Source organism: Glycine soja, chromosome 17 (genome assembly GCF_004193775.1).
Source record: "Glycine soja cultivar W05 chromosome 17, ASM419377v2, whole genome shotgun sequence".
In the NCBI taxonomy this organism is placed as follows: Eukaryota; Viridiplantae; Streptophyta; class Magnoliopsida; order Fabales; family Fabaceae; genus Glycine; species Glycine soja.
The window spans coordinates 25,045,270-25,117,358 of record NC_041018.1 but is presented as its reverse complement, the minus strand read 5'-3'; the positions used below and the strand labels follow the sequence as shown (position 1 = coordinate 25,117,358).

At 44.0% G+C, this 72,089-nt stretch overlaps 1 protein-coding gene, 1 non-coding gene and 1 pseudogene across 2 annotated transcripts; 2 read left to right on the top strand and 1 right to left on the bottom strand.

Moving 5' to 3' along the window:
* Positions 1-29,111: 29,111 nt before the first annotated feature.
* On the top strand, positions 29,112-31,100 carry LOC114393612 (the record flags this gene model as incomplete). Its single annotated transcript, XM_028354967.1, has 1 exon — positions 29,112-31,100. A coding segment is annotated over one exon (1,989 nt), but the record flags the coding sequence as incomplete, so codon positions are not given.
* Positions 31,101-36,889: 5,789 nt separating this feature from the next.
* LOC114392896 lies at positions 36,890-38,932 on the bottom strand (annotated as a pseudogene).
* A 6,706-nt stretch (positions 38,933-45,638) lies between these two features.
* On the top strand, positions 45,639-45,745 carry LOC114394364. The gene has a single exon (XR_003662763.1). It is a non-coding gene; the product is annotated as a small nucleolar RNA R71 (small nucleolar RNA).
* Positions 45,746-72,089: the final 26,344 nt, after the last annotated feature.

Sequence of the window (72,089 nt, the reverse complement as noted above, 5' to 3'; positions counted from 1 at the left end):
AGAACTCTTTACATGAATTTGGTAGAATTTACCCAAAGAGATACCCCCTGCGCTACCTCCTCTAAGGGGAATAGGAAACACCAAATAGAATTCTAGTCCTTGGAGCAAGCCGTTCATAAGGCCAGCCTATAGGACTAATCCTTCAGGAGACTAAAGGACGATAGAGTCTCAGGTAAAAGAATTGTTGAAGAAGGGCTGGGTCCAGAGAGCCTAAGCCCATGTGGTGTGCAGTGTTGTTGGGTGCCCAAAAAGTGGACGTGGAAATGTGTACAGAATTGCCAGGGGCCATCAACAACATCACTGTAAAGTTAAGGCACCCATCCTAGACTTGAGATTTGCTTACTGATGGAGTTGCCATGGTGCCAATATCTTTTCAAAAATTGATGTTAAAAATGGGTATCACAAATAGGATGACAAAGGGTGATGAGTGGAAAACCGCTTTCAAGGACCAAAAATCTTGGTTTGTATGAATGGCTAGTTGATGCCTTTTGGGCTCACTAATGCACCCAAGCAACCTTTATGAGGCTATGCATCATGTCTTAAGGGTTTCATAGTAGATTTGTATTGTTTATTTTGATGATATTTTAAGTGTACTAGGAGGCCTAGATGATCACTTGGGACATCTCAGGCAAGTTCTTTCAGTCCTTAGAAAACACCCTCTATGCAAATATAGAGAAGTGGTACTTTTTGTCTTGTAGATAAATAGTTTTCTTAGGGTTGTAGTTGGTAAAGAAATGGGGTCCAAACATGACCCTGTTGAAAATTCAAGGCCATCCAAGAATGCCCACCCCAAAAAGTGGGAGATATTAGGAGACTTCCATGGTTGGCAAGCTTCTATAGAAGGTCGAATATCCTAATTTCTCTTACAATTGCATCACCTCTCATATGAGCTAGTGAAAGAAGAATGTGGCATTTAACCTGGGTGAAAAAGACAAGAGCAAAGCCTTTGCTTTGCTCAAGAAAAGCTTACTAAGGCACCTGTTCTAGCTCTTCCTGACTTTTCTAAAACATTTTGAGCTAGACTGTGATGCCTCTGAGTGGGAGTTGGAGCTGTTTTGTTGCAAGGTGGGCACCCTATTGCTATTTAGTGAAAAACTTCATGGATGCGACCCTTTTAACTACCCCACCATAAATGATAAAGAGCTTTATGCCTAATTAAGGAGACACTCCGACTATAGGGGAACATTACCATTGTTTCCACGAATTTGTCATTCAAGTGATCATCAATCACTTAAGTTCATTAGAGGCAAAGCAAGTTAAACAAAGGCATGCAAAATGGTAGAGTACCTAGAGAATTTCCATAGTGTTATCCAAAACAAAAAGAGGAAAAACAAAATGTGGTAGCTGATGCCCTCTCTAGGAGGACATACATTGTTTTGCTTCACTAGGAGCTTCAAATTTTTAGGATTTGATAACAAATGAGGGATTGTATGCTTTAGGATGAGCATTTCTTCTCCCATTTACAAGAGTTGTTGGGAAAAAAGGCCCAAGCATTGGATACTATTTGGCGAGGCGGTATTTGCTTCAAAGAGGGAAAGCTTGGCATACCCCAAGAACCATCAGTAAAAATTACTGTGAAGGAGAGCCATGAGGGTAGGGCTCATGGGCCAACTTTGGATAACAAGACCCTTGTCTTACTCAAAGAAAAGTTCTATTGGCCCCATATGAGAAAAGATAATGTCCATAAGCATTGCCACTAGGTGGCTTGTTTACAAGCCAAGTCTAGGGTGATTGCCTCATGGGCTATTACCCACACCTTTTCCCATTTCCATCTGCACCTTGGTAGACATTAGTACTGGACTTGTCCTTGGGCTCCCTAGAACCCAAAGAGGTGAAGACTCTATCTTTGTAGTGGTGGATAGGTTTAGCAAATGGCACACTTTATACCATGCCACAAGGTGGATGATGCTTCCATAATCCTCAAAACTCTGTTTAGGGAAGTTGTGAGACTCCCAGGTTTTGCCTAGGACCATTGTGTCAGATAGAGATGCTAAGTTCCTTGCCATTCTGGAAAAACATTATGGGCTAAGTAGGAACTAAGCTTCTTTTCTCTACCATTGGCATCCACAAACTGAATGGGCAAACAGAGGGTAGTGAATAGGTCTTTATCCACTCCTTTAAGGCGCTCTTCAAAAGCAACCATAAGTCTTTGGGATGAGTATCTTCCTTCATGTAGAATTTGCCTACAATAGGGGGGGTTCATAGAACCACCAACAAATCGCCTTTGAGGTTGTCTATGGGTTCAATCCCTTAACACCCTTAGAACCTCATTCCCCTCCCACTTGCACTTTCTTTATATACATAAAGAAGGGAATCTACGTCAGAGTTGTAAAGAAGTGCCATGAGAGGGTTAAGACCCAAATAGAGAACCAAACAAAGGTGTATTCAACTTAAGGGCAATAGAGGAAGAAAAGGAGCTAGTTCTTAATGAGGGCGGACTGGTTGGCTCCGATCTTAGGAAGGAAAGATCCCTACTAAAAGAAATCCAAGCTTAGCCCAAGAGGGATGGACCTTTTCAGGTCTTGGAAGAGCGATCACAATGAATAATGCCTATGGTTGGACCTCCAAAGCAGTATGGAGTCAGCACCACTTTTAATATTTCTGATTTTAATTCCTTCTGCAGGTGGAGCTATATAGAGGAGGAGAACCAACAGATTTGAGTCAAAATCCTCTTCAAGGGGGAGGGGATGATGCAATCCTCCCTAGGAAAGGACAGTTACCAGAGCCATGAGCAAGAGGCTCCAAGAGGATTGGGCTTAGAGTTGATAAAGAAGCCTTAGTTCTCCATGAACCTTTAGGGTAGATTTTTGAGCCCATGGCCAAGTTGGCGTCCACTCTTCTGTTTTAAATAGTAGAATAGATTGTTTTCTATTTTGGGCCTTGTATTTTGGCCATTCTACTAGTATAGGTTTTAGCCTTGTATTTCAGGGCATTTTGAGTAGTCTTTGTAGTAGTTTTTTTGTATTTTCATGTTTTTTTGTCGATGGGGTGAGCTTAGCTATTATAGGGGTGTGTAGCTAAGCTCTAGCTTCTCAAGAAAGCTTCTCAAGGAGGTGGCTTAGTTTTTAGATGGGTGTGTGTAGCTAAGCTCTAGCTTTCTCAAGGAAGCTTCTCAAGGAGGTGAGCTTATTTTTAGATGTGTGTGTGTAGCTAAACTCTAGCTTCTCAAGAATTTTCTCAAAGAAACTTCTCAAGGAAGTTTCTTAAGAAAGCTTCTCAAGGAAGTTTCTTAGAAAGCTTCTCAAGGAAGCTACCTAGTCTATAATAAAAGCATGTGTAACACTTGTTGTAAACTTTGATGAATGAAAGTCTTATGAGATACACTTCAAAGTTCCCACTTCTTTCCCTCTTTTATTCTTCAATTTCGTGCTCCCCCCTTCTCTCTTTCTTTTCCTCCATTAAAGCATCCTCTTCAAGCTTCTTATCCAAGCAATTCTTGGTGGTGAAGCTTCCTTCTTCCTTGGCTTATTCCCTAGTGATGGTGGCCTCCCCAGGAAAATTTCCAATCAAAGGAAAAAAGGAAGCAAGAAAATTCCCAATCAAAGAATGGGAGAAAGAAAAAAAAAAAAAAAAAAAAGAGAAGAAGAAAGGGAAGAAAGTTCCCGATCAAAAAAAAAAATAATATGCAGAAAGGTCTTCGGACCGGACAATATCTGAACAATACAGGATTGTCACCAAATGAATAAAAAGAAGGAAAGGAAACCACGACCTAAAATGGTCTTCTCCTTTGATTACCAACCAAAATCCCGTGCGCTAGCGACTTTTTCGCCCCGCACTAAACAAAAAAACAGAAAAAGAAAAGCCAACAAAAATCAAAAGCCAAAAACACACAAAAGCCGAAAAAACCCACCAAAAGAACCCATTCCCAAGGGAAGCCCTATTGATCCATGATCACGCATGTAATTTTTGATTGATAGGAAATAATTTGCAAAGTCAAGTCATGACATATCTATGGTTCGGAATTAGGATGAAACACTTACCTGTGCAAGATTGATACACTTTGAGTGATTTTCTTCTATTTTTGTCGAACCCAGTGTTTCCTCTAAATGGTCATTTAGAAACAAAATGCTAACATCCAAATCTCATTTATGGTTATGGGAGATTTCATCAGCAGACTCTCCTTCCCCGGTAGACGCATTGTTTTTCACTCAAAAAAGCATATGCTGCTCTAAATCAGTTGGAATATTTGTCTCTTTGCTAAAGCATGTTTGCATTTTAGTGGAGAAAACACCGAGACTTTTTCAAGTCTCACAAGTTATCCAGAACTACGTAGGTCTGAGTTCCTCATTGGAGGATACGTAGGAGCAAGAGCCTCGCTTTTGTCGACCACACCGCCTTTTGTTGCCATGACTCAAGAGCTGGTAGCCCGCGGAGACACCTTATGGTTATCCGCACCTCGTCATTCAGTGACCCCAAGTGTGATTCACGAGCAGAGACCAATATGGTCATCTGCACCCTTTCCAGAGATGTAGGCATCTTCTGGTGGAATCATTTTCAAGTCTCACAAGTTATCCAGAACTACGTAGGTCTGAGTTCCTCATTGGAGGATACATAGGAGCAAGAGCCTTGCTTTTGTCGGCCGCCCCATAAACTTTGTCATACTGACCCTGAGGTCATGTGACATGCACCCTTGTATCATCCAGAGGCGGCGGGCCCGATGATACGCGGAGATACCTTACGGTTATCCGCACCCCTTTGTCATCCAGAGGCGGCGGGCCCGATGACAAGCAGAGACCAAGTTTGGTAATTCTGCACCCTTATATCATCCAGAGGCGGCGGGCCCGATGATACGCGGAGATACCTTACGGTTATCCGCACCCTTTTGTCATCCAGAGGCGGCGGGCCCGATGACAAGCAGAGACCAAATTTGGTCATTCTGCACCCTTGTATCATCCAGAGGCGGCGGGCCCGATGATACGCGGAGATACCTTACGGTTATCCGCACCCTTTTGTCATCCAGAGGCGGCGGGCCCGATGACAAGCAGAGACCAAATTTGGTCATTTTACACCCTTGTATCATCCAGAGGCGGCGGGCCCGATGATACACGGAGATACCTTACGGTTATCCGCACCCTTTTGTCATCCAGAGGCGGCGGGCCCGATGATACGCGGAGATACCTTACGGTTATCCGCACCCTTGTGTCATCCAGAGGCGGCGGGCCCGATGACAAGCAGAGACCAAATTTGGTCATTCTGCACCCTTGTATCATCCAGAGGCGGCGGGCCCGATGATACGCGGAGATACCTTACGGTTATCCGCACCCTTTTGTCATCCAGAGGCGGCGGGCCCGATGATACGCGGAGATACCTTACGGTTATCCGCACCCTTTTGTCATCCAGAGGCGGCGGGCCCGATGACAAGCAGAGACCAAATTTGGTCATTCTGCACCCTTGTATCATCCAGAGGCGGCGGGCCCGATGATACGCGGAGATACCTTACGGTTATCCGCACCCTTTTGTCATCCAGAGGCGGCGGGCCCGATGACAAGCAGAGACCAAGTTTGGTCATTCTGCACCCTTGTATCATCCAGAGGCGGCGGGCCCGATGATACGCGGAGATACCTTACGGTTATCCGCACCCTTTTGTCATCCAGAGGTGGCGGGCCCGATGACAAGCAGAGACCAAGTTTGGTCATTCTGCACCCTTGTATCATCCAGAGGTGGCGGGCCCGATGATACGCGGAGATACCTTACGGTTATCCGCACCCTTTTGTCATCCAGAGGCGGCGGGCCCGATGACAAGCAGAGACCAAATTTGGTCATTCTGCACCCTTGTATCATCCAGAGGCGGCGGGCCCGATGATACGCGGAGATACCTTACGGTTATCCGCACCCTTTTGTCATCCAGAGGCGGCGGGCCCGATGACAAGCAGAGACCAAGTTTGGTCATTCTGCACCCTTGTATCATCCAGAGGCGGCGGGCCCGATGATACGCGGAGATACCTTACGGTTATCCGCACCCTTTTGTCATCCAGAGGCGGCGGGCCCGATGACAAGCAGAGACCAAGTTTGGTCATTCTGCACCCTTGTATCATCCAGAGGCGGCGGGCCCGATGATACGCGGAGATACCTTACGGTTATCCGCACCCTTTTGTCATCCAGAGGCGGCGGGCCCGATGACAAGCAGAGACCAAATTTGGTCATTCTGCACCCTTGTATCATCCAGAGGCGGCGGGCCCGATGATACGCGGAAATACCCGAGTGGTTATCCGTATAAAACATTCTTTTGCTATCTGTAAGACAGAACGCTTGATAGCATGCAGAGGCTGACATAGTCTTCTGCACCTTTTGTTCCTCCGGGAACAACAAGTCATTTACATGCGGAAATTTCATGGTCACCCGTGACTCGTCAACCGAGAGGAGCAAAATTAGTGTCATACACTGATTTTTGTCCGGGGACCTTTGCTTGATGACATGCGACCATTCTTTGGTCCTTGTGAGGTGCTTGGCATCCATCATTAGGCAATTTGTGAAATTCTAGGAACGACAAGTCATGGTCACCCGTGACTCTGGTCAACCGAGAGGAGCGAAATTAGTGTCATACACTGATTTTCGTCCGGGGACCTTTGCTTGATGACGTGCGACCATTCTTTGGTCCTTGTGAGGTGCTTGGCACCCATCATTAGGCAATTTGTGATATTCTGGGAACAACAAGTCATTTGCATGTGGAGATTTTATGGTCACCCGCGACTCTCGTCAATCGAGAGGAACGAAATTAGTGTCTTATCTTTACTTTCCTTTTATCTCCAATAAAAGACAAGTAAAGAGGGGCAACTGTCATACCCTAATTTCGTCCGGGGACCTTTGCTTGATGACATGCGACCTTTCTTTGGTCCTTGTGAGGTGCTTGGTACCCATCATTAGGCAATTTGTGAAATTCCAGGACATGCCGAAAAACCAAAAAAATATTGATGCACAATCCGTAAGTTTCCGTGACACACCGGAAATCAAATGGAAGCATCGTTGTATAATTAAGTGAGGTTCCGTAACATTCCGTAAGTCAAAAGGGGAATGATTATGTAATCCGCAAGGTTCCGTAACCTTACGGAAAGAAAACAAGTATCGTTACGAAATTCGTAAGTTTCCGTAACTTTACGAAAAAAAGAATCACCAAAAAAAAGCAGAGGGGGGTGTACTTGGTAAAAATGGGGGTGCAAATAGCACCCAGGCCCACTTGGGCCCTCCAGAATATTCCTCTAGAAGGCTGTTGCTTCTGGAGGAAGCAACCTGGCTCGCCTGGGCGAGCTGAGCTCGCCTGGGCGAGCTGGGCGGCAACCACCTCCCCTATTTTGCTATAAATAGGGGAGGAAGTGAAGAAGAAAAGGGTTCAGCCCCTTTGGCACTTCTCTCCCTTTCGAATTTGCTCGGAAAAATTGTTTCCGTGAAGAAAATCTAAGCCGAGGCGCTTCCGAAACGTTTCCGTAACGTTTTCCGTGAAGAATTTCGCAAAGGTTTCAACCGTTCTTCGACGTTCTTCATTCGTTCTTCATCGTTCTTCGATCTTCAACGGGTAAGTACCTCGAACCAAGCTTTTCGATTCATTCTATGTACCCGTAGTGGTCCACATTGTGTTTCGTGCATTTTTATTCTCGTTTTGTTTACTTTTTATACCCCCTGTTGACGTGCTTAAGCCATTTTACTTAAGTCATTTCTCGCTTAACTTAAAAATAAAATAAATTTCCACCGAACGTTTGAATTGTATTATCCATTAACTTCGGTTAAAATAAATTCCGACCGTTCGGTCGTGCCGTAACCACGTTGGAAATCAAAAAGAGGTAAAAAATAATATAATAATCAAAAAGACATCTTTTAGTAAAATAAAGCGGAAAATCAATCGGACGTTTTCTCTTTGGGATTTCTCATTCTTAATCGAATTGATTAATAACTAAAGTGAAACTAAAGGCTAAAATCAATTCGCCTAGTCAAGCTCGTCCATAAAAATAGGCTTTTGAAGTTTGTCATTTCATTTTCTCACTAAGTAAAATGGATCATTTTTAAGGTCCAACGCCTTAAAATGATCACCTCTTAAAGTAAAAAAGAATCACTTGATAAAAAAGAACTACGTAGGTCTGATTTTCTCATCCCAAATTGAGGAATACGTAGGAGCAAAGGGAAACACCCTTGTCGACCATAAAAAGAGAAAATATAAAAAGGGTATAAAGGATATAGAGACATAAAAAGGGAACATAAAAAATCAAAGTCATGTTTGCACATTTGATTAAAGGCTGCCGTCCCTTGGGGCGGACGTATGGGGTGCTAATACCTTCCCCGTGCGTAAATACAACTCCCGAACCTTTCACTTAAAAGTTCGTAGATCGCGTCTTTTCCGGTTTTTCCGACGTTTTCCTCAAATAAACGTTGGTGGCGACTCCGCGCGTATTCCTTTCGTGGAACACGCATCCCACGAGTCACGCGTCGCCCTCCCGCCGAAGGGTAGGTTGCGACACCGTCAAGGACAATCGAGGAAAATGGGCCCCAAACTACGAAGGGCCTTTTGTTGTGAAGAGGGCTTTTTCCGGAGGGGCCCTGGTGCTTACCAACATGGATGGCGAAGAGCTACCTTCGCTTGTGAATTCTGATGTCGTCAAGCGATATTATGCTTAGAATCTGGGGCAATTAAGGATGTCGCTGCATGTTCTTTATCTTTACGTGTTTTCTGGATTTCCCCAGGGGTTCCCCGTCTACTATATCTCTCGTTACAATCTTTCATAGAAATGAACGTGGATTCGAGGCTTTAGTCCTCACGTTGGTTTCAAACCTTGCATTAATTTGTGATCACCTGAGCCCTTCCGCTCATTTCATGGGATGCCCCAAGCGCTTAATTAAAATTGAACCTAAACCAACTTTCGCTAAAATTCGCTGCATTTGAAAACATTCATGCATACGCATATGCATGCATATTGTTGTGGTAAAACAGGGGCAGGATCATCGTGAGCTACCTTCTGGGGTGGGGACAAAACATGAACAACAGAAACCAACCAAGGTAAGACAGCGACGCGGTCAGGATTGGCCATACCTGGTTGTTTATTACTTGCAGGTACTTAGGAACGGATGCAACTGGGGATGGGGTCACGACCGACTGATCGTCGCCCCTTCTCTACGCTAAACAAGCAGAGAACGCTGCTGCAAGGCAGCCCCGTATCCTTTGTATTCGCAGTTTTCTTTTACTATTTGTTTGTTTTAAAAATAAGTAATCAACGCCTAATTCTAACTTAAGTAAGTTCAAGTTAGGCAAAACGCTAACCCATAAGGAAGGAGGGGACATGGTTAATGTTCCTCTCAAAAAAAAAAAAAAGTGCAGGTTAGCTCGCCTGGGCGAGCTGAGCTCGCCTAGGTGAGCAACCCCTGCACCAAAATATAAAAGTGACGAAAGGGGGGACGTTTTTGCATTCAAAAACTTCTTTTCCCCCCTTTCAAAAGCCATAGCCACGGAATTTACGAGTTTGCACCCCTAGGGTCTCTACTTTTCGCATTCTTCGATTCCGTTTTGCGCTTTTATTCATCACCAACAAGTAAGTGTTCCATCCTTAAGCTTTCTAGCTTTTCATTGGTGTATTTTGATCTCCTTTTGGTGCTCTAAATTGTGGGAATGTGCTCAAATATGTGGGGCAATTTTGGTTTGTTTTCTTGCTTGATTGGGTCGAATTGGGGGTTTGTATGAGATGGCCCTAGGCCTATAATGCATTTTGAAGCAATGGGATATGCCACATTATCCCCGTTCTCTTGCTATTAATGCCTAAACGCGCGCCCACCAAGTGTTCGGTGAAATGCCTCAATGGCATTAGCGCGTGGTTTTCATAGGGAAACAACCCATGGGGCATTTTGGTTTGCACATATTTTCTATTATTTTGGGACATGCATTCATTTCCGAAAGGGCTAGAGTAATTGCCCCACATATATCCTAGGGCCTAGGAACCAAAGTTTTTATGCAAAAGAACACAAGAGTGGGTGCATATTGGGTAAAGTTACCCTTTTCGGCCGGCAATCAGCTATGAGCCACGCTACAATAATTTCCCTATGCCTAGATGTTTAGGAATTTTGCTCATCATAAATGTGTAGGTTTAGAATAGGTAGCATAATACCTTTGGCAATTTACACTTTGGGTGTGGTAGCAAAATACTTGAATGTATGTACATGTAATTTTGGGTAGTCAAAATGTCTCACAAAAAAATATATACACATTGCATGTTATGAAAAGAAAATACATTACAAAAAATACCTTTTAATTTGAATACAATTTTAGTCAGCAAAATGAAATATACTTGAATTTGCATGCGGCTTTAGGTAGTAAAAACACTTGAATAAAGCATGAAATGTAGCACCTTATTGTGTAGATAGCCAAGATTCATCACAAAGTTTGTATATGCATAGGTATTAGAAATACCAGAATGTGCACGTGTGCAATTTTTTGTAGCCAAGATGCTTTGAGTATGCATGTATGTAAATTTAGCCAAGGAAGTGCATGTGATGTAGGTAGCAAATACACCTTGGAAGTACATATAAATAATCTAGGTAACAAAGGTGCCTTGATTGTGCATGGGTGCATTTTTCTTAGTTAGAAGAATATCTTGTGCGAGTGAATGTTCGTAAGGAAGTGTGTGCATGAGTTTGCTCTAAATTTACATTGATGTTTGTGTTTATTGAAGGAGGTTGTACGCCATTTTTGTTTTAAGAGTAGCATTTCTTGGTAAAACTAACTTTCCGAATGTTTGCCTTCGCAGGAAATGGCCCTGAGGAAGCTTGCCTCAAAGAGGTCCAGGAAGGATAAGGCGGCCGAAGGAACTAGTTCCGCTCCTGAGTATGACAGTCACCGCTTTAGGAGCGCCGTACACCAGCAATGCTTCGAGGCCATCAAGGGATGGTCATTTCTCTGGGAGCGACGCGTCCAGCTCAAGGACGACGAGTATACGGATTTCCAGGAGGAGATAGGTCGCCGGCGGTGGGCATCACTAGTTACCCCCATGGCCAAGTTCGATCCAAAAATAGTCCTCAAATTTTATGCCAATGCTAGGCCAACAGAGGAGGGCGTGCGTGACATGAGGTCCTGGGTAAGGGGTCAGTGGATCCCGTTTGATGCCGATGCTATCGGCCAGCTCCTGGGATATCCGTTAGTGTTGGAAGAGGGCCAGGAGTGCGAGTATGGCCAGAGGAGGAACTGGTCTGATGGGTTCGATGAGGAGGCTATCGCTCAGTTGCTATGTATACCGGGGCAGGATTTTGCCCGGACTGCTGCCGGAAGGCGGGTGCGGATCATGAGCACCAACATGACCACCCTGACTCAGATATGGATGACTTTGCTGCTCAGCAACAACCTGCCCACCGATCATAATTCCAACCTCCCCCTGCCGAAGTGTCAGCTGCTGTACACCATCTTGACGCGGATGAGCGTCCATGTGGCGCAGTTGATCGCTGATGCCATCTATATTTTTGCAGGTATGGCGCCTACTAGGCACCCTTTGGACCCAGATAAGTCCAACAGGGCCCTGGGATTTCCCGCACTGATCACAGGACTCTGCCAGTCGTTTGGAGTCCCCGTGGCACCTACCAAGGTGATTCGGCCGCCCATCACCCGGGCTTTTATTGAGAAGTACTGCACCCAGAGACAGGCTCAGGGGGATCCTCCACAGGCCGCGGGCGCGCCACCACCACCTCATCAGGCTGGCCCGGCTGGGTCATTTGACATGGAGCAGTATTTACGGCATTTGGTTCGCCAACAGGCAGCCAACCACAGGGCACATGTGTAGACCCATGATTGTCTATACCAGATGAGCCTCAGCATGCAGAGCCAGGGCTTCGCTTCTTTTTCATGCCCCACTCCAGACAAGTTCAGGGCAGAGGTCGCATGGCCCGGGGATTGGCCCGAGGCCCAAGCAGGAGGGGCGCCCCCAGAAGCTCCCGGCGATGGAGAGGAGGCCCACGAAGACGAGGAGATGGCCGATTTGCTTGACTTCTTGGGAGGGAGTGGAGCTACATGACTGGGAGATCCCCAGATTCATGTTTTCTTTCGTATTTCTTTTATCATTTATATGTTATGTTTTGACTTGAGAGACTAATGTTTGTTTTTGTTGTTTCGATTGTCATTTGTACAGCGCATACATTTTTGTTTGGATTGTTGCGTTAGTGTTTATATATCATTACTATCAATGATGTTTGAAATTCTGGAACCGTGTAGAGTTCTTCGTTTAGGAACATCGTCCAACAATACAGGGTTGTGGTTTCCTTTCCTTCCTTTTGTTCATTTGGTGACAATTCTGTATTGTTCAGATATTGTCTGGTCCAACGACCTTTCTGTTTTTTTATTTTCTTATTTTTATTTTTATCATGATTTTTGTTTGTTTTATTTTATTATTATTATATTTTTTTTTTGGACGATGTTCCTAAACGAAGAACTCTACACGGTTCCAGAATTTCAAACATCATTGATAGTAATGATATATAAACACTAACGCAACAATCCAAACAAAAATGTATGCGCTGTACAAATGACAATCGAAACAACAAAAACAAACATTAGTCTCTCAAGTCAAAACAATAACATAGAATAAAAATGACAAAAGAAATATGAAAGAAAACATGAATCTGGGGATCTCCCAGTCACGTATCTCCACTCCCTCCCAAGAAGTCAAGCAAATCGGCCATCTCCTCATCCTCGTGGGCTTCTTCTCCATCGCCGGGAGCTTCTGGGGGTGCGAACTCGTCAATCCCGTGGGTATGGCTTTTGAAAGAGGGGAAAAGAAGTTTTTGAATGTAAAAACGCCCCCTCTTTCGTCATTCTTATAATTTGGTGCAGGGGTGGCTCGCCCAGGCGAGCCCAGCTCGCCCAGGCGAGCTAACTTGCACATTTTTTTTTATTTTTTATTTTTTGAGGGGAATATTAACCATGTCCCCTCCCTTCTCATGGATTAGCATCTTGCCTAACTTGAACTTACTTAGGTTAGAATTAGGCGTTGATTACTTATTTTTTTACTTTTTAAAACAAACAAAAAGTAAAAGAAAGCTGCAAAATACAAAGGATACGGGGCTGCCTTGCAGCGACATTCTCCGCTTGTTTCGCACGGAGAAGGGCAACGATCGGTCGGTCGTGACCCCATCCCCACTTGCGTTCGTCCTTAAGTACCTGCAAGTAATAAACAACCAGGTACGGCCAATCTTGACCGCGTCATTACCCTACCTTGATTGGTTTCTGCCGTTCATGTTTCGTCTCTACTCCAGAAGGTAGCCCAAGGTGATCCTGCCCCTGTTTTACGACAACAATATACATGCGTATGCGTATGCGTATGCATGAATGTTTTCAAACGCAGAAAATTTAGGGAAAGTTGGTTCAGGTTCAATTCTAATTAAGCGCTTGGGGGATCCCATGAACTGAGCGGAAGGGCTCAGGTGATCACAGATTAACGCAAGGTGTGAAACTAACGTGAGGACTAAAAGCCTCGAATCCACGTTCATTTCTTTGAAAGATTGTAACGAGAGATACAACAGACAGGAAATCCGTGGGGGAAATCCAGAAAACGCATAAAGATAAAGAACATGCAGCGACATCCTTAATTGCCCCAGCTTCTAAGCATAATATTGTTTGACGACATCAGAGTTCACGGGTGAAGGTAGCTCTTCGCCATCCATGTTGGTAAGCACCAGGGCTCCTCCGGAAAAAGCCCTCTTCACAACAAAAGGCCCTTCGTAGTTCGGGGCCCATTTCCCTCGATGGTCCTTGACAGCATGGGACATTTTCTTTAGCACAAGGTCTCCCTCATGGAACTTGCGTAAGCGTACTTTCTTGTCGAATGCACTCTTCATTCTTTGCTGGTATAAGCGCCCATGACTCATGGCCGTTACGCGCTTACCCTCAATGAGGTTGAGCTGATCGTAGCGTGTTTGAGCCCACTCTGATTCCTTTAATCCGGATTCTGCCAAGATCCTTAATGACGGGACTTCTACCTCAAACGGTAACACAGCCTCCATCCCATATACCAATGAGAACGGCGTTGCCCCAGTTGACGTTCGCACTGAAGTCTGGTAACCGTGTAACGCGAATGGGAGCATCTCGTGCCAATCCTTGTATGACACGGTCATCTTTTGGATAATCTTTTTGATATTCTTATTGGCCGCTTCCACGGCTCCATTCATCTTTGGCCGGTAGGGCGTGGAATTGTGATGCTGGATTTTAAACTCCTTGCACATTTCTGCCATCATCTTATTATTCAGGTTGGTGCCGTTGTCCGTGATAATCTCCCTTGGCAAACCATATCGGCAGATGATCTCTTTCTTAATGAACCTGACCACCACATTCCTCGTGACATTGGTATATGAAGCCGCCTCAACCCACTTGGTGAAATAATCTATCGCTACGAGGATGAAGCGATGACCATTCGAGGCCTTGGGCTCAATGGCCCCGATGACATCTATTCCCCACATGGAGAAAGGCCAAGGGGCGGACATGACATTCAGAGGATGTGGTGGGGCATTGACATTATCTGCGAATGCTTGACATTTGTGGCACTTCCTCACATGGACACAACAATCACTTTCCATGGTAAGCCAGTAATAACCTGCTCTTAGGATCTTCCTGGCCATAGCATGTCCATTGGCGTGCGTTCCAAACGAGCCCTCATGGACTTCTTCGATCATGTGATTTGCCTCCTTGGCATCCACACACCGCAGGAGTGTCATGTCGTGATTTCTTTTATACAGTATGCTTCCGCTCATGAAGAAACCGGCTGCCAACCTCCTCAATGTCCTTTTATCGTTGTCGGCAATCTCTGGCGGGTATTCTTTGCTTACGACATATCGCTTGATGTCGTAATACCAAGGCTTTCCGTCCCGTTCCACTTCCACTTGGCAACAATGTGCGGGTTTGCCACGACACCAAAATTCAATGTAGGGTAGATCCCCGTGCGGTGTTAGCTGGAACATAGACGCCAACGTAGCAAGTGCATCCGCCATTTGATTTTCCTCGCGGGGAACATGATGGAAGGAGATCTCATCGAAAGTCTTAGCCAATTCCTTGATATAGGCTTTGTAGGGTATCAGCTTGGGATCTCTAGTTTCCCATTCCCCTCTCAGTTGATGGATTACCAACGCTGAGTCGCCGTACACCTTGAGTAGTTTGACATTGGAGTCAATTGCTGCCTGGACGGCTAGGGCACATGCTTCATATTCGGCCATGTTGTTGGTGCAGTCGAATCCTAGCCTGGCTGTGAAAGGTACACATTGATTGTCCGGAGAGACCAACACTGCCCCAACGCCATGACCTAGAATGTTTGACGCTCCGTCAAACCATACAGTCCATTTGTCCCGATCTTCGTCCAACTTTTCCTCGAACAAGGCCATGATGTCCTCATCCGGGAATTCCGGATGCATGGGCTGGTAGTCGTTAAGAGGTTGTTGAGCCAAATAATCTGCCAAAGCGCTTCCTTTTATCGCCTTTTGGGTGACGTAGACTATATCAAACTCAGATAGCAAGACTTGCCACCGGGCGATTCGTCCTGTGAGAGCTGGCTTTCAAAGATGTACTTAACCGGGTCCATTTTGGATATCAACCAGGTAGTATGGCTCAGCATGTACTGCCTTAGGCGATGGGATGCCCATACTAAAGCACAACACGTTCTTTCGAGCAAGGAGTAATTCATCTCACAGGTCGTGAACTTCTTACTTAGGTAGTAAACAGCGCGCTCTTTCTTCCCGGATTCGTCATGTTGCCCCAGCATACACCCCATTGACTCGTCCAAGATTGTCATGTACAAAATGAGAGGCCTTCCAGGTACTGGTGGCATAAGCACGGGAGGATTCATTAGGCACTTTTTGATCCTTCCAAAAGCCTCTTGGCAATCCTCATTCCACCGATCAGTTTGGTTTTTGCGCAAGAGTTTAAACAACGGCTCACAAATGGCGGTGAGCTGCGATATGAATCTGGCAATATAATTCAAGCGCCCCAGGAAACCTCGGACTTGCCTCTCTGTACGGGGTTCTGGCATCTCAAGGATAGCCTTCACTTTTTCGGGGTCTACCTCTATCCCTTTCTGGCTTACAATGAAACCAAGCAATTTCCCTGATTTGACCCCAAAGGTACACTTAGCGGGGTTCAACCTTAATTGATATTTCTTAAGCCTTTCGAACAATTTCGCAGGTTGACAAGGTGTTCTTCCTCGGATTTAGATTTAGCAATTATGTCGTCCACGTAGACCTCGATCTCTTGATGCATCATATCATGGAACAAAGCTACCATGGCCCGTTGATAAGTTGCCCCGCATTCTTGAGTCCAAAGGACATCACCTTGTAACAGAACGTTCCCCACAGGGTGACGAAAGTAGTCTTTTCCATATCCTCGGGCGCCATCTTTATCTGATTGTAACCAGAGAAACCGTCCATGAAGGAAAATAAAGCGAAATTGGCCGTGTTATCTACGAGGATATCGATGTGTGGTAAAGGAAAATTGTCCTTGGGACTGGCCCGATTCAGGTCCCGATAATCTACACACATTCGTACTTTCCCATCTTTTTTAGGAACTGGTACGATGTTGGCAACCCATTCTGGATACCGAGCGACGGCCAGAAATCCAGCGTCAAATTGCTTCTTCACTTCTTCTTTTATCTTCAAGGATGTTTCGGGCTTCATCCTCCTCAGTTTCTGTTTTACCGGGGAACACTCGGGATTTAGAGGTAATCGGTGCTGTACAATGTCAGAACTCAAACCGGGCATATCTTGGTATGACCAAGCAAAGATGTCTTGGTAGTCTTTTAGCAGGATTATTAATTCTTCACGGATAGGTGCGGTAATACCTGTACCTATCTTTACTTCCCTCTTTCCACTGCCAATTCCTAAGTCTACTAGCTCTGTTTCTTCTTGATGAGGCCCCATTTCTTGGTCCTCATGGGCGACCATTCTTTCTAGTTCTGGGGGAAGTCCCACATCCTCATTTCCTTCATCTTCCGTTTGATTCATTTCTTGCTCGAAGTCGATAGACGGGTCCCAGGTATTAGTACCTTCGGGGGACTCGTCATCGGATCTGCCGTTTCAGAAAAAGAAGTAAACATGCAAATGAATGAGAATGGGTAGAGACCAGGAACAGATGAAGAAAGATCCTTGTATTATAAATAAAAAACAAAAGACACAAAGCCTTAACAAAAGGAAAAACTCTAAAGCCTAGGCCCAACTATAGAGCTTTTAAAACCGTAAAGGTTTACATTATGCTTGTTGCTAAATGCCGGGGCGTTCCTCCACTCGCCAATTTCCCAGCTGGAAATCAGGAGGGCATGGTCGTACCAAATCCAAAGTACTCGGAATATCATCTTCGCATATCGCGAACGCTTGACCTTTGTCTCCCGAACCCGCGCTTATAAAGCTTCTACTTATGTGGCAGGGCGGGCTTCCTTCACCTTCTTGTCTCCAACGCGAACTTTGACCATTGTTCTTCCTTCCCGCGATGCTTCTTTTCATGTCCGCCTGAGTGGGCTTATAGCCTAAACCATACTTCCCACGATTTCCTTGGGTATTTATCAGGCTAGTTATGCCGCCGTTGTTTTTTCCTAAACCCATCCCGGGTTCATAACCGTTCCCCAACATAACTCGGGCCATCATTACCGCTGCATCGGACAGACAAGGCTGCCCAAAGAGGGAGTCCACGGAGGAAATGCTGACCACCTCAAAAGACTGGAAAGCAGTTTCTAACGATTCTTCTGCGGCTTCCACATAAGGCATGGAGGATGGGCAGCTTACCAAGATATCTTCCTCGCCTGACACGATGACCAAGTGCCCCTCCACTACGAATTTCAGCTTTTGGTGGAGTGTAGAAGGCACAACTCCCACTGAGTGGATCCACGGGCGCCCCAACAGGCAGCTGTAGGGGGGGTTAATATCCATTATTTGGAAGGTGACTTGACAGGTGTGAGGGCCTATTTGTACTGGGAGATCGATCTCTCCCCTAACCTCTCGGCGAGTGCCGTCGAAGGCCGAACCACCATTGAACTTGGTTTTAAGTGGGAAGCATTGAATGGTAACTTCTCCAAAGTGCTCTTAGGCATCACGTTTAAACTGGAACCATTATCGATGAGCACCTTGGCTACGATATGGTCCATACACTTGACTGATACGTGTAAAGCCTTATTATGCCCTCTCCCCTCGGCGGGGATTTCTTCTTCGGCGAAGGCAAGATAGTTGTTGGCAGTGATATTGTTGACCAGCCCTCCGAAACCTTCTACCGAGATATCTTGGGCCACGTGAGCCTCGTTCAGCACTTTTACTAGCAGAGCCCGATGAGGCTCGGAGCTCATAAGTAACTCCAACAGCGAGACCCTAGCCGGGGTTTTGTTGAGCTGTTCGATAACCTTGAATTCGCTCTGCTGAATTATCCGAAGGAACTCGCTGGCTTCCTCTAGCGACACCTCCTTTCTACCATCCTTTTTCTCCGGGGGCCCCTTTGCTGGAATATCTTTATTCGAAGCGTGGGGTGCTTCGCCATCTTGTTCCTCCACCACTTTTCCTTTTCCCTTGACGTCGGCGGGTTGGACTGGTAGGTCCGGAGGTGCGAACACACGACCACTACGGGTCACACCACTCAGTCCCGTGATATTTGTTACTTTAGCTGACAGCGAGCTGACGTCAGTGACTTCTTCTTCCTTCTTCCCCGGAGGTGTATATCTCCACGGGACCTCATGACTATTTTGGTACGGGAAAGGAACAGGTTTGGCCATTAAGGGGTGTCCGGGCTTTTGCGAAGCTGCGCTTTTAGTGAAGTATATCACCAAGGGTTTGGGCTTCGCAACACCGCTCCCCTCCGTAGATTGCATGCATATATGCTGCTCTTCTTTTCCTTCAATGCCGACTTCCAGTCGACCTTGATCTATCATCCGCTGTAACAATTCCTCTACTTCCAAACACGTCTCCATGTCATGCATCTCGCCGGAATGTAGCAGACAGGAATCCTCCTTACACCCACTATGGGGAATCACACCTCCCTTTTGTAGGGCCTCAAAGATAAACCTCCTAGGGGTTGCCACATCCCTTAAAGGTTTAGACCTGTGCGGCCTATCGGATTCAACTGCATTAACTGCTCCCCCTCCATGATTGGCGAGCGGGTTGGTTCTCACATTGGGCCGATCCTCTTGGAAAGTCAGCCATCCAGCATCCATTAAATGTTGGACCTTGTATTTAAGGGCCAAGCATTTTTCGACGGAATGCCCCGGGACACCCCCATGGTACTTGCAAGTTGCGTTAGGGTCATACCACTTCGGGAAAGGGGGTTCGAGGACCCTTCCGGGAGTTACCACGGCCAAATGATTGGCGATGAGGGATGGCAGAAGATCTTCGTACGTCATTGGGAGTGGGGTGAATTCTGGAAATGGCCTCGGAGGGAAGTTCCTTGTCGTGTTGGAATTACCGGCCGGTCGAGTCGTGTTCGGAGTTGGAACTTGGGGAGCTTCCCTCTGGGTGGGTGCCTTAGGTTGCACGGGTGTTGAACTAGAGGTATTCCCAGTATGAGCCGAGAAGCTTGGGTGATGTTGCGCGTACTGATGGGTACCATGAGGGTTTGCTGGGTTTTGACCCACGCGGGTGTTGAAGAACGGCATGGGCATCTCCCTCCTTCCTTTTTGCCCCTGTTGCCCCGATTCTTTTGGCATTCGCGTTTGTGGAGGAAACGTAATCAAACTTTCCTCTTTTCAATCCAACCTCGATTCTTTCCCCGGCAAACACCAGATCCGCAAAGCTGGACGGCATGTAACCCACTAGCTTCTCATAGTAGAACACTGGCAGAGTGTCCACCATCATGGTGATCATCTCTCTCTCAACCATGGGAGGAGCTACTTGTGCCGCCAAATCCCTCCATCGCTGCGCATATTCTTTAAAGGTTTCACCCTCTTTTTTGAACATATTCTGCAGTTGAGTACGGTCAGGAGCCATATCAGAATTGTACTGATACTGCCTTAGGAAGGCGGTAATCAGATCCTTCCAAGTACGGATACGGGAAGCTTCCAAATTAGTGTACCACACTACCGCAGCTCCGGCCAAGCTATCCTGAAAGAAGTGTATCAACAGCTTTTCATCTTTAGAGTGGGCGCCCATCTTACGGCAGTACATTTTGAGATGGTTTTTGGGACAAGTCGTCCCTTTATACTTGTCGAAGTCCGGCACTTTGAACTTCGAGGGAATAACAACATCGGGTACTAAGCAAAGATCCGTCATGTCTGCGAACGGATAGTCCCCAAATCCTTTTACGGCCCTCAACCTTTCCTCAAGGAGATCGAGCTTCCTCCTTTCTTCAGTTGCTGGGGGCGGCCCTTCCGTGGACAGAACTATTGGTGGTACTGCGATGTTGGGTTGAGGCAACGTGCCTGGTGCCGGCCCTTCGGGGATCGGGGGATAGAACTCGACATCCCTCCGAGCATAATCTTGAGGGTCTTTGTGGACTTCGTCGGGCTGCTGAGGAGGCTCTCTTTCATGGACGGGAGAAGCAATGTGGCCCGCATCTTCTTGCAAGACGGGTGGTGAATAGTTGGGCGGCAATCCATAAGGGTAAGCCGCTCGGTTGTATCCCAGGTGAGGGCTGCCATCGTGCCCCAGTGTGTCCCTTCCCCGTCCTACTATGTTTGAGGGAGGATGGTGCATAGTTGCCAAGAGAGTCGGGTCTGCTTCGGCAGCCGAACTGGCAGCGGCGGCGGTGGCCGCGTTCTTCTCTATGAGCTGCTTCATACTTAACATGGCCTCCATCATGGAGGCCATTTGTTCTTTCAGAGCCGACATGTCGGCTTTCATCTGTTCCTGCGTCTCCTCTTGATCACCCATCGTTCTAGATTTGGATCTGGTGCGATAGGGATCCCTTGCGGCGCGTTTAGTTATGGTGTTTTTCCCCAAAAAACCAAACGTGAGGAGTGGGTAAAGAAAGAAAATGCATGCTAGAGATGAAATATAGGAGTGATTTGATTTGCACAAGCTTTTTGGAGTAGAAACATGGGACCAACTCATTTTATTTCAAAAAGGAAGTCGTATCTAGTCAAGGTCTGAGAGACCATACAAGTTTCCTAACGATTTCTAATTATGTGGGCCATTAAGTCTATCATATGCTGACAATAGCCGAGAAGCCCATGAATCTCTTCGGGGGCGGAGTAAGTGTTTGCCATCGCCTTGGCCTTGGCTAACAATCGGGGAAGTTCTTGACTCCCGTTCAAGGTAAGAGCAAACCGATCCATCCACATGGTTGCCTCTTGGTGTAAAGAGTCGATCACCCTTCCTCTAACCTCTTTTTCCGCGTATACTTGGGCATATTCGTCCGCAATCCTATGCTCGTGGGCCGCGGCTAGACCTAACTCTTCTTGGTACTTGGCGATGATAGCTAGCATGTTGGTCTCCGTCTCGCATAAACGCTGAGACAAGCTTCTTTTGGACCTTGAACAGGCAACTAACTCCTCTTTCAAAACCATGCTATGTGCTCACGACTGGTCCCTTTCTTCCTTTCGCAACTTGAGTTCACTATTGCTACCCCATAGAGCTCCGCGAAATTTGTTCCGGCCATACTCTTCCTTGCGAGCCCTCTTGGTCTCTTGTTCAAGGGCTCTTGCAGTAATTGCATTCTCTTCCCGTAACCCGGCACACTCCTTCCGAACGTGTGTAGCGGCTAACTTGAACTTCTCCTTGGCAAGTTTTTCCTTTCCTAACTCGCTTTTGAGAGCTTGGACTTCTTCGTCCTCTTCCGGTGCTTCAAAACTCTCTTTGCTGACGACTTTTAACTTGGCGAGCCAATCTAAACCTCGTATATGAACTTTCAGCCATTCGTGGTACCCACCAATGATGCCATTACGAATGCCTCTAAGCTCTTGATCTTTCTTTAACGGGGTTTCCCACGCCTTATGGATTCTTTGTATAGTCTTGGAATTTTGTGCGCCGAAATCCCTCACAAGGAAAGGAGACATGCTTTCTTCCGTCGGTGCTCCCCTCATGGGGTACCCTAGTTGTCTTATAGCGAGCGCAGGATTGTAGTTAATACAACCCCTCGTTCCTACCAGCGGAATGTTTGGGTATCTTCCACATGAGAAAAGGACTCCTTCTTTTCCTTCCTTCCATCGGGGGAACCAACTGATTGTTCTACCTCCTATCCCGGCCAAGAGCTGGTCCCAATCTATTCTCCTCTTTTCAATACACGAGCGATGGCTCAGGAGCGGACATGGATGTCTTGTGTCTTGTTGGAACAAGTGTGAAACCAACCAAACACAGAGGGCGGGTAAGCAACAGATGATCCGTGCGCTACTCTTTTCGCACCTTCGGTCAAATGTGTCAAATAGATCTGCCAAGACAGCTACCACCGGACTTTCCTTGCTATGGTGGTAGGCAAGGAAAGCGTCGATTGCTGCTAGGTCTACCAAACCATCCACGTTTGGAAAGAGGACGACCCCAAAAATTAGCAAAGCTAACACATCCATAAACGGGACCCAGTCTCCTTGATTGGCCATACCCCTCGCCTTGTCTTCTAGGTGCTTCTGTGGTAGGCCCGCTATGCCGTTCCGAGTCTGTTTTATGCGGTCCAAACCTCTTGCTGAATCCTTGACCACAGTTGCAATTCTGCTCAAAGAGGGGAGATACCCGGAGGAAAGATATGGTTTTCTTCCCCGGAGAGGACATCCTAGAATTTCCTCAAATTCTTCAATGGTTGGTACTAATTGGAAGTCTGCGAATGTGAAGCACCTCAAAGGCTGGTCGTAGTATTGGGTAAGTGATGCAATGGCTTCTATGGACACCTCTGCTATGGTCAACTCTAAGATCTTTCCGTAAGTCTTGCGGAAGGCTTGCATTTGGAGGGGTTCCATCAACCGCCCTAATTCCTTGATGCTGGTGGTATCTAGGCTTTTGACCTTGACTTGGTAGAACCTCTTGCCGGTTTGATTTGTTCCCATGCTTACTAAAGTGAGACAAAAGCTGGTGCAAATCAAAACTCCGATATCTCATGGGTGGGATGGATGAATGCATGATGGAATGCATATGACACAGATGCAATCTAGGAATGCGGGGGTCCGGGGAATTTGTCCCCTTCTTAGATACGACGTCTAGGGGTAGCGAAATGCCCCAACGCACGTTTTTAAGAAGGCGACACGGACCCTCCGTTGGTTTGTTTACAGTAGGGATCAAGACAGAACCCATATGCAATGCCTATGCAAAAGACACTGTTAGTGCTTAGCTCTACTGAGCTTTAAAAGATTGGCTAAAATTTTGTTAAAACATAAGCACTTAGACAATGAAGGAAAGCTGGAGTTGCTGCACATGATGTCCAACGTTATGTCAAGGAATCAGATCGGGCTGCACAATGCACAAGGCAAGATAAAATGTCAAATGAAGAATTGAAGCTGCAGGATCCACGATGTCGGATACAATGTCCAGGACATCCTGCCCGAAAATACTGGAGGTGCTGCACAATGCACAAGGCAAGATAAAAGTCAAATGAAGCTGCAGGATCCACGATGTCGGACACGATGTCCTGACATCCGGCCCGAAAATACTGGACACATAAATCTGTTATATCTTTAACAGATTAATGAGCAGTTAGCAATAGATTTGGCGATCTATCTTTAGGAACGAATTAAAAGATAATTAAAGTTCGAATTACAAACTTGAATAGTTCGTTCAGGGATTAAAGATTAAAGATAAAAACTAAAAGATCAAACTGTATCTTTTAGATCTTTAAGTGCAGATTTTCAGGAAAATGATAGATCTCATCCAGCACAAGAAGTTGCAGCCCAGAAACGCACACTGCTATATAAACATGAAGGCTGCACGAGTTCTGTACCAAGTCCGGGATTGAAGAGTTATTTTGTGAGTTTTGGGACTTGAGTGTTTTGTGAGCCACCTTGATGTCACCCTAACATCAAGTGTTGGACCTGAGTGTGTAGAGTTGATCTCTAGAGTGTGTAGAGTTGATCTCTATAGTGTGTAGAGTTGATCTCTTTTGTTCAGAGAGTAATCTCTGGTGTGTATTCGATTTAATTGTAAACACGGGAGAGTGATTGAGAGGGAGTGAGAGGGGTTCTCATATCTAAGAGTGGCTCTTAGGTAGAGATTGCACGGGTAGTGGTTAGGTGAGAAGGTTGTAAACAGTGGCTGTTAGATCTTCGAACTAACACTATTTTAGTGGATTTCCTCCCTGGCTTGGTAGCCCCCAGATGTAGGTGAGGTTGCACCGAACTGGGTTAACAATTCTCTTGTGTTATTTACTTGTTTAATCTGTTCATACAGTCAAATATAATCTCCATGTTCTGAAGCGTGATGTCGTGACATCTGGTACGACATCTGACCTCTGTATCAGAATTTCAATTGGTATCAGAGCAGGCACTCGAAATCACTGAGTGAGATCTAGGGAGATAAATTCTGATGAACATGGAGAAAGAAGGAGGACCAGTGAACAAACCACCAATTCTGGATGGAACCAACTATGAATACTGGAAAGCAAGGATGGTGGCCTTCCTCAAATCACTGGATAGCAGAACCTGGAAAGCTGTCATCAAAGGCTGGGAACATCCCAAGATGCTGGACACTGAAGGAAAGCCCACTGATGGATTGAAGCCAGAAGAAGACTGGACAAAAGAAGAAGACGAATTGGCACTTGGAAACTCCAAAGCTTTGAATGCTCTATTCAATGGAGTTGACAAGAATATCTTCAGACTGATCAACACATGCACAGTGGCCAAGGATGCATGGGAGATCCTGAAAACCACTCATGAAGGAACCTCCAAAGTGAAGGTGTCCAGATTGCAACTATTGGCTACAAAATTCGAAAATCTGAAGATGAAGGAGGAAGAGTGTATTCATGACTTCCACATGAACATTCTTGAAATTGCCAATGCTTGCACTGCCTTGGGAGAAAGAATGACAGATGAAAAGCTGGTGAGAAAGATCCTCAGATCTTTGCCTAAGAGATTTGACATGAAAGTCACTGCAATAGAGGAGGCCCAAGACATTTGCAACATGAGAGTAGATGAACTCATTGGTTCCCTTCAAACCTTTGAGCTAGGACTCTCCGATAGGGCTGAAAAGAAGAGCAAGAACTTGGCGTTCGTGTCCAATGATGAAGGAGAAGAAGATGAGTATGACCTGGATACTGATGAAGGTCTGACTAATGCAGTTGTGCTCCTTGGAAAACAGTTCAACAAAGTGCTGAACAGAATGGACAGGAGGCAGAAACCACATGTCCGGAACATCCCTTTCGACATCAGGAAAGGTAGTGAATACCAGAAAAGGTCAGATGAAAAACCCAGCCACAGCAAAGGAGTTCAATGCCATGGGTGTGAAGGCTATGGACACATCAAAGCTGAATGTCCCACTCATCTCAAGAAGCAGAGGAAAGGACTCTCTGTATGTCGGTCTGATGATACAGAGAGTGAACAAGAAAGTGATTCTGACAGAGATGTGAATGCACTCACTGGGAGATTTGAATCTGCTGAAGATTCAAGTGATACAGATAGTGAAATCACTTTTGATGAGCTTGCTATATCCTATAGAGAACTATGCATCAAAAGTGAGAAGATTCTTCAGCAAGAAGCACAACTAAAGAAGGTCATTGCAAATCTGGAGGCTGAGAAGGAGGCACATGAAGAAGAGATCTCTGAGCTTAAAGGAGAAGTTGGTTTTCTGAACTCTAAACTGGAAAACATGACAAAATCAATAAAGATGCTGAATAAAGGCTCAGATATGCTTGATGAAGTGCTACAGCCTGGGAAGAATGTTGGAAACCAGAGAGGACTTGGGTTTAATCATTAATCTGCTGGCAGAATAACCATGACAGAATTTGTTCCTGCCAAAAACAGCACTGGAGCCACGATGTCACAACATCGGTCTCGACATCATGGAACGCAGCAGAAAAAGAGCAAAAGAAAGAAGTGGAGGTGTCACTACTGTGGCAAGTATGGTCACATAAAGCCCTTTTGCTATCATTTACATGGCCATCCACATCATGGAACTCAAAGTAGCAGCAGTGGAAGGAAGATGGTGTGGGTTCCAAAACACAAGACTGTTAGTCTTGTTGTTCATACTTCACTTAGAGCATCAGCTAAGGAAGATTGGTACCTAGATAGCGGCTGTTCCAGACACATGACAGGAGTTGAAGAATTCCTGGTGAACATTGAACCTTGCTCCACTAGCTATGTGACATTTGGAGATGGCTCTAAAGGAAAGATCACTGGAATGGGAAAGCTAGCCCATGATGGACTTCCTAGTCTGGACAAAGTACTGCTGGTGAAGGGACTGACTGCAAACTTGATCAGCATCAGTCAGTTGTGTGATGAAGGATTCAATGTAAACTTCACAAAGTCAAAATGCTTGGTGACAAATGAGAAGTTTGAAGTTCTAATGAAGGGCAGCAGATCAAAGGACAACTGTTACCTATGGACACCTCAAGAAACCAGTTACTCCTCCACATGTCTATCCTCCAAAGAAGATGAAGTCAGAATATGGCATCAAAGATTTGGACATCTGCACTTAAGAGGCATGAAGAAAATCATTGACAAAGGTGCTGTTAGAGGCATTCCCAATCTGAAAATAGAAGAAGGCAGAATCTGTGGTGAATGTCAGATTGGAAAGCAAGTCAAGATGTCCCACCAGAAGCTTCAACATCAGACCACTTCCAGGGTGCTGGAACTACTTCACATGGACTTGATGGGGCCTATGCAAGTTGAAAGCCTTGGAGGAAAGAGGTATGCCTATGTTGTTGTGGATGATTTCTCCAGATTTACCTGGGTTAACTTTATCAGAGAGAAATCAGACACCTTTGAAGTATTCAAGGAGTTGAGTCTAAGACTTCAAAGAGAAAAAGACTGTGTCATCAAGAGAATCAGGAGTGACCATGGCAGAGAGTTTGAAAACAGCAGGTTTACTGAATTCTGCACATCTGAAGGCATCACTCATGAGTTCTCTGCAGCCATTACACCACAACAAAATGGCATAGTTGAAAGGAAAAACAGGACTTTGCAAGAAGCTGCTAGGGTCATGCTTCATGCCAAAGAACTTCCCTATAATCTCTGGGCTGAAGCCATGAACACAGCCTGCTACATCCACAACAGAGTCACACTTAGAAGAGGGACTCCAACCACACTGTATGAAATCTGGAAAGGGAGGAAGCCAACTGTCAAGCACTTCCACATCTTTGGAAGTCCATGTTACATCTTGGCAGATAGAGAGCAAAGGAGAAAGATGGATCCCAAGAGTGATGCAGGAATATTCCTGGGATACTCTACAAACAGCAGAGTATATAGAGTATTCAATTCCAGAACCAGAACTGTGATGGAATCCATCAATGTGGTTGTTGATGATCTAACTCCAGCAAGAAAGAAGGATGTCGAAGAAGATGTCAGAACATCGGGAGACAATGTAGCAGATACAGCTAAAAGTGCAGAAAATGCAGAAAACTCTGATTCTGCTACAGATGAACCAAACATCAACCAACCTGACAAGAAACCCTCCATTAGAATCCAGAGGATGCACCCCAAGGAGCTGATTATAGGAGATCCAAACAGAGGGGCACTACAAGATCAAGGGAGATTGAGATTGTCTCCAATTCATGCTTTGTCTCCAAAATTGAGCCCAAGAATGTGAAAGAGGCACTGACTGATGAGTTCTGGATCAATGCTATGCAAGAAGAATTGGAGCAATTCAAAAGGAATGAAGTTTGGGAGCTAGTTCCCAGGCCCGAGGGAACTAATGTGATTGGCACCAAGTGGATCTTCAAGAACAAGACCAATGAAGAAGGTGTTATAACCAGAAACAAGGCCAGACTTGTTGCTCAAGGCTACACTCAGATTGAAGGTGTAGACTTTGATGAAACTTTCGCCCCTGTTGCTAGACTTGAGTCCATCAGATTGTTACTTGGTGTAGCTTGCATCCTCAAATTCAAGCTGTACCAGATGGATGTGAAGAGCGCGTTTCTGAATGGATACCTGAATGAAGAAGCCTATGTGGAGCAGCCAAAGGGATTTGTAGATCCAACTCATCCAGATCATGTATACAGGCTCAAGAAGGCTCTCTATGGATTGAAGCAAGCTCCAAGAGCTTGGTATGAAAGGCTAACAGAGTTCCTTACTCAGCAAGGGTATAGGAAGGGAGGAATTGACAAGACTCTCTTTGTCAAACAAGATGCTGAAAACTTGATGATAGCACAGATATATGTTGATGACATTGTGTTTGGAGGGATGTCGAATGAGATGCTTCGACATTTTGTCCAACAGATGCAATCTGAATTTGAGATGAGTCTTGTTGGAGAGCTGACTTATTTTCTGGGACTCCAAGTGAAGCAGATGGAAGACTCCATATTCCTCTCACAAAGCAAGTATGCAAAGAACATTGTCAAGAAGTTTGGGATGGGAAATGCCAGCCATAAAAGAACACCTGCACCTACTCACTTGAAGCTGACAAAAGATGAAGCTGGCACCAGTGTTGATCAAAGTCTGTACAGAAGCATGATTGGGAGCTTACTATATTTAACAGCTAGCAGACCTGACATCACCTATGCAGTAGGTGTTTGTGCAAGATATCAAGCCAATCCCAAGATAAGTCACTTGAATCAAGTAAAGAGAATTCTGAAATATGTAAATGGCACCAGTGACTATGGGATTATGTACTGTCATTGTTCAGATTCAATGCTGGTTGGGTATTGTGATGCTGATTGGGCTGGAAGTGCAGATGACAGAAAAAGCACTTCTGGTGGATGCTTCTATCTGGGCAACAATCTTATTTCATGGTTCAGCAAGAAGCAGAACTGTGTGTCCCTATCTACTGCAGAAGCAGAGTATATTGCAGCAGGAAGCAGCTGTTCACAACTAGTTTGGATGAAACAGATGCTCAAGGAGTACAATGTCGAACAAGATGTCATGACATTGTTCTGTGACAACTTGAGTGCTATTAATATTTCTAAAAATCCTGTTCAACACAGCAGAACCAAGCACATTGACATTAGACATCACTATATTAGAGATCTTGTTGATGATAAAGTGATCACACTGAAGCATGTTGACACTGAGGAACAAATAGCAGATATTTTCACAAAGGCATTGGATGCAAATCAGTTTGAAAAACTGAGGGGCAAGCTGGGCATTTGTCTGCTAGAAGACTTATAGCAATTACTTCTATTTGAATGTGCTCAAACGTTAATAGCACATTCATTACTGGGCCAAAACAGATTCGACCGTTGCTTCACACGCCCCTCTACATTCTTCATTCAAATTTATATTTTCGTGGCATTCTTGTTTTCATCAGCATTTCCCAACACCTCTCGGAATTTCACGAAACCATTTCAAAAGCTCTGCTTCTCCATGGCTACCTCACCAAAAGAAACCTCAGCTCCTGGTTCACCCTCTGTACCATCATCTCCATCATCCACCAAAGCACCATCAAACCAGGAACGACCTGAATTCAATATACAACCCATCCAAATGATTCCTGGTTCAGCCCCTGTTCCTGAAAAACTGGTTCCCAAGAGACAACAGGGAGTGAAGACTTCTGAAAACCCTAGCCTTGCAGCAAGTCCTAGGGAAGTAGACACGGAGATGGACAAGAAGATCCGCAGTATTGTGAGTAGCATTCTGAAAAATGCTTCTGACCCTGATGCTGATACAGATGTTCCAACATCTTCCACCCCAAATGTTTCTGTCCCTGATGCTGATGAAGATGTTCCAACATCTTCCACCCCAAATGTTTCTGTGCCTGAAGCTGATAAAGATGTTCCAACATCCTCCATCCCAAATGCTGAAGTCCTCTCTTCATCCAGCAAAGAGAGATCAACAGAGGAAGAGGAACAAGCCACAGAGGAGACCCCAGCACCAAGGGCACCAGAACCTGCTCCAGAAAGATTACAAAGCAGAAAGGGAAAAACCCCCATTACTAGGTCTGGACGAATCAAAACGATGGCACAGAAGAAGAGCACACCAATCACTCCTACCACATCCAGATGGAGCAAAGTTGCAATCCCCTCCAAGAAGAGGAAAGAAATTTCCTCATCTGACTCTGATGATGATGTCGAACTAGATGTTCTCGACATCAAGAAAGCCAAGAAATCAGGGAAAAAGGTGCCTGGAAATGTCCCTGATGCTCCATTGGACAACATTTCATTCCACTCCATTGGCAATGTTGAAAGGTGGAAATTTGTATATCAACGCAGACTTGCTGTTGAAAGAGAACTGGGAAGAGATGCCTTGGATTGCAAGGAGATCATGGACCTCATCAAGGCTGTTGGACTGCTGAAAACTGTCACCAAGTTGGGAGATTGCTATGAAGGTCTAGTCAGGGAATTCATTGTCAACATTCCCTCTGACATAACAAACAGAAAGAGTGATGATTATCAGAAAGTGTTTGTCAGAGGAAAGTGTGTTAGATTCTCCCCTGCTGTGATAAAAAAATACCTGGGCAGACCAACTGAAGGAGTGGTGGATATTGATGTTTCTGAGCATCAGATTGCCAAGGAAATCACTGCCAAACGAGTCCAGCATTGGCCAAAGAAAGGGAAGCTTTCTGCAGGGAAGCTAAGTGTGAAGTATGCAATCCTGCACAGGATTGGCGCTGCAAACTGGGTTCCCACCAATCATACTTCCACTGTTGCCACAGGTTTGGGTAAATTTCTGTATGCTGTTGGAACCAAGTCCAAATTTAATTTTGGAAACTATATTTTTGATCAAACTGTTAAGCATTCAGAATCTTTTGCTGTCAAATTACCCATTGCCTTCCCAACTGTATTGTGTGGCATTATGTTGAGTCAACATCCAAATATTTTAAACAACATTGACTCTGTGATGAAGAGAGAATCTGCTCTATCCCTGCATTACAAACTGTTTGAGGGGACACATGTCCCAGACATTGTCTCGACATCAGGGAAAGCTGCTGCTTCAGGTGCTGTATCCAAGGATGCCTTGATTGCTGAACTCAAGGACACATGCAAGGTGCTGGAAGCAACCATCAAAGCCACCACAGAGAAGAAAATGGAGCTGGAACGGATGATCAAAAGACTCTCAGAAAGTGGCATTGATGATGGAGAAGCAGCTGAGGAAGAAGAAGCAGCTGAGGAAGAAGAAGAAGCTGCTGAGGAAGAAGAAGATGCAGCAGAAGAGACAGAATCAGATGATGATGATTCTGAAGCCACCCCATGACCATCAGACCTTTATTTTTGTTTTTACTTTTACTAGTTATTGGTCTGTAATATTTGCACACTAATATTAGCATGCATTCTACTTTTGTCAAATTCTGTCTAAAAAGGGGGAGTAATAGTATTATGTGCATGATTTATGATTTTGAGTAGTAGGATACGATGTATGCATGATTTATGATTTTGAGGGGGAGTTGTATGATACGATGTATGCATGATTCATGATTTTGAGGGGGAGACTGCTGCTGCTAATGATGACTGATGTAAGCTACTGTAACTACGAGTAGCTGATAGAAGATGCTGCAGCTAGAGCATGGAGACAGGGGGAGCAGAAAGCTGATGTCACGTGAGATGTCTTGACATCCTGGAAACGACTTGCAACTTGCAGAATTTTGCTGTCACCACTACAAATTCCGCTGTGCTTGATTACTCTGATAATGGAAGTTGCTGATCCCACTTGCATAACTGCTCGTACCTGCTCAAGAAGTGTCTAAGTATGTTTTAGACAAAATTTGCCAAAGGGGGAGATTGTTAGTGCTTAGCTCTACTGAGCTTTAAAAGATTGGCTAAAATTTTGTTAAAACATAAGCACTTAGACAATGAAGGAAAGCTGGAGTTGCTGCACATGATGTCCAACGTTATGTCAAGGAATCAGATCGGGCTGCACAATGCACAAGGCAAGATAAAATGTCAAATGAAGAATTGAAGCTGCAGGATCCACGATGTCGGATACAATGTCCAGGACATCCTGCCCGAAAATACTGGAGGTGCTGCACAATGCACAAGGCAAGATAAAAGTCAAATGAAGCTGCAGGATCCACGATGTCGGACACGATGTCCTGACATCCGGCCCGAAAATACTGGACACATAAATCTGTTATATCTTTAACAGATTAATGTGCAGTTAGCAACAGATTTGGCGATCTATCTTTAGGAACGAATTAAAAGATAATTAAAGTTCGAATTACAAACTTGAATAGTTCGTTCAGGGATTAAAGATTAAAGATAAAAACTAAAAGATCAAACTGTATCTTTTAGATCTTTAAGTGCAGATTTTCAGGAAAATGATAGATCTCATCCAGCACAAGAAGTTGCAGCCCAGAAACGCACACTGCTATATAAACATGAAGGCTGCACGAGTTCTGTACCAAGTCCGGGATTGAAGAGTTATTTTGTGAGTTTTGGGACTTGAGTGTTTTGTGAGCCACCTTGATGTCACCCTAACATCAAGTGTTGGACCTGAGTGTGTAGAGTTGATCTCTAGAGTGTGTAGAGTTGATCTCTATAGTGTGTAGAGTTGATCTCTTTTGTTCAGAGAGTAATCTCTGGTGTGTATTCGATTTAATTGTAAACACGGGAGAGTGATTGAGAGGGAGTGAGAGGGGTTCTCATATCTAAGAGTGGCTCTTAGGTAGAGATTGCACGGGTAGTGGTTAGGTGAGAAGGTTGTAAACAGTGGCTGTTAGATCTTCGAACTAACACTATTTTAGTGGATTTCCTCCCTGGCTTGGTAGCCCCCAGATGTAGGTGAGGTTGCACCGAACTGGGTTAACAATTCTCTTGTGTTATTTACTTGTTTAATCTGTTCATACAGTCAAATATAATCTCCATGTTCTGAAGCGTGATGTCGTGACATCTGGTACGACATCTGACCTCTGTATCAGAATTTCAGACACAATGCGGGAATGTGCACAGTATGACAATATTTACCGAACATAAGCAAAAGGGTATATGATACTCATGCATGGCAGTGTGAAAAAATGGCACGCAGCGTGTTTGCTTCGTGCCCCTATTTAAGGGACCTATAAGGGAGAGAACTAACTAGGCTTTTAGCAATAATCCCCAAGGTAGTTATATCTCTCTTGATGGTTTCTAGAGGTATCATCCCCTTTGAAGAACATATTGTAGCAGTAGGGACTACTAGCAACAATAGGTTTTCAAAGAGAAAAGCTCTAGATGAGGGTTCACTGTAATCAAGCAAGTCGGAGACCTAGCATGATCACAGATTCACCTCCACTCCTTATGCTCCCATGAACCCGGGTATAGGGCCCTTTTTCACTCACAGTGTGTGCAAATAGTGTTGGTGTTTGTGTGCATCAAATGAACAAATATTTACTTCATGCATACATTTAAAACGCACTAAAAGCAACAAAGAGTTTATATACACAAGAACATAATGAAAGGAAACCAACAAAGGGGTAAGTCACGGTAAAACATTGCACAAAATTAAATGGCCTAACTCTCTAAAAACAGTCCCCAGTGGAGTCGCCAACTGTCGCAACCTACCCTTCGGCGGGAGGGCGACGCGTGACTCGCGGGATGCGTGTTCCACGAAAGGAATACGCGCGGAGTCGCCACCAACGTTTATTTGAGGAAAACGTCGGAAAAACCGGAAAAGACGCGATCTACGAACTTTTTAGTGAAAGGTTCGGGAGTTGTATTTACGCACGGGGAAGGTATTAGCACCCCACACGCCCGTCCCAAGGGACGGCAGCCTTTAATCGAATGTGCAAACATGACTTTGATTTTTATGTTCCCTTTTATGTTCTTATATCCTTTATACCCTTTTTATATTTTTTTCTTTTTTGTGGTCGACAAGGGTGTTTCCCTTTGTTCCTACGTATTCCTCAATTTGTGATGAGGAAATCAGACCTACGTAGTTCTTTCTTATCAAGTGATTCTTTTTTACTTTAAGAGGTGATCATTTTAAGGCGTTGGACTTTAAAAATGATCCATTTTACTTAGTGAGAAAATGAAATGACAAACTTCAAAAGCCTATTTTTATGGACGAGCTTGACTAGGCGAATTGATTTTAGCCTTTAGTTTCACTTTAGTTATTTAATCAATTCGATTAAGAATGAGAAATCCCAAAGAGAAAACGTCCGATTGATTTTCCGCTTTATTTTACTAAAAGATGTCTTTTTGATTATTATATTATTTTTTACCTCTTTTTGATTTCCGACGTGGTTACGGCACGACCGAACGGTCGGAATTTATTTTAACCGAAGTTAATGGATAATACAATTCAAACGTTCGGTGGAAATTTATTTTATTTTTAAGTTAAGCGAGAAATGACTTAAGTAAAATGGCTTAAGCACGTCAACAGGGGGTATAAAAAGTAAACAAAACGAGAATAAAAATGCACGAAACACAATGTGGACCACTACGGGTACATAGAATGAATCGAAAAGCTTGGTTCGAGGTACTTACCCGTTGAAGATCGAAGAACGATGAAGAACGAATGAAGAACGTCGAAGAACGGTTGAAACCTTTGCGAAATTCTTCACGGAAAACGTTACGGAAACGTTTCGGAAGCGCCTCGGCTTAGATTTTCTTCACGGAAACAATTTTTCCAAGCAAATTCGAAAGAGAGAGAAGTGCCAAAGGGGCTGAACCCTTTTCTTCTTCACTTCCTCCCCTATTTATAGCAAAATAGGGGAGGTGGTTGCCGCCCAGCTCGCCCAGGCGAGCTCAGCTCGCCCAGGCGAGCCAGGTTGCTTCCTCCAGAAGCAACAGCCTTCTGGAGGAATATTCTGGAGGGCCCAAGTGGGCCTGGGTGCTATTTGCACCCCCATTTTTACTAAGTACACCCCCTCTGCTGTTTTTTTTGGTGATTCTTTTTTCGTAAAGTTACGGAAACTTACGAATTTCGTAACGATACTTGTTTTCTTTCCGTAATGTTACGGAACCTTGCGGATTACATAATCATCCCCCTTTTGACTTACGGAATGTTACGGAACCTCACTTAATTATGCAACGATGCTTCCATTTGATTTCCGGTGTGTCACGGAAACTTACGGATTGTGCATCAATATTTTTTTGGTTTTTCGGCATGTCCTGGAATTTCACAAATTGCCTAATGATGGATGCCAAGCACCTCACAAGGACCAAAGAAAGGTCGCATGTCATCAAGCAAAGGTCCCCGGACGAAATTAGGGTATGACAGACCTCAATGAAATTGCACTGACATTTTTGGGATTTTGGATAGCTTGAGAAGGCAGCTTGTCAGAATTCTGGGACTGTTGTTGATTTGAAATTCTGATACCAGGGGACAGATGTCGTACAGGATGTCACGACATCACGCTTCAGAACATGCAGATTGTATGTGTCCGTATGAACAGATTAAACAAGTAAATAACACAAGAGAATTGTTAACCCAGTTCGGTGCACCTCACCTACATCTGGGGGCTACCAAGCCAGGGAGGAAATCCACTCTCAATAGTGTTAGTTCAAGGTCTAACAACCCCTGTTTACAACCTTCTCACCTAACCACTACCCGTGCGATCTCTACCTAAGACCCAATCTTAGATATGAGAACCTCTGCTCACTCCCTCTCACTCACACTCCCGTGTTTACAATTAATTCAAAGACACTCCAGAGATCAACTCTGTACAAAAGGGATCAACCCTACACAATAGAGATCAACTCTACACACAAGGTCCAACACTTGATGTTAGGATAACACCAAGGTGGCTCACAAAACACTCAAGTCCCAAAACTCACAAAATAACTCTTCAATCCCGGACTTGGTACAGAACTCGTGCAGCCTCCATGATTATATAGCAATTTGCGTTTCTGGGCTGCAACGGCTTGATGCTGGAGGAGATCTATCTTCTTCTGAAAAATCTGCAGTTAAAGAACTAAAAGATAACTTTTGATCTTTTAGTTTGAATCTTTAATCTTTAATCTTTAATCCCTGAACGAACTCTTCTACTTTGAAATTCGAACTTTAATTATCTTTTAATTCGTTCCTAAAGATAGATCTTCTTATCTCTTGCTAACTGCACAATAATCTGTTAAAGATATAACAGATTTATATGTCCAGTATTTTCGGGCCAGATGTCAGGACATCGTATCCGACATCTTGGATCCTGCAGCTTCAATGCTTCACTTGACTTTTATCTTGCATAGTACAGCAATTCCAGTATCTTCGAGCAGGATGTCAGGACATTGTATCCGACATCGTGGATCCTTCAACTTCAATTCATCACTTGACACTTTATCTTGCCTTGTGCATTGTGCAGCCCGATCTTATTCCTTGACATAACGTTGGACATCATGTGCAGCAACTCCAGCTTTCCATCATTGTCTAAGTGCTTATGTTTTAACAAAATCTTAGCCAACCTTTTTAAACTCAGTAGTGCTAGGCACTAACAATCTCCCCCTTTGGCAAATTTTGTCTAAAACATACTTAGACACTTCCTGAGCAGGTACGAGCAGTTATGCAAGTGAGATCAGCAACATTCATTATCAGAGTAATCAAGCACAGCGGAAATTCTTCAAGTTGCTAATCTACAAGTCTTCTTCAGGATGTCAAGACATTTCTCGTGACATCAGCTTTCTGCTTCTGCTCCCCCTGTCTCCATGCTTACTGCATCATCTTCTATCAGCTACTAGTCTTTTCCAGGATGTCAAGACATCTCATGTGACATCCTCTATCTGCTCCCCCTGTCTTCATGCTCCTACTGCAGCATCTTCTAGTAGCTTACATCACTCATCAGTCATCATCAGCAGCAGCAGTCTCCCCCTCAACGTCATACAGCTCCCCCTCAAACTCATGAATCATGCATACATCGTTTCCTACTGCCATACATCATACATAGTATCCTACTACTCAAAATCATGCATAATAGCAAGCATAATACTATTACTCCCCCTTTTTAGACATAAATTTGGCAAAAGTAGGATGCATGAAATTAATGTGCAAATATTACAGACCAGTAACAATGAATTGTTCAAAGGGACATGCCCCTATATCTAGTAACAGTGAAAACAAAATTAAAGGTCTGATGATCATGGGGTGGCTTCAGAATCATCATCTGATTCTGTTTCTTCTGCTGCATCTTCCTCTTCCTCAGCAGCTTCTTCTTCTTCTTCAGCTGCTTCTCCTTCTTCCTCAGCTGCTTCTTCATCATCAATGCCACTCTCTGAGAGCCTTTTGATCAGCAGTTCTAGCTCCATCTTCTTCTCTGTGGTGGCTTTGATGGTTGCTTCCAGCACCTTGCATGTGTCCTTGAGTTCAGCAATCAGAGCATCCTTGGACACAGCACCTGAAGCAGCAGCTTTCCCTGATGTCGAGACAGATGTCGAGACAATGTCTGGGACATGTGTCCCCTCAAACAGTTTGTAATGCAGGGATAGAGGAGATTCTCTCTTCATCACAGAGTCAGTGTAGTTTAACATATTGGGATGCTGACTCAACATAATGCCACTCAATATAGTAGGGAAGGCAATGGGTAATTTGACAGCAAAAGATTCTGAATGCTTAACAGTTTGATCAAATATATAGTTTCCAAAATTAAATTTGGACTTGGTTCCAACAGCATACAGAAATTTACCCAAACCTGTGGCAATAGTGGAAGTATGATTGGTGGGTACCCAGTTTGCAGCACCAATCCTGTGTAGAATAGCATACTTCACACTTAGCTTTCCTGCTGAAAGCTTCCCTTTCTTTGGTCAATGCTGGACTTGTTTGGCAGTGATTTCCTTGGCAATTTGATGCTCAGAAACAGCAATATCTATCACTCCATCAGTAGGTCTGCCCAGATACTTGTTAATCACAGCAGGGGAGAATTTAACACACTTTCCTCTGACAAACACCTTTTGATACTCATCACTTTTTTCGTTAGATATGTCAGAGGGAATGTTGACAATGAATTCCCTGACTAAGCCTTCATAGCAATCTCCCAACTTGCTGACAGTCTTCAGCAGTCCAGCAGCCTTGATGAGGTCCATGATCTCCTTGCAATCCAAGGCAGCTCTTCCCAGTTCTCTTTCCAAGGCCAGTCTTCGTTGATACACGAATTTCCACCTTTCAGCATTGCCAATGGAGTGGAATGAAATATTGTCCAATGGTGCATCAGGGACATTTCCAGGCACCTTCTTCCCTGAAGTCTTGGCCTTCTTAGATGTCGAGACATCTAGTTCGACATCCTCATCAGAATCGGATGAGGAAATTTCTTTCCTCTTCTTGGAGGGGATAGCAACCTTGCTTCTTCTGGATGTGGCAGGAGTGATTGGAGTACTCTTCTTCTGGGCCATAGTCTTGATTCGTCCAGACCTCTTAAGGGGAGTTTTTCCCTTTCTGCTTTGTAACCTTTCTGCAATGCCCGGTGCCAACCTGTTGGCAATGGGTTCTTCATCAGATTCTACTTCTTCAAGGTCAATGAGGTTACCTGGAGCAGGTTCTGGTGCCCTTGGTGCAGGAGTCTCCTCTGCGGCTTGATCATCTTCCTCAGTTGATCCCTCTTCACTGGGTGAAGGGAGTGCTTCAGCATTTGGAGCGGAAGATGTTGGAACATCTTTCTTGACATCAGGCATAGAAACATTCGGGGTGGAAGATGTTGGAACATCTTCATCAGCTTCAGGCACAGAGGCTTCTTTCAAAATGCTACTCACCATACTGCGGATTTTCTTGTCCATCTCCGTGTCTACTTCCCTAGAACTTGTTGCAAGGCTAGGGTTTACAGCAATCTTCACTCCCTGTTGTCTTCTGGGAACCAGTTTCTCAGGGACAGAAGCTTGACCAGGAATTATTTGTATAGGTTGAATGTTGAATTCTGGTTGTTCCTGGTGCAGAGATGATGGTACAGCTGGTGAACCAGAAGCTGCAGTTTCTTTTGGTGAGGTAGCCATGGAAAAGCAGAGCGTTTGGAATGATTTCGTAAATCTCAGAAAACTATTGGGAAATGCTGATGAAAACACGAATGTCAAGCAGATATATATTTGAATGAGGAATGTAGAGGGCCGTGTGAAGCAACGGTCGAATTTTCCTTGGTTCAGTAGTGAACGTGCTATTAATGTTAAGTGATTCGTTTGGGCACGTTCAGATTGCTGTAGTTGCTATAATTCCTCTAGCACACAAATGCCCAGCTTGCCCCTCAGTTTTTCAAACTGATTTGCATCCAAAGCCTTTGTGAAAATATCTGCTATTTGTTCCTCAGTGTCAACATGCTTCAGTGTGATCACTTTATCATCAACAAGATCTCTGATATAGTGATGTCTAATGTCAATGTGCTTGGTTCTGCTGTGTTGAACAGGATTTTTAGAAATATTAATAGCACTCATGTTGTCACAGTACAATGTCATGACATCTTGTTCGACATTGTACTCCTTCAGCATCTGCTTCATCCAAACTAGCTGTGAACAGCTGCTTCCTGCTGCAATATACTCGGCTTCTGCTGTAGATAGGGACACACAGTTCTGCTTCTTGCTGAACCATGAAATAAGATTGGTTCCCAAATAGAAGCATCCACCAGAAGTGCTTTTTCTGTCATCTGCACTTCCAGCCCAATCAGCATCACAATACCCAACTAGCATTGGATTTGAACAATGACAGTACATAATCCCATAGTCACTAGTGCCATTTACATATTTCAGAATTCTCTTTACTTGATTCAAGTGACTTATCTTGGGATTGGCTTGATATCTTGCACAAACACCCACTGCATAGGTGATGTCGGGTCTGCTAGCTGTTAAATATAGTAAGCTCCCTATCATGCTTCTGTACAGGCTTTGATCAACACTGGTGCCAGCTTCATCCTTTGACAGCTTCAAGTGAGTAGGTGCAGGTGTTCTTTTATGGCTGGCATTCTCCATCCCAAACTTCTTGACAATGTTCTTTGCATACCTGCTTTGTGAGAGGAATATGGAGTCCTCCATCTGCTTCACTTGAAGTCCCAGAAAATAAGTCAGCTCTCCAACAAGACTCATTTCAAATTCAGATTGCATCTGTTGAACAAAATGTCGAAGCATCTCATTCGACATCCCTCCAAACACAATGTCATCAACATATATCTGTGCAATCATCAAGTTTTCAGCATCTTGCTTGACAAAAAGAGTCTTGTCAATTCCTCCCTTCCTATACCCTTGCTGAGTAAGGAACTCTGTTAGCCTTTCATACCAAGCTCTTGGAGCTTGCTTCAATCCATAGAGAGCCTTCTTGAGCCTGTATACATGATCTGGATGAGTCGGGTCTGCAAATCCCTTTGGCTGCTCCACATAGACTTCTTCATTCAGGTATCCATTCAGAAATGCGCTCTTCACATCCATCTGGTACAGCTTGAATTTGAGGATGCAAGCTACACCAAGTAATAATCTGATGGACTCAAGTCTAGCAACTGGGGCAAAAGTCTCATCAAAGTCTACACCTTCAATCTGAGTGTAGCCTTGAGCAACCAGTCTGGCCTTGTTTCTGGTTATGACACCTTCTTCATTGGTTTTGTTCTTGAAGATCCACTTGGTGCCAATCACATTAGTTCCCTCGGGCCTAGGAACTAGCTCCCAGACTTCATTCCTTTTGAATTGCTCCAATTCTTCTTGCATGGCATTGATCCAGAACTCATCTGTCAGTGCCTCTTTCACGTTCTTGGGCTCAATTTTGGAGACAAAACATGAGTTTGAGACGATCTCAACCTCCCTTGATCTTGTAGTGACCCCTCTGTTTGGATCTCCTATAATCAGCTCCTTGGGGTGCATCTTCTGGATTCTAATGGAGGGTCTCTTGTCAGGTTGGTTGATGTTTGAATCATCTGTAGCAGAATCAGAGTTTTCTGAATTTTCTCCACTTTTAGCTGCATCTGCTACATTGTCTCCCGATGTTCTGACATCTTCTTCGACATCTTTCTTTCTTGCTGGAGACAGATCATCAACAACCACATTGATGGATTCCATCACTGTTCTGGTTCTGGAATTGAATACTCTATATGCTCTGCTGTTTGTAGAGTATCCCAGGAATATTCCTGCATCACTCTTGGGATCCATCTTTCTCCTTTGCTCTCTATCTGCCAAGATGTAACATGGACTTCCAAAGATGTGGAAGTGCTTGACAGATGGCTTCCTCCCTTTCCAGATTTCATACAGGGTGGTTGAAGTCCCTCTTCTCAGTGTGACTCTGTTGTGGATGTAGCATGCTGTGTTCATGGCTTCAGCCCAGAGATTATAGGGAAGTTCTTTGGCATGAAGCATGACCCGAGCAGCCTCTTGCAAGGTCCTGTTTTTCCTTTCAACTATGCCATTCTGTTGTGGTGTAATGGCTGCAGAGAACTCATGAGTGATGCCTTCAGATGTGCAGAATTCAGTGAACCTGCTGTTTTCAAATTCTCTGCCATGGTCACTCCTGATTCTCTTGATGACACAGTCTTTCTCTCTTTGAAGTCTTAGACTCAACTCTTTGAATACTTCAAAGGTTTCTGATTTCTCTCTGATAAAGTTTACCCAGGTAAATCTGAAGAAATCATCCACAACAACATAGGCATACCTCTTTCCTCCAAGGCTTTCAACCTGCATAGGCCCCATCAAATCCATGTGAAGTAGTTCCAGCACCATGGAAGTGGTCTGATGTCGAAGCTTCTGGTGGGACATCTTGACTTGCTTTCCAATCTGACATTAACCACAGATTCTGCCTTCTTCTATTTTCAGATTGGGGATGCCTCTAACAGCACCTTTGTCAATGATTTTCTTCATGCCTCTTAAGTGCAGATGTCCAAATCTTTGATGCCATATTCTGACTTCATCTTCTTTGGAGGATAGACATGTGGAGGAGTAGCTGGTTTCTTGAGGTGTCCATAGGTAACAATTGTCCTTTGATCTGCTGCCCTTCATTAGAACTTCACTCTTCTCATTTGTCACCAGACATTCTGACTTTGTGAAGTTTACATTGAATCCTTCATCACACAGCTGACTGATGCTGATCAAGTTTGCAGTCAGTCCCTTCACCAGCAATACTTTGTCCAGACTAGGAAGTCCATCATGAACTAGCTTTCCCGTTCCAATGATCTTTCCTTTAGAGCCATCTCCAAATGTCACATAACTAGTGGAGCAGGGCTCAATGTTCAGCAGGAATTCTTTGACTCCTGTCATGTGTCGGGAACAGCCGCTATCTAGGTACCAATCTTCCTTAGCTGATGCTCTAAGTGAAGTATGAACAACAAGACTAACAGCCTTGTGTTTTGGAACCCACATCATCTTCTTTCTGCAGTTGCCGCTTTGAGTTCCATGATGTGGATGGCCATGTAGATGATAGCAAAAGGGCTTTATGTGACCATACTTGCCACAGTAGTGACACCTCCACTTCTTTCTTTTGCTCTTTTTCTGCTGCGTTCCATGATGTCGAGACAGATGTTGTGACATCGTGGTTCCAGTCCTGTTTTTGGCAGGAACAAATTCTGTCATGGTTGTTCTGCCAGCAGACTTAGGATTAAATCCAAGTCCTCTCTGGTTTCCAGCATTCTTACCAAGCAGCAGCACCTCTTCAAGCGTATCTGAGCCTTTATTCAGCATCTTTATTGATTTTGTCATGGTTTCCAGCTTAGAGTTCAGAAACCCAACTTCTCCTTTAAGTTCAGAAATCTCCTCTTCATGTGCCTCCTTCTCAGCCTCCAGATCTGCAATGACCTTCTTCAGTTGTGCTTCTTGCTGAAGGATCTTCTCACTTTTGATGCATAGTTTTCTATAGGATGTAGCAAGCTCATCAAAAGTGATTTCACTGTCTGTATCACTTGAATCTTCAGCAGTTTCAAATATCCCAGTGAGTGCATTCACATCTCTGTCAGAATCACTTTCTTGTTCACTCTCTGTATCAGATTGACATACAGAGAGTCCTTTCCTGTGCTTCTTGAGATGAGTGGGACATTCAGCTATGATGTGTCCATAGCCTTCACACCCATGGCATTGAATTCCTTTGCTGTGACTGGGCTTTACATCTGATTTTTTCTGGTATTTACTGCCTTTCCTGATGTCGAAAGGGATGTTCTGGACATGTGGTTTCTGCCTCTTGTCCATTCTGTTCAGCACTTTGTTGAACTGCTTTCCAAGGAGCACAACTGCATTTGTCAGACCTTCATCAGTATCCAGGTCATACTCATCTTCTTCTCCTTCATCATTGGACACGAAAGCAAGATTCTTGCTCTTCTTTTCAGCCCTATCCGAGAGTCCTAGCTCAAAGGTTTGAAGAGAACCAATGAGTTCATCTACTCTCATGTTGCAAATGTCTTGGGCCTCCTCTATTGCAGTGACTTTCATGTCAAATCTCTTAGGCAAGGATCTGAGGATCTTTCTCACCAGCTTTTCATCTGTTATCCTCTCTCCCAAGGCAGTGCAAGCATTGGCAATTTCAAGAATGTTCATGTGGAAGTCATGAATACACTCTTCCTCCTTCATCTTCAGATTTTCGAATTTTGTAGCCAAGAGTTGCAATCTGGACATCTTCACTTTGGAGGTTCCTTCATGAGTGATTTTCAGGATCTCCCATGCATCTTTGGCCACTGTGCAAGTGTTGATCAGTCTGAAGATGTTCTTGTCAACTCCATTGAATAGTGCATTCGAAGCTTTGGAGTTTCCAAGTGCCAATTCGTCCTCTTCTTTAGTCCAGTCTTCTTCTGGCTTCAATTCATCAGTGGGCTTTCCTTCTGTGTCCAGCATCTTGGGATGTTCCCAGCCTTTGATGACAGCTTTCCAGGTTCTGCTATCCAGTGATTTGAGGAAGGCCACCATTCTTGCTTTCCAGTATTCATAGTTGCTTCCATCAAGAATTGGTGGTCTGTTCACTGGTCCTCCTTCTTTCTCCATGTTCATCAGAATTTATCTCCCCAGATCTCACTCTGTGATTTCGAGTGTTGGCTCTGATACCAATTGAAATTCTGATACCAGGGGACAGATGTCGTACAGGATGTCACGACATCACGCTTCAGAACATGCAGATTGTATGTGTCCGTATGAACAGATTAAACAAGTAAATAACACAAGAGAATTGTTAACCCAGTTCGGTGCACCTCACCTACATCTGGGGGCTACCAAGCCAGGGAGGAAATCCACTCTCAATAGTGTTAGTTCAAGGTCTAACAACCCCTGTTTACAACCTTCTCACCTAACCACTACCCGTGCGATCTCTACCTAAGACCCAATCTTAGATATGAGAACCTCTGCTCACTCCCTCTCACTCACACTCCCGTGTTTACAATTAATTCAAAGACACTCCAGAGATCAACTCTGTACAAAAGGGATCAACCCTACACAATAGAGATCAACTCTACACACAAGGTCCAACACTTGATGTTAGGATAACACCAAGGTGGCTCACAAAACACTCAAGTCCCAAAACTCACAAAATAACTCTTCAATCCCGGACTTGGTACAGAACTCGTGCAGCCTCCATGATTATATAGCAATTTGCGTTTCTGGGCTGCAACGGCTTGATGCTGGAGGAGATCTATCTTCTTCTGAAAAATCTGCAGTTAAAGAACTAAAAGATAACTTTTGATCTTTTAGTTTGAATCTTTAATCTTTAATCTTTAATCCCTGAACGAACTCTTCTACTTTGAAATTCGAACTTTAATTATCTTTTAATTCGTTCCTAAAGATAGATCTTCTTATCTCTTGCTAACTGCACAATAATCTGTTAAAGATATAACAGATTTATATGTCCAGTATTTTCGGGCCAGATGTCAGGACATCGTATCCGACATCTTGGATCCTGCAGCTTCAATGCTTCACTTGACTTTTATCTTGCATAGTACAGCAATTCCAGTATCTTCGAGCAGGATGTCAGGACATTGTATCCGACATCGTGGATCCTTCAACTTCAATTCATCACTTGACACTTTATCTTGCCTTGTGCATTGTGCAGCCCGATCTTATTCCTTGACATAACGTTGGACATCATGTGCAGCAACTCCAGCTTTCCATCATTGTCTAAGTGCTTATGTTTTAACAAAATCTTAGCCAACCTTTTTAAACTCAGTAGTGCTAGGCACTAACATGATTCAATTGGGTAGCTAATTGTCCCATCTGATTGGTTAAGCTCTGAATGGAGGCTCTCGTCTCTTGCTGAAACTGCATGTTCTGCATAGTCATTTGCCTCACAAGTTCTTCGAGGGAAGGTTGTGGAGGGGCCTCAACTATTGGCTGTTTCTGGGGTTGTTGCTGTTGTTGGATTGGTGGAGGAATGTATGGTCTGCTTGGGCCAGCAGCATTTTGGAAGGAAGGAGCAGGCTGCTGTTGTTGTTGCTGAGGGCTAGACCATCTGAGGTTAGGGTGATTCCTCCATCCAGGGTTGTATCTGTTGCTGGAAAGGTCATAATTGCTCTGCTATGGTTGATTTTGCTGCTGAGGTTGAGGAGGTCTATTGTAAATATTTGCAGCATAAGCTTCAGGCTGCTCAATTGCTCCAGGTTGCTGCATGGAAGGGCAAAGGTCTGTATGGTGGTCAGCAGAGGAGCACAAACCACAAACCCTTGCGACAGGTACAGATTTCTGATTCAAGGCCAGCTGGGTTACCAAGTTGACCAACGCATCCAGTTTGCCTTCAAGCTTTTTAGTTTCAGATGATGCAGATGGGTTTGTAGCTACCTCATGCACTCCTCTAATGACTATGGCATCATTTCTGGCACTAAACTGCTGGGAGTTGGAGGCCATCTTCTCAATTAAATTTCTGGCTTCAGCAGGAGTCATGTCTTCAAGGGCTCCACCACTGGCAGCATCTATCATACTTCTCTCCATATTACTGAGTCCTTCATAAAAATATTGGAGAAGAAGCTGTTCTGAAATCTGATGGTGGGGGCAACTGGCACATAGTTTCTTAAATCTCTCCCAGTACTCATACAGGCTCTCTCCACTGAGTTGTCTAATACCTGAGATATCCTTCCTGATGGCTGTGGTCCTGGAAGCAGGGAAAAAATTTTCTAAGAATACTCTCTTAAGGTCATCCCAGCTCGTGATGGACCTTGGAGCAAGGTAATACAGCCAGTCCTTTGCCACTCCCTCTAATGAATGAGGAAAAGCCTTCAGAAATATGTGATCCTCTTGGACATCTGGGGGTTTCATGGTGGAGCAGACAATGTGAAATTCTTTCAAATGTTTGTGCGGGTCTTCACCTGCAAGGCCATGAAACTTTGGAAGCAAATGAATCAGTCTAGTTTTAAGAACATATGGGACATCCTCATCAGGGTATTGGATGCACATGCTTTCGTAGGTGAAATCAGGTGCAGCCATTTCCCTTAGAGTCCTCTCACGAGGTGGAGGTTGTGCCATGTTCTCAAAATATGCAAAATCAGAATGCTCAGAATCAGAATGCTCAAAATTATAATGCTCAAGATCAAGATGTTCAAAATCACCAATAACAGAATGCACAGATTCACCAGTTATGGAATGCTCAGAATGATCAAAAGGTATAAAATGATGCCTAACTAATCTATGAAATGTCCTATCTATCTCAGGATCAAAGGGTTGTAAGTCAGATGGATTGCCTCTAGTCATACACTACATTCAGCATGCACACAACTAGTTGCCTTGTCATGTAAATAAAGGTGTAGGTTTGAACTACAGCTACCCTCAAATGATATCCAAATGACTTGAAATTTTGTGAGCAACCTTATAAAATGATGAGAAGATAGCACAAAAAATTTCAGACAAAAATTCAAAGTCTAACTATGAAAGCTAAAAATGGTAAGTTAAGAAAAATTAGTGAATAAAACTTGAAAAATAAAAAACTTTTGACAGAATCGCTTTTTTTGGACGATGGAGATCTCAGCCGGCCTACCGCAGACTGCCACGGCTTAGGAAATTTTTTTCTACCCCAAATGCATATATAATAATTGCGATTCTGATAACCGGAGCAAAAGTTATGGCCGTTTGAAGTTTTGACAAACACAAAATTTGCTAGTTTTTTGGAACATTCAAATCTGACCAAACTAAAGGCTCTAGCTATTTTTCCCACAAAATATGGATTAAAAGAAGTTACCACAAAAAAATTCAGCCAAAAATAACAACCCTAGCTACTAAAACAAAAAATCTCAAATAATTCAGCATGGGTGGTCGCTAAAATCCGTCTCTAATTGATTTCTACTACTACTCTGTTTTGCCGCAAGCACAATCTTCACAGCAAAACACCCAAGACTGAAACAGGGGAAACGCTTAATGGGAAAACTGAAATAGAACACACATTAAACAAAATACCAGGACACTAAACAACACTAACACACATACTATCACAATACTAACAATTTAAACATAAAACATTAAAGGATTAAACACACAACACTAGCTAGCTATTATGAACCTTTGGGCACTGCTCCCCGGCAACGGCGCCAAATTTGATCGAGGCCGTACCCGAATCAAATAAACATGAAAATGCAGTAACTAGGAAGTGATCCTAGGTCGTTTCCCAACGAGCAGTGACAAACCAAATGTTCATAATATACTTGCAGTAACAGTAACGATTGGGGGGGGGGGTTTGTTTGTTTTGTGATTAAAGAGCAGAACAAGTAAACTGGAATACAAAACTACTAATATTAAAAACGGGTTGTTTCCTCTGATTCAGAAGCCATTCTCTTATCCTGGGTTATGGAGAAATTGTCCCTAACAGTCAACCACTTAATCCAACCCTATTTCAATTTACTAAGCGAAAATCAACTTAGGGTTTTCAATACGTGATTAGGCACCACATACACCAGTTAGCCCTTCGTCCATTAAGCATGAACGCAAGTTAGGCTCAGAGGCAATTAATCGAACACGAAGCGTGCACTGATTAATATTCACGAATTTGGGATAACTGGTGAAGGGAAAACCGCCAGGAAACCACATTACAAGCGAAACCTCAAAGAGAGTTGGGCTTCGTCCTCAAAAGGAAACAACACCAGAAAATCTAGCCTTCCATGGATTCAAATAGAAAACGCAAATGAAACATGAAGCAGAAACGTAAATGAACAGAAATGTAGATGAAACAGAAACGTAAACGAGAGTAAAAGAAGAAGCAAGAACGAAATTGTAATTAGAAACAGAAAACGTAAAATTGCATTACGTGAACAATAGCATTAAGCAGAAAAACGAAAACCCTAAAACAAAAGCTCTGAATAATGAATAGCATAACAGAATGCCTTGCACGAATCCCAAGGCTGCTATTTAAAAAGAGTCACTCAAAGTCACTGGGCCCTCTTACAATACTCTGGCCCAAAACGAAATAAACACTGAACAACATGAAATAAAATTGCGAAATTTCCTAATTAACTAAGGTAAGCGCTGCTTAATTTGCCCATTTCAAGTCCATAACCAAAATCCGGATTAAGCCCAATGTTTCATTAATTCCTGAAATTAGATAAAAAAACATCAAATTAGCTAAATGAGCCCAAATAATAAAACTGCCTGATTAATTGACAATTATGACCAATCAGTAATTAAAATGGTGCAAAAAGGGTTTAGAAAATAGAAGAAAATGATGGCACATCACAAATTCTCTCTCTTCCTTCAGCAAAAATTCAAAAGCTTTTCCTCATCTTCCATGTTGCTTTTCTTCTTCCTTTCTCCTCCACCATTGTTATCCATTGAAGCTCCAAAATCCCTCCTCATTTCTACTCCAAATTGTCAGGAGAAGCTATTTTCGGAGTCGTGAAGCACACCTCTATGTTGTGGGGCTTCGAATTTCAGGTATGGGTGGACTTCTTCTCACATGAAATTCGTGGGTGTTGGGTTTTTGGGAGATATGATGGGTAGTTTTACTAGGTTATTGCCTTAGGGTAGTCATTTGTGAAGGAATTTGATGAAATCATGCTAAACTTGACATGTTTGATGTGAGTAAAATTACCCATGCTGATTTAGGGTTTTATGATGTTGCTTTGTGATGTATGTATGCTGAAATTGTTGATAGAAAACTGGTAGAGATGATGGGGAGAGTTAACCTAGGGTTAAATGTGAAAATGGTAGTGATGTGAGTGGAAAAGTGTGAGATTTTGAGGGTTTGAAAAGCTAAATTTGGGGTTAGTGGAAATTGGAGCCTAAAGTGGGTTGATTCTAGTTTAAAATGTCAATTAGGACTTGTAGGAAAGCTTGGGCAGAGCAAATGAGAAAAATGAGTGACACATGTGAAAGAGGAGAGCGATTTCTAGGGTAAATTAAGTGTTAAGAGGTCAAATTTTGAATGGCTGGGGTTTTCACCTTAAAACCAGTTTGAGCAAGTCTAAATTAATGTTATAGACTTGTTTGAGATGAGAGTTTACCCCAAAATTACCCCATGCTCATTTTCACTTCTCAAACCTTGAAAATCCACTAAATTGATGGGTTTTGGATACCTAGATTTTGATTTACCTTGATCTGAAGCTTGTTTTTGGTTTAAATATGATCTATACATGATTTTGGACTTGTAGGATCCAATTTGAGCAAAATTGGATGTGGGCAAGTTGGATTTCGAAATCTGCCAAATTATGCAGCAAAATGCTGTTAAATTGTGCAGCCAACTTGACCAAATGTGCAGAAAAATGCTTGTGCATTGCTAGTCATGGGAAGAGTAGTGCATTTCGGGTTACAGGCATTTTCAAGCAGATCCCAACGGTCAAAATGTAGATTTATTTACTGGGAACCTTCAGTAAAAGTTTCAAGTCGATCCAATGGTTAACGAATCGAAACGAAGAGAATGTTACTGGGGTATAAGAGTAAGGAAAGCTGTGGTATTTGAGTGAGTTTTGGACAGAGTTTTCTGCCTCTACCCTGTTTTCTTGGTTTAGGGTAGTTTCATGATATTTGGAATTGAATTGCTTGGATATTGTGGAAGCTTGGAGGGGTTGATGGGGACCCGGTGCCGAGAGGAACGAGGATAAGGGCTACGTAGGAGTGTGTGAGCTCAGTTGAAAGGTGGGCAACTGGGGATGGTGTGTTTATGTTTGACTTGTGGAAGTGGGAGAGTTGATTTGCGCCATCGCCTGATCGCCACCTTGTACCACATATGACGGGTACCCCATAATCCACTAAGCTTGATGTGAGAAAGCGTGGAATGGTCAGTCTTCCTACTTTTGTTTGTTGACCACAGAGTGGTACCTGGAGATATGTTGTGGGGGTCAGGAGACCTTGGGGACGTCAGGTGGGGTGCTATTGCCCAAAACCAAGCATGACCAATCCCGACCCAACCCGGGCATAGTCAGTCAGTGAGAACCTGTGACGTACCTAAACAAGCGAGCTCCTGGCAGTCAACCAATAAAAGAACAAAGTCCACAAAGCAAGGAGGCTTGTGTGGCGGCTGGCCAGCTATGTATCTTGGGTGGTATCTGGAAATTAGCCTCTGGTAATCGATTACAATTCGTAGGTAATCAATTGTGTGTAATCGATTACACAGAGTAACATGGCACTGGTAATCGATTACCAGTTGGGTGTAATCGATTACACAGGGAGATAGGGCACTGGTAATCGATTACCATTTAGGTTTAATCGATTACACAGTATAATTTGTAGATTTCCATGTGGAAAAGTTGTGTAATTCGTGTTTGGGCACTGGTAATCGATTACATACTTTGGTAATCGATTACCAGAGAGGAAATCCCTTGAGAATGACATTCTGACTATGCGTAGCCGTTATGGGACGCATTGTATTGTTACATGTAGTTAGATTTCTTGTGAAAGAGTCTACCCTCTTCCTTTTATCTCTTGTAGATCGCGATGGCAGCGCAGTTGATCCATGATCGCGTGGTGATGGAGTGCCTAGAGGGAGTTTGGGAGACCCTCGAAGGCAATGAGAGGTGCCAATTCCGTGGCACAATCTGACTCACTAATACATCATTAGTACATCCGGAGGAACCCGCACGCATACTTCAGCAACCTGTGGAGTGGATACTACCTACACCTACTCTATATCGACTAGTGGAGCCAGTTCAAGTGATAGAGGTGTCATCCTCTGAAGAGGATATTGAAGAGGACCCAGAGGAGTTACCTCCTGAACCTGCTGTGGATGACCTTGACTTACCTGAGGATGATGAAGACCCACTCCCTGATGTTGATTTTCCAGAGGATGTTTTGTCAGCATCTGAGGCAGACTCTATAGAGGAGAGTGGCCCTGGAGGGACAGCGAATAGTGACGACTCTTCATCATAGCAGACGGCTCCTTAGACTAGGTGTACATACTTTTTGTGGGTGGGTGTATCTAGTTCAGACTGCTAGGTTTACTCTTTTGATTTTTGGGTGGGTATTTAATTTATTACTATTAAACCAGCCATTATTTAGGGACGCCACATTTACTATATGTGTAAATCTTTTTTGCAAACTATGGATTTTTTCATTTGGGTTCATCCTAAATAATTCATATTCATGGGTAAGGGTATTTATTCTAGACCTTTTTACATCTGTGGTTCCTTCATGGGTTAACTGGAGAGTATCCCACATATCCTTGGCATTAGTACAATTTGACACTCTAAAGTACTCATCTATCGCTAGGGCTGATGTGATGATGTTTTTGGCTTTGAGATCGTACTAGATTTTTCTCCTATCTTGTTCTGTCCACTGATCTCTAGGTTTTTGGGTTGTAGTGCTTGTGCTTTCATCTACTATAGTGGGTATATGTGGTCCTAATTCTATTGCTTCCCAAATATTTAGATCTATGGCTTCAATGAATATATGCATGCGGGTTTTCCAATAATGGTAACCCTCACCATTGAAAATGGGTGGTCTGTGAATGGAATTTCCTTCAGGAAACAAGGGATTTGAGGAGGCCATTTATCTTGAAGTGGTTAGACTTTCTACAAGAAACCCGCTCTGATACCACTTGTTGGATCGAGTGGCCTCAGAATAATTAAGAAGGGGGGTTGAATTAATTATTCCTAAACCTTTACTAATTAAAAATTACTCTTCTAAGGCTTTTACTAAATTTTTAAGAGAATGAGGAGTAGAAGAGAAACTTAACAGAAAGTAAAAGCGGAAATTAAATGCACAGTGGAAAGTAAAAGAGTAGGGAAGAATGAAACAAACACACAAGAGTTTTTATACTGGTTCGGCAACAACCCGTGCCTACATCCAGTCCCCAAGCGACCTGCGGTCCTTGAGATTTCTTTCAACCTTGTAAAAATCCTTTTACAAGCAAAGATCCACAAGGGATGTACCCTCCCCTGTTCTCTTTGAACCTAGTGGATGTACCCTCCACTAGAACTGATCCACAAGAGATGTACCCTCTCTTGTTCTCAGTCAAACCCAAGTAGATGTATCCTCTACTTGTACCACAAAGGATGTACCCTCCAATGTGTTAAGACAAAGATCTCAAGTTGTTAAACCTTTGATACTTTGTGAATGGGGATACAAAAGAATTCTCAGGCGGTTAATCCTTTGAACACTTTTGTATAAGGGAATGGGAAGAATCAAAAGAATTCTCAGACTGTGTCGTTTTGAATTCTTTGACAAGGGAGAAGGGAGACACAAAAGAATTCAGGCAGTTAGTCCTTTGTTCTTTTGGAAAAGGGAGAAGAGAGTCACAAAAAGAATTCAGGCGGTTAGTCCTTGGCGAATTCTTTTTGGCAAAGGGAGAAGAGAATGAAAAGATGAATAGCACAAGGGGAAACAACCTATGGCTATGTCCAACATGAGCTTGTCAAGGGGGAACCCGCACGCACACTTCAGCAGCCTGTGGATGTACCTGAGGATGATGAAGACCCACTCCCTGATGTTGATTTTCCAGAGGATGTTTTGTCAGCATCTGAGGCAGACTCTACAGAGGAGAGTGGCCCTGGAGGGACAGCGAATAGTGACGACTCTTCATCGTAGCAGACGACTCCTTAGACTAAGTGTACATACTTTTTGTGGGTGGGTGTATCTAGTTCAGACTGCTAGGTTTACTCTTTTGATTTTTGGGTGGGTAGACCTATTGTATAGAAATTTTGATGATTGTATATATGTGGCTGAAGCCACCACAGTTGATACCTTTGCTCTGGATGTCACTATGTATTTTGCAAACTCCCATATTTTGGACAGTTTTATATGATGAATGTAATTATGTTTAATCTTGTTATTTGAAAAGGAAGTGTTAACAAACTTTATTTGAAAAGAGTTTACTGACCGTATCTTATTATTTTTCACGTGACAACCTAAAATGATGGCTGGTATATTTTCTTTTTGAAAGAGCAAACTAGTTTAGAGGTTATGAGTGATCAGAAAGAAATGAATCCGAAGTGAACTGGCCATTTAGGACTCTATAGTGATAATTTTCCTTCTGAATTTAATTGTCGTGAAATGAGTAACAGTGCGAAAAAAAAAGAGAGAAAAAGAAGAAAAAAAAATTTCCCATGGTTTTCTGCTATTTAATTTATTACTATTAAACCAGTGATTATTTAGGGACGCCACAATTGGTGGTATCAGAGAAAAAGTTGGATTCTAGTGAACCTGTTCATGGTCTTACTGTGTGAATGTTGTGTATCTCTAAAACTTGGAAGTAGGTTTCGGGGAGTGACGTTAAGTCACAAATTATGTGTGATTCTACTTTCTTGTCTTAAGCAGGAATGTGCAATTGATTTGGTAGAATTGTTATATATATATATATAGAGAGAGAGAGAGATATATTGTTGTAACTCTCATAACCCATATGGTACACTCTCTCAGTAGAATTTCTTGGATACTAATAGCTTCCCTACAGGTTAGGTATGGCAGGACGTGGTAGGGATCAGAACCGTGATGTCCTAGACCGCATCACAACTGTGCTGGAAACTCTAGTGCAGGAACGTGATGTGGAGCCGACAGAGTATCGAGGACTCATGGCTTTCCGTAAGAACCACCCGCCGAAGTTCAGTGGGGACTATGATCTAGAAGGTGCTAGGTTGTGGTTAGCTGAGACTGAAAAGATTTTCGAAGCGATGGGTTGTCTCGAGGAGCATAAGGTCCCTTATGCGACGTTCATGCTCCAAGGAGAAGCTGAGAACTGGTGGAAGTTCGTGAGACCTACATTAGTTGCACCTGGAGGCGTGATTCCTTGGAATGCCATCAAGGACAAATTCCTAGACAATTATTTTCCACGAGATCTCAGGAATCGAAAGGCGAGGGAATTTCTGGGTTTGAAGTAGGGAAACATGTCCGTTGGAGAATACACAGCCAAATTTAATGAACTTCTACAGTACTGGCCTCAATACCAAGATGCTCGGAACGAAGAAGACTTATGTGCTCAATTTGAGAATGGGCTTCGGCTGGAGATTCAACAGGCAGTTAGCTACATGCAGATCACAGATTTCAATCAGCTGGTGACGAAGTGTCGAATATTTGAGGACAAGATGAAAGAAAGGCAAGCTAGAGGCTTTGGAGGACCACAGAGAAGCCACCCTTTTAGAGGAAACAGTAATAAGAGGATGAAGCCATATTCTAGCAACAAGGGGAAACAACCTATGGCTACGTCCAACATGAGCTTGTCAAGGGGGACTGGGGTACTGTGCTTTCAATGCGGAGGACCGCATCTTAGGAGGAATTGCCCACAACTCCAACAAGCGCAGGAAAATCGTTGCTATATTTGTGGCAAGGTAGGCCATTATGCTCGAGAGTGTAGGATGACTGGGAGACCGACGGTAACTGCCAATTCTAACACAGTCAATCGTGGATCTACTAATCCCATAAGGAGCGGTAATGTTAGCAACAACAACAACACTAGTGGTGGAAGACCAAAGGTACCCTCCCTGGTATTTGCTATGAGTGGATCAGAAGTTGCTGCCTCCGACGATTTGATACAGGGTAAGTGTTTGATTGCTGATAAACTGCTAGATGTACTCTATGATTCGGGTGCCACGCATTCGTTCATATCTCATGCATGTGTGGAGAGGTTGGGGTTATGTACGACGGAGTTACCATATGATATGGTGGTGTCTACTCCGACTAACGAGCCTGTAACCACCTCTCGGGTGTGTTTGAAGTGTCCTATAACTGTTGAGGGTCGATCTTTTATGGCGGATTTGATTTGCCTACCTTTAGCTCATCTAGATGTGATCTTGGGGATGGATTGGTTATCTACTAACCATATCTTTCTAGACTGCAAAGAGAAGATGCTAGTATTTGGTGGAAATGTAATTCCAAATGAACCATTGAAAGAGAATGCTGCCAACGATGGAGTGGGGGATGTTCGAACCTACATGATGTTGTTCTCCATGAATGTGGAGGAGGTCTCTGAAGTTAGCAGTATACCGGTGGTGTCAGAATTTCCAGAGGTCTTTCCTGATGACATTTGTGAATTTCCCCCTGAGAGAGAGGTGGAATTCATTATTGACTTAGTGCCTGGGGCGAATCCAGTGTCGATCGCGCCCTATAGGATGTCTCCAGTAGAACTAGCAGAGGTGAAGGCACAAGTGCAAGATCTTTTGAGTAAAAAATTTGTTCGCCCAAGTGTATCACCGTGGGGAGCGCCGGTCTTACTAGTTAAAAAGAAGGATGGAAGTATGAGGATGTGCGTAGACTACCGGCAACTGAACAAAGTCACTATCAAGAACAAATATCCTCCACCGAGGATAGATGATTTGATTGATCAATTGAGGGGAGCGACGGTATTTTCGAAGATAGATTTGCGATTGGGGTATCATCAAATCCGAGTCAAGAAGGAAGATATCCCAAAGACTACGTTTTGGACTCGGTATGGACATTATGAGTATTTAGTCATGCCATTTGGAGTGACTAATGCTCCGGCTATCTTCATGGACTATATGAACCGTATATTCCATGATTACTTAGATCAGTTCGTGGTTGTGTTCATTGATGATATCCTAGTATATTCACAAAATAAGGAGGAGCATGAAGAGCACTTGAGAATTGTGTTGCATATCCTGAGGGATAGGAAATTGTTCGCCAAATTGTCGAAATGTGAATTTTGGTTAGAGAAAGTGCAGTTCTTGGGGCATGTGATTTCTAAAGACGGGGTTGCGGTGGATCTGATTAAAGTGGAGTCGGTTATGGAGTGGCAACAACCGACAACTCCAACAGAAGTTCGAAGTTTCTTGGGGTTGGCCGGCTATTATAGGAAATTCATTGAGGGATTTTCTAAGTTAGTGCTACCCCTAACTAAACTGAATCGTAAGAATGAGAAGTTTGTCTGGAATGAGAAATGTGATCAAAGCTTCCAAGAGTTGAAGAGGCGGTTGACAACAGCTCAAGTGTTAATTTTGCCCGACCCTAAGAGACCATTTGAAGTGTATTGCGATGCGAGCGGGCAAGGCTTAGGGTCCATATTGATGCAGGAGGGAAGGGTAGTGGCTTATGCTTCACATCAATTGTGTTCTCATGAAGTTAACTATCCGACCCATGATTTGGAACTAGCAGCTGTGGTCTTTGCCTTAAAGATTTGGAGGCATTATTTATACGGTACTCGTTTTGAAGTTTTCAGCGATCACAAGAGCCTCAAATACTTGTTCGATCAGAAGGAACTCAATATGAGGCAACGAAGATGGATGGAGTTCCTCAAGGATTATGATTTTGGTCTTTCCTACCATCCAGGAAAGGCTAATGTAGTAGCCGACCCACTGAGCCGGAAGTCCTTATATGTTGCGACCATGATGATTCTGGAACAGAGATTGATAGAGGAATTTCGAGATCTAAATCTAGCAATCGAGATGCGACCCAAGAGCTTATTCGTGGGAGCGTTGCAGATCACCAATGAATTCGTAGATCACATACGCGAGGCTCAACAGGATGACCAGTTTCTGTAAGGCAAAGTGTTAGATGCAATGGGAGGTAAGGATGTAGATTTTAAAAAGGATACAACCGGGATAATTAGATTCAAGGGGAGGATATGTGTACCGCCTTTAGATGATTTGAAAGTTAAGATCTTGGAAGAAGCACATAAAAGTCGTCTTAGTTTCCATCCAGGAATGACTAAGATGTACCAAGATTTGAAGAGAAGTTTTTGGTGGCATGGCATGAAGAAGGATGTAGCTGAATATGTAGCAAAATGTTTGACATGTGTCATACCCTAATTTCGTCCGGGGACCTTTGCTTGATAACGTGCGACCATTCTTTGGTCCTCGTGAGGTGCTTGGCACCCATCATTAGGCAATTTGTGAAATTCCAGGACATGCCCAAAAAAACCAAAAAAATATTGATGCACAATCCGTAAGTTTCCGTGACACACCGGAAATCAAAAGGAAGCGTCGTTGCATAATTAAGTGAGGTTCCGTAACATTCCGTAAGTTAAAAAGGGGATGATTATGTAATCCGCAAGGTTCCGTAACAATTACGGAAAGAAAACAAGTATCGTTACGGAATTCGTAAGTTTCCGTAACTTTACGAAAAAAGAATCACCAAAAAAACAGCAGAGGGGGTGAACTTAGTAAAAATGGGGGTGCAAATAGCACCCAGGCCCATTTGGGCCCTCCAGAAGATTCCTCCAGAAGGCGGTTGCTTCTGGAGGAAGCAACCCTGCTCGCCTGGGCGAGCTGAGCTCGCCTGGGCGAGCTGGGCGGCAAGCATCTCCCCTATTTTGCTATAAATAGGGGAGAAAATGAAGAAGAAAAGGATCCCAGCCCTTTAGGCACTTCTCTCTCTTTGGAATTTGCTTGGAAAAATTGTTTCCGTGAAGAAAATCTAAGCCGAGGCGCTTCCGAAACGTTTCCGTAACGTTTTCCGTGAGGAATCTCGCAAAGGTTTGAACCGTTCTTCGACGTTCTTCATTCGTTCTTCATCGTTCTTCGATCTTCAACGGGTAAGTACCTCGAACCAAGCTTTTCGATTCATTCTATGTACCCGTAGTGGTCCACATTGTGTTTCGTGCATTTTGATTCTCGTTTTGTTTACTTTTTATACCCCCTGTTGACGTGCTTAAGCCATTTTACTTAAGTCATTTCTCGCTTAACTTAAAAATAAAATAAATTTCCACCGAACATTTGAATTGCATTATCCATTAACTTCGGTTAAAATCAATTCCGACCGTTCGGTCGTGCCGTAACCACGTTGGAAATCAAAAAGAGGTAAAAAATAATATAATAATCAAAAAATATCTTTTTAGTAAAATAAAGCGGAAAATCAATCGGACGTTTTCTCTTTGGGATTTCTCATTCTTAATCGAATTGATTAATAACTAAGGTGAAACTAAGGCTAAAATTAACTCGCTTAGTCAAGCTCGTCCACAAAAATAGGCTTTTGAAGTTTGTCATTTCAATTTCTCACCAAGTAAAAATGGATCATTTTTAAGGTCCAACGCCTTAAAATGATCACCTCTTAAAGTAAAAAAGAATCACTTGATAAGAAAGAACTACGTAGGTCTGAGTTCCTCATTGAGGATACGTAGGAGCAAAAGCCCCGCTTTTGTCGACCACCCCAAGAGATCGTTAACGGTCCAATGCCTTAACGTTTCTCTCCTTTCAAAAACAAGAGATCGTTAATGGTCCAATGCCTTAACGTTTCTCTCCTTTCAAAAACAAGAGATCGTTAATGGTCCAATGCCTTAACGTTTCTCCCCTTTCAAAATCAAAAGATCGTTTAATGGTCCAACACCTTAAAATGACCTTTTGTTCAAAAAAAACATATTTTGCAAAAAAGACAAAAACAACTTAACCAAATACTTTGTTCCGAAAGAACTACGTAGGTCTGATTTTCTCATCCCAAATTGAGGAATACGTAGGAGCAAAGGGAAACACCCTTGTCGACCACAAAAAAGAAAAAATATAAAAAGGGTATAAAGGATACAAGAACATAAAAGGAACATAAAAATCAAAGTCATGTTTGCACATTCGATTAAAGGCTGCCGTCCCTTGGGACGGGCGTGTGGGGTGCTAATACCTTCCCCGTGCGTAAATACAACTCCCGAACCTTTCACTAAAAAGTTCGTAGATCGCGTCTTTTCCGGTTTTTCCGACGTTTTCCTCAAATAAACGTTGGTGGCGACTCCGCGCGTATTCCTTTCGTGGAACACGCATCCCGCGAGTCTCGCGTCGCCCTCCCGCCGAAGGGTAGGTTGCGACAGTTGGCGACTCCGCTGGGGACTGTTTTTAGAGAGTTAGGCCATTTAATCTTGTGCAATGTTTTACCGTGACTTATCCCTTTGTTGGTTTTCCTTCATTATGTTCTTATGTATAAACTCTTTGTTGCTTTTAGTGCGTTTTAAAATGTATGCATGGGGTAAATATTTATTCATTTGATGCACACAAACACCAACACTATTTGCACACACTGTGAGTGAAAAAGGGCCCTATACCCGGGTTCATGGGAACATAAGGAGCGGAGGTGAATCTGTGGTCATGCTAGGTCTCCGACTTGCTTGATTACAGTGAACCCTCATCTAGAGCTTTTTTCTTTGAAAACTTATTGTTGCTAGTAGTCCCTACTGCTGCAATATGTTTTTCGAAGAGAATGATACCTCTAGAAACCATCAAGAGAGATATAACTACCTTGGGGATTATTACTAAAAGCCTAGTTAGTTCTCTCCCTTATAGGTCCCTTAAATAGGGGCACGAAGCAAACACGCTGCGTGCCATTTTTCACACTGCCATGCATGAGTATCATATACCCTTTTGCTTATGTTCGGTAAATATTGTCATACTGTGCACATTCCCGCATTGTGTCTTTTGCATAGGCATTGCATATGGGTTCTGTCTTGATCCCTACTGTAAACAAACCAACGGAGGGTCCGTGTCGCCTTCTTAAAAACGTGCGTTGGGGGCATTTTGCTACCCCTAGACGTCGTATCTAAGAAGGGGACAAATTCCCCGGACCCCCGCATTCCTAGATTGCATCTGTGTCATATGCATTCCATCATGCATTCATCCATCCCACCCATGAGATATCGGAGTTTTGATTTGCACGGCTTTTGTCTCACTTTAGTAAGCATGGGAACAAATCAAACCGGTAAGAGGTTCTACCAAGTCAAGGTCAAAAGCCTAGATACCACCAGCATCAAGGAATTAGGGCGGTTGATGGAACCCCTCCAAATGCAAGCCTTCCGCAAGACTTACGGAAAGATCTTAGAGTTGACCATAGCAGAGGTGTCCATAGAAGCCGTTGCATCACTTACCCAATACTACGACTAGCCTTTGAGATGCTTCACATTCGGAGACTTCCAATTAGAACCAACCATTGAAGAATTTGAGGAAATTCTAGGATGTCCTCTCGGGGGAAGGAAACCATATCTTTCCTCCGGGTGTCTCCCCTCTTTGAGCAGAATTGCAACTGTGGTCAAAGATTCAGCAAGACGTTTGGACCGCATAAAACAGACTCGGAACGGCATAGCGGGCCTACCACAAAAGTACCTAGAAGACAAGCCGAGGGGTATGGCCAATCAAGGAGACTGGGTCCCGTTTATGGATGTGTTAGCTTTGCTAATTTTTGGGGTCATCCTCTTTCCAAACGTGGATGGTTTGGTAGACCTAGCAGCAATCGACGCTTTCCTTGCCTACCACCATAGCAAGGAAAGTCCGGTGGTAGCTGTCTTGGCAGATCTATTTGACACGTTTGACCGAAGGTGCGAAAAGAGTAGCGCACGGATCATCTGTTGCTTACCCGCCCTCTGTGTTTGGTTGGTTTCGCACTTGTTCCAACAAGACACAAGACATCCATGTCCGCTCCTGAGCCATCGCTCGTGTACTGAAAAGAGGAGAATGGATTGGGACCAGCTCTTGGCCGGGATAGGAAGTAGAACAATCAGTTGGTTCCCCCAATGGAAGGAAGGAAGAGAAGGAGTCCTTTTCTCATGTGGAAGATACCCAAACATTCCGCTGGTAGGAACGAGGGGTTGTATTAACTACAATCCCGCGCTCGCTATAAGACAACTAGGGTACCCCATGAGGGGAGCACCGACGGAAGAAAGCATGTCTCCTTTCCTTGTGAGGGATTTCGGCGCACAAAATTCCAAGACTATACAAAGAATCCATAAGGCATGGGAAACCCCGTTAAGGAAAGATCAAGAGCTTAGAGGCATTCGTAATGGCATCATTGGTGGGTACCACGAATGGCTGAAAGTTCGCATACGAGGTTTAGATTGGCTCGCCAAGTTAAAAGTCGTCAGCGAAGAGGATTTTGAAGCACCGGAAGAGGACGAAGAAGTCCAGGCTCTCAAAAGCGAGTTAGGAAAGGCAAAACTCGCCAAGGAGAAGTTCAAGTTGGCTGCTACACACGTTCGGAAGGAGTGTGCCGGGTTACGGGAAGAGAATGCAATTACCGCAAGAGCCCTTGAACGAGAGACCTAGAGGGCTCGCAAGGAAGAGTATGGCCAGAACAAATTTCGCGGAGCTCTATGGGGTAGCAATAGTGAACTCAAGTTGCGAAGGGAAGAAAGGGACCAGTCGCGAGCACATAGCATGGTTCTGAAAGAGGAGTTGATTGCTTGTTCAAGGTCCAAAAGAAGCTTGTCTCAACGTTTATGCGAGACAGAGACCAACATGTTAGCTATCATCGCCAAGTACGAAGAAGAGTTAGGTCTAGCCACGGCCCACGAGCATAGAATCGCGGATGAGTATGCCCAAGTATACACGGAAAAAGAGGCTAGAGGAAGGGTGATCGACTCTTTACACCAAGAGGCAACCATGTGGATGGATCGGTTTGCTCTTACCTTGAACAGGAGTCAAGAACTTCCCCGATTGTTAGCCAAGGCCAAGGCGATGGCAGACACCTACTCCGCCCCCGAAGAGATTCATGGGCTTCTCGGCTATTGTCAGCATATGATAGACTTAATGGCCCACATAATTAGAAATCGTTAGGAAACTTGTATGGTCTCTCAGACCTTGACTGGATACGACTTCTTTTTGAAATAAAATGTTGGTCCCATGTTTCTACTCCAAAAAGCTTGTGCAAATCAAATCACTCCTACATTTTATCTCTAGCATGCATTGTATGTTGGTCTCGTCCTTTGTCACGGGAAGCCGGAAGGTCCATCTCACCTTCTTAATTGTACACATGGGGCACTGCGCCCCCAAATGCGCAAGTAAGAAGAGATAATTTTCCGGGCTCTCGTGTCCGTAAAATGCATTCATATCATGCATCGCATAAGCATCTCTTCATAACATCATAATGGACATATCCTGCATTTGCATGAGTCATGGCATCATCATGCATATGCGTTCAACAAACTTTTTGGTCTGCAAAATTGCATACCATTTGTTTTCATGTTTGCTCATCCTTGCGTTTTCCTCTACAAAACAAAAACAAAAAAGGGGGAAGCGTGAAACTTCACACTACATTCTTAGTTTCATGTGTTAGGCACCATGAGCCAACCATGTTGGGATCATAAACCCGTTTCACTTAAAAAACAAAATTGAACATGGTACCTAATGCATGGTTAACTAGGAAATGGTGTTTCTTCGGGCATCTCAATTTCATAATTACATTTTCCGTGCATAAGCTTAAAGTATGCCCGAGTCATTCATTCATATGAGATGTTGTTGAAGTATTGGCGATCAGAATTGCCATTCCTTGGATTATAGGGTTGAACCAAGCTCATGCTTTTATAAAAAGGTTCATCAAGTCAAGTTGAAATATGGAAGTAACCGTCTTGCAAAATTGGGGCAAAAGATGAATCGAGTCACATCACTGCTTCGTCTACTGCCAAACATATTTAGGATTATTGATGTCCCTGTTACTTCCAGTTTCACCTTGACAAGGATGTCATGGACCATGTTGAAAATCTAAATTGATTCAACCCCATATCCTGCGTAAAAATTCGCAATACTTCAACTGTACATCATTCGCATACATCCATGCTTTTCATGGGTTGCATTGCTCATTGCATTCTTTCCTTGAAAAATAAAATAAAATAAAATAAATGAACTTATCAAAAAGAAAAGGAAACGCTTTACGGCGCCCTTACCAAACTCGTGCTAGAGTTAGAGTAATGGGTGAAGCAGAGAAGGTGCAAGAGAAGATGAAGGCCAAAAATGGAGGCCATAAAAGAGCAAATGGCCACAATGATAAAGGCCATGATGAGCATGAAGAAGATAATGGAAGCCAATGCGGTTATAGTTGCCGCTATTAAGCGCTGTCGCTAAGGTGAACCCAATGCTCCCATCCGGCCTCAAGCAAATGAATCATCCAACCTCAAATATGGTAGGCAAAGATTTGGGAAGTACGGATGACCCCATGATGTGCAAATTCAAAACGAGCACGCCTTCCCATTATATGGCTTGCCTCCCAACTGTACGCCACCCAATGTGGCATACACTCTCAATGAAAATCTCAATAACTCCACTCCGATACTCATTGAGAACCAATAACCTCATCAGGCACATATCTCTCAAACCATGGGGGAGACACATGAAATTCCCCACCACAATCTAGCCGACTTCGAGCCTTGGCTCGGATATACCACTGAAGGGCAAGCAGTTGGTGGTATACCCCTACAAAACCCTTTGGAGGGCCCTCAGTATCACCCACAACTGCACCTCTTGCATTCCACAGCGGTTAAAAACCCTTATGACTATGGCAGGAATGGGAAAGTTGGATCATCTAGAGGAAAGGCTCAGGGCCATTGAAGGAGGTGAAGATTATGCCTTTGCTAAAGAGTTGTTCCTAATACTCAAACATGGTCATTCCCAAGTTCAAGGTGCTGGACTTTGACAAGTACAAGGGGACTACTTGTCTCAAGAACCATCTAAAGATGTATTGTCAGAAGATGGGGGAATACGCAAAAGATGAGGAATTGCTGATACATTCCTTCCAAGAAAGTCTTACTGGGGTAGCTGTTACCTGGTACACTAACTTGGAACCTTCCCGAGTCCATTCTTGGAAGGACCTAAGGGTTGCCTTTGTTAGGCAATATCAGTACAATTTTGATATGGTTCCGGATAGGATGCAACTACAGAACATGTGCAAAAAGGGGGGCGGATCATTCAAAGAACACGCCCAAAAGGTGGAGGGATCTGGCGGCCCAGGTGGTACCCCCAATAATGGAAAGGGAGACGATAATCGTGATGGTAGACACATTATCGGTACTCTACTATGAAAAGATGGTGGGCTGCGCACCCTCAAAGCTTTGCAGATTTGGTCTTCGCCAATGAAAGGATCAATGTGGGTCCGAAAAGAGGCAAATTTGATCATCCTACTAGGACGACTGAGAAAACTGGGGCAAATAAAGAGGGTGAGGATGAGGGAGAAACCCATGCTGTGACTGCCATTCCTGTACGGCCAAGTTTCCCACCAACCCAACAATATCTTTACTCAGCCAATAACCAACTTCCTCCTTACCCACCACCCAGTTATCCACAAAGGTCATCCCTGAATCTACCACAAAGTCTGTCTACCGCACTTCCAATGACGAACACCACCTTTAGCACAAACCAAAAAAACACCAACCAAGAAGTGAATTTTGCAGCGAGAAAGCCTGTAGAATTCACCCCAATTCCAGTGTCCTATGCTGACTTGCTCCCCATATCTACTTGATAATTCAATGGTAGCCATAACCCTATCCAAGGTTCATCAACCTCCATTTCTCTGAGAATACGACTCGAACGCAACGTGTGCTTGTCACGGAGAAGCCCCGGGGCGTTCCATTGAGCATGGTAGGGCTCTGAAGCGTAAGGTGAAAGGTCTAATTGATGCGGGCTGGCTGAAATTTGAGAAGAATTGTGTGTAAATCCTGACATTGACAAGAGATGCCACACATGGGGCAATTTTGAAAGCTGTTGTTAGGTGTCCCTAATGACTCATCAGGGTTTCCAAAGTTTATGCCATTATTGTAAACCACAGCTACAATGTTAAATGAAATGGATAAAGTTGATATCTTTGTCCCTCATCCTCTCACAAACGCATGTTCGCTTATTCAACTTTCACCGGAATGTGGGTGTAAGCCATTGGTCTGTTTGCTCAAGCAACCTGCGCTCCTGAGTGTTGACTTCCAAGACCGTTCAATCAGCGATTACTCATCTTGCACGTTGGTGGGGGTGCCGTAAAACAACGAGCAAAGTTCAAAACAAATAAGTTTCAAAATAAAAAATAAAAAGGCATTTGATTGACTGTGTTTTCAAGTAAAAATATAGACGTTCATGTGACCTCATTTTGTCTTTTTAGAGAGAAGTGAGTTATCAAGAATAGGATGTGGACAAATGGCCTCAGTTACCTTAAGAAAAAGGGGGGTTGAATTAAGATGCAAAGACTATTCCCCAATTGAACTATCAATCTCTCTTTTCGGATTAACAATGCACACAGGGATAACCCTTCCCTTGTGTTCAAAAATCCTCTACAACAAGAGACTCTCAGTCTCTTAATCCCTTTTCAGAAGTAAGAAGAAGAGAAGAAGAGGTCTCTCGTAAAAGAGGTAGATTGTAAAATGAAGATCAATCAAAATTCCTTATTGAATAAGCAAGTGGTTGACCAAGGAATCTTTTTGAGAGGATAAGACATTTCAGTTCAGAAAAACTCTTGATCTTTCGAGAGGATAAAACTGTTTGGGCAATGAAAACTCTCTTTAAAACATTTGAATGGCCATTCATAAAACATTTGAATAGATATGTCTCTTGGAAATTATTTTCTGAAAATCCCCTCTGATAATCAATTACAAGACTTATGTAATCGATTACAGGTTTTAAAAATTTGTATTAAAACATTTTCAACTACTGGTAATCGATTACCAGAGAGCAAATCTCAATTTGAAATTCTTTGGTCAAACCTTTTGTTTGTTTCAATTTGGAAACTTCTTCCTAAAGATTCTAAGAGATCAAACTTGATCATATATCTTGACTTTCTTGGATTCTTGTCTTGAATAAGACTTAGAAGTACTTGATCCTTTAGCATCATCAAGACATCAAAACATTTTGCTTCTACATAGGAGTCATTTGACTTAATCCATCAGCTGAAAAATCCTTCAACTACTTCTCGTCCTTGGAAAATTCTTTTTGCAAGAATCAATTGCGTCTTTCATTCTTCCTCATTACGAGGTTGTAAAAACAAGACAACAATTGGTACCTCTAAGCCCTACACTGGGGCAATGAAAGGCCCCATGCATAAACCTCAAACGAACCTAGGGGCAAATTAGAAGTTCTCACTCAATAGGTTCCCAGCTACAAGGTCATGACGAAAGACAACAATTGGTACCTCAAAGCCTTACACTGGGGCAATGAAGGGCATCGTGCATGAGCCTCAAGTGAACATAGGGGCAGATCAAAAGTTCTCGCCTGTCGATGTTTTTAAACAAGAAAAAGAAAAGGGGGGATAAGCCCTAGGTTTTCAATGGATTGATCAAACATCAAACGACTCCATTGCCGTCACTCCAAAATAGTCAAGTGACTAAATCAAAAAGAACATACACTCTGGGGGAGTTCCCGGAGAGATTTGCAAAAAGATAGGATGAGGTTGCATGAATTATCACCTCTTTCAAAAGGACAGTCAATCTGTGTTTTTCAAAAAAATTAAATCAAAATCAAAATCACAAAATAGGGAAAGAATGTCATGAACATTGTACAACTTTCCATTACATTGCATTGTTTCATATGAAGTCTGCATTAACCAAAATTCACAACAAAGGTTGCATGCATCTGCATCCCTAAAAATCATGTTAACTGCATAGATTTCCTACATCTAATGTCCGAATCTTGTGGATTTGGGATGACCAGTCCTCTCGATGAGTCGATCTCTTGCTTTCTCATAAGGGTGGACCCTTGGGTACTAGTTACCCTCACCGTTGAGAGGACTACACGCCCTCACCTTGGGTACTAGTTACCCTCACCGTTGAGAGGACTACACGTCCTCGCCTTGAGGGGACTACATGTCCTCACCATCAGAGGGCTGCACGCCCTCACCTCCAGAGGACTACATGTCCTCGCCTTGAGAGGGCTACACGCCCTCACCTTGGGTACTAGTTACCCTCACCGTTGAGAGGACTACACGTCCTCGCCTTGAGGGGACTACATGTCCTCACCATCAGAGGGCTGCACGCCCTCACCTCCAGAGGACTACATGTCCTCGCCTTGAGAGGGCTACACGCCCTCACCTTGGGTACTAGTTACCCTCACCGTTGAGAGGACTACACGTCCTCTCCTTGAGGGGACTACATGTCCTCGCCTGCAGAGGGCTGCACGCCCTCACCTCCAGAGGACTACACCTCCTCGCCTTGAGAGGGCTACACGCCCTCACCTTGGGTATTACTTACCCTCACCGTCAGAGGACTACACGTCCTCGCCTTGAGAGGACTACACGTCCTCACCACCAGAGGGCTGCACGCCCTCACCTCCAGAGGACTATAAGTCCTCGCCTTGAGAGGGCTACACGCCCTCACCTTGAGTACTAGTTACCTTCACCTTCAGAGGACTACACGTCCTCGCCTTCAAAGGGTCATGTACCTTCAACTTCAGAGGACTACACGTCCTCGCCTTCAAAGGGTCATGTACCTTCAACTTCAGAGGACTACACGTCCTCGCCGTCAAAGGGTCATGTGCCTTCACCTTTGTAGGGCTACATGCCTTCACCTTCAGAGGACTACACGTCCTCACCTTTAGAGGACTACACGTCCTCGCCATCAGAGGACTACATGTTCCCCATTTTCAAAGGGGGGCATGCCCTCACCGTTGAGAGGACTACACGTCCTCGCCTTGAGAGGACTACACGTCCTCACCATCAGAGGGCTGCATGCCCTTACCTCCAGAGGACTACATGTCCTCGCCTTGAGAGGGCTACACGTCCTCACCTTGGGTACTAGTTACCCTCACCGTTGAGAGGACTACACGTCCTCGCCTTGAGAGGACTACACGTCCTCACCATCAGAGGGCTGCATGCCCTTACCTCCAGAGGACTACATGTCCTCGCCTTGAGAGGGCTACACGTCCTCACCTTGGGTACAAGTTACCCTCACCGTTGAGAGGACTACACGTCCTCGCCTTGAGAGGACTACACGTCCTCACCATCAGAGGGCTGCATGCCCTTACCTCCAGAGGACTACATGTCCTCGCCTTGAGAGGGCTACACGTCCTCACCTTGGGTACTAGTTACCCTCACCGTTGAGAGGACTACACGTCCTCGCCTTGAGAGGACTACACGTCCTCACCATCAGAGGGCTGCATGCCCTTACCTCCAGAGGACTACATGTCCTCGCCTTGAGAGGGCTACACGTCCTCACCTTGGGTACAAGTTACCCTCACCGTTGAGAGGACTACACGTCCTCGCCTTGAGAGGACTACACGTCCTCACCATCAGAGGGCTGCATGCCCTTACCTCCAGAGGACTACATGTCCTCGCCTTGAGAGGGCTACACGTCCTCACCTTGGGTACTAGTTACCCTCACCGTTGAGAGGACTACACGTCCTCGCCTTGAGAGGACTACACGTCCTCACCATCAGAGGGCTGCATGCCCTTACCTCCAGAGGACTACATGTCCTCGCCTTGAGAGGGCTACACGTCCTCACCTTGGGTACTAGTTACCCTCACCGTCAGAGGACTACACGTCCTCGCCTTGAGAGGACTACACGTCCTCACCATCAGAGGGCTGCACGCCCTTACCTCCAGAGGACTACACGCCCTCGCCTTTAGAGGGCTACGCGTCCTCACTTTCGGTGGGCTCCATATCCACACCTGAAGAGAATTTAAGGTCCTCTATCCTTAAATGCTTAACCGAGACTTGCGCTTCCGGTTAAGGGACCAGTAGTTTCCTTTTAAACGGTTCCTGGGCCACCCCCTGATATTGGAGGAGGGCCAACTGTGCGAGCACAACCAGAGAGGGAGGCTATCACACAGCTACTATGCATACTGGGGCAAGATTTCACCCGTGCCGCTGCAAAGAGACGAGTGCGGACCATGCGCACCAACATGACCACTCTTACACAGATATAGATGACATTGCTACTTAGCAACATTCTGCCCAGCGACCGCAATGCCAATCTCCCCCTGCGGAAGTATCAGTTGGTCTGTGCCGTCCCGACATGGGTAAGTATGCATATGGTTCAACTGATTTCTGATACCATTTATTTGTTTGTAGGGATCGCACCCACAAAGACACCCAGTGAACCTGAAGAAGTCCAACAGGGCCCTGGGGTTTCCAGCTCTGGTTACAGGCCTCTATCAGTCCTACAGGGTGCTCGTACCCCCCGACAAGGTCACATCATCATAGGTAAGTATGCACATCGCTCAACTGATTTCTGATTTCATCTATTATTTGCAGGGATCGCGCCTGCAAGACACCCAGTGGACCCGAAGAAGTCCAACAGGGTCTTGGAGTTGTCAAGCTCTAATTACGGGTCTCTGTCAGTTCTACGGAGTACCTGTCACCTCCAGCAAGGGCATCAGGTCCCCAACTAATCGTGCTTTTATCTAGAAGTGTTGCGCCCCCAGGCAGGCGCAGGGCAAAACACCACAACAGCATTGGGATGGCCGGTAGCGGGCAATAGACACACCGCCACCACCTCTAGAGTTCACCTCAGCTCATCCGCAAAAAGGTTAGAGCGTTGCCTATGACACATGGTCGACCAGCAGGCTACCAAGTCCAAAGCCAAAGGTAAGCAAAGTACTAGGTCCGTGACCTACAAGCCATCATGCGTCCAGCTAAAGACGTTAAAGAAGCGCTACTAGGAGGCAACCTAGTACCTTTTGAATCTGTGCTTGTTATTTGATCACTTTTCATAGTAAGACACGCCTAGTTGCTCATGATCCTAGGAATTTAAATAAAACGAGCACAAGCTCGGAAGGTAGTCATACCTCACAAAATATATATATATGTATGTTTAGATACCTTGGATATGCATGTATACAGCAAAAATACCTCACAAAACATATATATGTATGTTTAGGTGGCAAGATACCTTGGATATGCATGTATATAGCAAAAATACCTCACAAAACTATGCACATGTTTAGGTAGCAAAATACCTCATGAAAAAAAAAGAAGAAAAAAAAAAAAAAAAAAAAAAAAAAAAAAAAACAAACAAGAAAAAGAAATAAACAAATGATAATGATAAAAAAAAGAAGAAAAAAAAAAAAAAAAAAAAAAAAAAACAAACAAGAAAAAGAAATAAACAAATGATAATGATAAAAAAAAGAAGGAGAAAAAAGAAAAAAATAAGTTGTCAAGCTGAAAAACCAACATGCTTTTGAAAAGAGATGATTTCCAACTTTTCTTTGAAAAAAATTCATTGATCATAACTAGTTTTTGAAAAAAATGTGTATACACCTGAAGGGTGAATGCTGTGAAATTTCCCCGGACGCCCGAAATGGACCCGGATGAATGCACAAATTGATAAAAGAACATATTTTGGAAACATTGGGTTGATTTAAAATAGAGAAAATGAATCCTGAGCCCTAGCATCACATGACCATAAAAATTTGACACTTGAGTGTCCGCATAGGTGCATGCATGGCCAGTTTTGCATAAAATTTCCAAATCATCATTTTTGCATTTGTGTCATGGAAATAATGTGGGGCATCCCTTTTTGTCCTTGAACCAAACCAAACCCTGACATGTACCATGCCTAGCCATTCTACAAACCTTGAGCCAAAATCCTGACTCACCATAATCCTTACCCTCGGAAGCAAAAAGAAAGAGAAAGGAAATTCCCAATCAAAGAGTGGGAGAAAGCATAAAGAAAAGAAAGGAAATTCCCAATCAAAGAGTGGAAGAAAGCAAAAAGAAAAGAAAGAAGTTCCCAATCAAAGAATGGGAGAAAGAAAAAAAAGGGGAGAAAAGAAGGAAAGAAAGCTCCTGATCAAGGATCGAAAGAAAACAGAAGAAATGTGCAGAGAGGTCTTTGGACCGGACAATATCTGAACAATACAGAATTGTCACCAAATGAACAAAAAAGAAGGAAAGGGAACCACGACCTAAAATGGTCTTCTCCCTTTAATTACCAACCAAAATCCCGTGCGCTAGCGACCTTTTTTCTCGCCCCGCACTAAACAAAAACAGAAAAAGAAAAAGGCCAGAAAAATCAAAAGCCAAAAAACACATAAAAGCCGAAAAACTCCCCAAAAGAACCCATTCCCAAGGGAAGTCCTATTGGATCCATGATCACGCATGTAATTTTTGATTTGATAGGAAATAATTTGCAAAGTCAAGTCATGACATATCTATGGTTCGGAATTAGGATGAAACACTTACCTGTGCAAGATTGATACACTTTGAGTGGATTTCTTCTATTTTTGTCGAACCCAGTGTTTCCTCTAAATGGTCATTTAGAAACAAAATGCTAACATCCAAAATCTCATTTATGGTTATGGGAGATTTCATCAGCAGACTCTCCTTCCCTGGTAGACGCATTGTTTTTCACTCAAAAAATCATATGCTGTTCTAAATCAGGTGGAATATTTGTCTCTTTGCTAAAGCATGTTTGCATTTTAGTGGAGAAAACACCGAGACTTTTTCAAGTCTCACAAGTTATCCAGAACTACGTAGGTCTGAATTCCTCATTGGAGGATACGTAGGAGCAAGAGCCTCGCTTTTGTCGACCATACCGCCTTTTGTTGCCATGACTCAAGAGCTGGTAGCCCGCGGAGACACCTTACGGTTATCCGCACCTCGTCATTCAGTGACCCCAAGTGTGATTGACGAGCAGAGACCAATATGGTCATCTGCGCCCTTTCCGGAGATGTCATCATTTTCCGATGGAGACTTTTCAAGTCTCACAAGTTCCAGAACTACGTAGGTCTGAGTTCCTCATTGGAGGATACGTAGGAGCAAGAGCTTTGCTTTTGTCGGCCGCCCCATAATCTTTGTCATACTGACCCTGAGGTCATGTGACGCACACTCCTTTTGTCATCCAGAGGCGGCGGGCCCGATGACAAGCAGAGACCAAGTTTGGTCATTCTGCACCCAAGATACGCGGAGATACCTTACGGTTATCTGCACCCCTTTGCTAGGCAGACACAGTTGTGTCCGATGGCAAGCAGAGACCAAGTTTGGTCATTCTGCACCCAAGATACGCGGAGATACCTTACGGTTATCTGCACCCCTTTGCTAGGCAGACACAGTTGTGTCCGATGGCAAGCAGAGACCAAGTTTGGTCATTCTGCACCCAAGATACGCGGAGATACCTTACGGTTATCTGCACCCCTTTGCTAGGCAGACACAGTTGTGTCCGATGGCAAGCAGAGACCAAGTTTGGTCATTCTGCACCCAAGATACGCGGAGATACCTTACGGTTATCTGCACCCCTTTGCTAGGCAGACACAGTTGTGTCCGATGGCAAGCAGAGACCAAGTTTGGTCATTCTGCACCCAAGATACGCGGAGATACCTTACGGTTATCTGCACCCCTTTGCTAGGCAGACACAGTTGTGTCCGATGGCAAGCAGAGACCAAGTTTGGTCATTCTGCACCCAAGATACGCGGAGATACCTTACGGTTATCTGCACCCCTTTGCTAGGCAGACACAGTTGTGTCCGATGGCAAGCAGAGACCA